Source organism: Ruditapes philippinarum, unplaced genomic scaffold (genome assembly GCF_026571515.1).
Source record: "Ruditapes philippinarum isolate M1 unplaced genomic scaffold, ASM2657151v2 ctg84_1_1_1_1, whole genome shotgun sequence".
NCBI lineage: Eukaryota > Metazoa > Mollusca > Bivalvia > Venerida > Veneridae > Ruditapes > Ruditapes philippinarum.
Window position 1 is genome coordinate 1 of NW_026865113.1, and position 54,153 is coordinate 54,153.

At 32.7% G+C, this 54,153-nt stretch overlaps 2 protein-coding genes across 3 annotated transcripts in view; both read left to right on the forward strand.

Moving 5' to 3' along the window:
- The first annotated feature begins 13,779 nt into the window (after positions 1-13,779).
- On the forward strand, positions 13,780-40,071 carry LOC132727860 (monocarboxylate transporter 2-like). The gene is made up of 5 exons (XM_060713448.1): positions 13,780-14,199; positions 31,617-31,786; positions 35,669-35,812; positions 37,240-37,944; positions 39,836-40,071. The coding sequence occupies exons 1-5, from the start codon at positions 14,141-14,143 to the stop codon at positions 40,018-40,020; spliced, it is 1,263 nt and encodes a 420-aa protein (XP_060569431.1). The 5' UTR covers positions 13,780-14,140; the 3' UTR covers positions 40,021-40,071.
- Positions 40,072-43,918: 3,847 nt separating this feature from the next.
- The window catches only part of LOC132727876 (monocarboxylate transporter 2-like), a 10,916-nt gene continuing 681 nt past the window's right edge, over positions 43,919-54,153 (forward strand). The window contains exons 1-6 of one of the 2 annotated variants that reach the window (XM_060713466.1): positions 43,919-44,179; positions 45,577-45,626; positions 47,732-47,901; positions 50,403-50,546; positions 52,565-52,702; positions 54,097-54,153. The exon at positions 54,097-54,153 is cut by the window's right edge and continues 681 nt beyond it. In XM_060713466.1, coding sequence (XP_060569449.1) covers positions 45,610-45,626; positions 47,732-47,901; positions 50,403-50,546; positions 52,565-52,702; positions 54,097-54,153 — 526 coding nt within the window. In that variant the 5' untranslated portion in view covers positions 43,919-44,179; positions 45,577-45,609. Of the gene's footprint in view, positions 44,180-45,576; positions 45,627-47,731; positions 47,902-50,402; positions 50,547-51,913; positions 52,703-54,096 lie in introns of both variants that reach the window. The other variant, XM_060713465.1, reaches the window with a different exon arrangement.

Below are 54,153 nucleotides of genomic sequence, written 5' to 3' on the forward strand. Positions count from 1 at the left end.
AATTTTTGTAAAAAACAGTTGGTGGTATATTATGTCCGAAATTTTCTAGTCTCACTAGAATACTGATAAATGCCGTAACAGAAGTGGATAAAATAATGTTATTTTCGTGACAATAAAAGTATGTCAATTATTCGTCAGTGACTAATATTAAGTTTGTAAAATAAGTTAACTAATCTCAAATAATGCAATTTGTCGCCGGTAACCGGCTTTGCAATAAAATATATACTTATTACTAATTTCATGATGAGATCCTAATTCATCTCAATTAAAAAGATAAATGTTGCAAACAAATAAAGCTCTCACTGCTATAATCGTTTGTTCTAAACTTTCGGAGACCTATACGTTACAGCGCAATGGATACAGCTTCCAAGAGAGCTTAAAGTAGCACGCCTCCAGATTCCTGCTAATTTCCATGAAAATTTTGAAAATGTATTAAAAAAAGTAAAATATTGTGAAGCTGACAATAAAAATGATAAACACATTGCAAACGGCACTTACAACCCATGTTAATTACCAAATAGTGCAAAATTAGCCCTTACTGTGTTAGTAACGCAGTAGAAAGATGTTGAAAATTATTGAAAAATCGGCATTTTTTATCGCAAATAGCATGGAAATTATTACTTTTATCTTCAGTCTTTTTACTTTTCATAAAACTTCAATACATTTTTCTCAAGTTTGATTTTCTTGAAATATTTGGCTTATCTGGAGGTATGCAGCTTTAATTCAATGCAGATATTTTTATTAAAACAGTCACAGCAAATCAATAATGAGGTTTATTACATGAAATCTACAACGGTAACTATTTTTAACATACCATGACGATCCAGGATAAAACCAAAGCCCCAGTTTCGATTACTTTTTGCCAAGTACTTCGGTCACGTAGACCAGTATTATCCGCAACCATTTTCCTAGAATAGAATGGTAATATAATAATGGTACTTTATTGTTAACTAAAGATTTATGATATACTGTAGTTTATTTAAAGATTTATGATATACTGTAGTTTATTTCATTTATCTTTATCTTAACTGAGTTGGAAGCAGAATATTAACACCTCTAGGCAATTAAAATATTTTATCATATTGGTTTACATTTCAGATAATTATTTAGATGATCATAGTTTAATATGTACATTATCAAATGAAAACTGACAAGTTCAAAATGGGTCTATATAAATATTCTTCGTTTTTGTTAAAGGTTATATAAAAAAATAAATACATGTATAACTTACATTACATTTTGCATTCGGTTTTTAGTGTACATTAGATGTAAAGAAACAAAAACATACGAGTGTATACGTCGGTATTTTGTAAGGAAATAACTATTACAATTTCGGTTTATAAATAATGAATTACCCACTTATTACATTTAAACAGATATTTTTGACGACGTTCATACTGACTGATCGGCTAGTAGAATAAATCATATTTTAGATCATCCATGTTTTTTTTTTTTTTTTTTTTTTTTTCGGCGATAATGGTTTAAGAATATAATGTTTTCAAACTATATGTTCATCACCATCAGTGGATTTTTAGTTAAATGTATGCAAAATATTTACTAACAGCTATATGATATAGCAGTTTATGAGCGTTTTCCGCGTACAGCTTCCTAGGGTGTACTAATAAGTTAGATCCATGTAAGCGACAGTTTACCATTATTTGTCTTTAAAAAAAAAATTAAGGACTATTAATGGCTTATAACAACAAAAGAACGTGCATGATATTGACACTACGGTGTTTCAACGTTCTAGTTAAAAAAAAAATGACCCGTCATAAACAGTTGGTCGCTGCGTAGTAATTAGAAAATTGTTATCAAAAATAATAAAGAATATTTGCCACCTAATTAAAGCATTTACTTATAAATTTTCATTTATGCTTTTTGTTAAAAAATTATTGATAAAGTTGTTATGTAGAAGGGTTTTTCATACCAGAACTATTTATGACCAACGTATGACTAAACCTGATTACCGCCGCAGTATGACGTCACGGAGTAGTGATTTTAAAAAAATAAACAAACAAAAATCAAGAATTTTTTAGAGAATTATTATCTTTACAAATTGCAGATATGATGTTAAAGAATGAAAATATTTTCATATTGTAAATTTCTGTGATGAGTGATGAGTCATCTTAAAAAAGGTACTACATGTATTTGTTGACCTGATTACCGCGGCAGTAAGATTTGACGAATGGTATTAACATTGGGGAGGTATAGCCTCCCCCAAAAATACAGTCTTGTCGTGTGGGGATTTGCGTTCATTGAACGCCACCTTTCCTTGTTGATATTGCTCACCATATTTTATGTACATCCGTGATGCAGTGCTCTTAGACAATTTGAAATATAAATGAAAGCTTTTACCATATGAATGGAAGCGAATAATGATGTAAGAAGCTAGTTACTTTGTTGTTTTATTCCAAAGGATAAAGAATCGTCGAAAGACGTTTGTGAGTTTTCTTAGTAATGGATCAGCTGTTCACTGATTGGCTTAATTTGGTCACATGTTACAAGACCTATCTATGATTGGCATACTTTTGTTTTACTGCGTAAATTAACATTAAACGAATATTGAGTAAATTACCGAATGACCGCATTAGAATAAATAGTCGAAAATAGTTACAATGACATAAATGTTTTTTTTTCTGACTATAAAATATGTATATCCGTGAAATTAATGACTTTTCACATTTGACACCCTAAAAATATATACAAATTAATGTTTAGTCACAATTGATTCATGATCGTGAAAGTTTGCATATCTTAATTTGCTACTTTTTATTTGGAATGAATGTTATCATTCGTTAAAGTGGTAGCGCACGTTGATGTGTTTCACCAAAGAATAAGTTATTTGATTTTTGGAATAATAGTTTCTTAATTAATAAAACATATGTCTCCCAAAACTTTTGGGAAACATATTGTTTTTGCCTTCGCCGTCTGTCTGTCGCCGTTCATCCGTCCGCAAACTGCTGATGGGATTTTAACCAAACTTTACAGGAGTGATCAGTACCATCCTTAGTTTTGCATATCACCAGCACGTCCCGTTTCGCTGCACAAAACAAAATGGTTGCCAGAGCTAAAAACATAAAATATTGTCCGGCTTTTGCAGGTCAAGCTGTTGGTGGGATTTTAACCAAACTTCTCAGGAGTGATCAGTACCATCCCTAGTTGTGCATATCGCAAACCTTGACCGGTTTTCAAATGTAAATCTGCTGGCGGGATTTCAGTGAAACTTCACAGGTTTGACCAGTACCATTCTTTATTGTGCATATCGCCGGCACGTGCTGCTTCGCTGCACAAAATGGCCAGCAGAGCTAAAAATAGAGAAATCTCGTCCAACTTTCACAGGTAACACTGCTATTGAGATTTCAATGAAACTTCACAGGAGTGACAAGTTGCATCTCTTATTGTGCATATTTCCGACAGTTTCTTCCTTGCTGCACAAAATGGCTTCCTGAGTTCAAAATAGAAAAATCTTGTCCGGCTAGATTTCGATATTACTTCATAGGAGTGATCAGTACCATCCCTCATTGTGCATATCGCCGTCACATTAGGCTTCTCTGCACAAAATTGCCGCCAGAGCTATCAATAGAAAAATTTTGTGCAGCATTCTTAGGTTAAACTGCTGGTGGGATTTCACTGAAACTTCACAGAAGTGATAAATGCCAAAAATTGCACAAAATTGCAACCAGAGCTATAGAGAGAAAAAGCTTGTAAAGCTGTCAAAGGTCAAACTGCCGGCAGGAATTCAATAAAATTTGACAGGAGTGATCAGTATCATACCTAGTTGTGCATATCCTGAGCACGTACTGCTTTGATACACAAAATCGCCACAAGAGCTCAAAATGGAAAAAAGCTTGTTCAGCCTTCACAGGTCAAACTGCTGGCGGGATTTCAATTAAACATCATAGGGGTGATCCGTACCATCCTTAGTTGTGCGCATGGCCGACATATTCAGGTTTGCTGCACAACATGGCCACTAAAACTATTAAAAGAAACTTAATTTCCGACTTTTACTGGTAAAACTGCTGGTGGGATTTCAGTGAAACTTCACAGGATTGATCAGTACTCTACCTAGCTGTGCATATCGTGCACACAATGACCGCCAGAGCTTTAAATAGAAAGTTCTTGTCCGGTTTTCACATGCCAAATTTCTGGCGGGATTTCGACAAAACTTAATTGAAGTGATCAGTACTACACCTCGTTTTGGGAGACATATGTTTTTTGTAACAGAAAGCCTTTTAGTTTATAATGCATTTGTTACTTGCTAGTAAGAAAATTGAGGTGATAAAAGGTGTTTATCTTTTGGCAGAAATATGCAAAACTATAATTTTGTTGATTGAATAACTTTAACAGTTGAATTATTTGCACATAGTTGAAACTAACAGACGTTTCATATTATTGTTAGATTTATCAATTTTTTTGAACATTTATTTTGAACCGTCAACAAAGCAGTGTTTATGATAAACTTTCAAAAAGTGTAACCTCTTGCAGGGTTAATTTCATGCATGCATTATTTTATAGAAATGTTATTTTTATAACACATAGAAAGCAACTTGCTTTGTTAATAGATACCGCCATTGTACAAGGTGCCTATACCACGTGACATTTTGTGATCAGCGTGAGACAGAAACACCAATACAGAAGATCTTCTATCAACTCTTTGATAAAATCATTATTTTTTATGGGATAACATTTTTTGGGCAAAACCATTTTCTTTCATAATGATTCAATGTGGCCATACCACGTGGCTTTTCGGCTACGGTACACGCAGATTTTTCACCAATTCAGGTATGTTTTTATTAATAACTTTGCTGTTACGTAACCGATTTTGATCAGATAAAGCCTAGAGTACCCCCAATTATATCAGCTACCCACGTTTAATCAAAGTTTTGAAAACCCCTGAATGGTCCTTACGGCCATTCTCAGTTAGAATTTACACCCCTATCAAAATTTTATAAAAAATACAGATTCGCAAAAACGCAAAACTGTTAGTCTTTTTACAAACTTAAACCATCTGTGAAGTTCTACTGAAATTATTTTCAACATCATATAAGTAGTTTTTGTAAATCGGCGGTTTTAAAAGTGTATCCATTTTACCTTTTTAAAATGCCGGAAATGTTCGTTACAAAGTACCTTTTACTCTAAAAAGGGCTGTTTATAATTACATTGATGATATCTTATTGGAATTTACTTTTAAATATCACATGATACATAAATTTTTAATTGTACAATTGATATTACGAATTACTTGACTAATTAAGCTTATATACTTTTTTAAAAACTCATATGCAAAAAGTGCAAATCCAGATATACTGCTTAACTGTGATTACGATTTGTCTCATTATTATAAGAGCTACGACCCAGTGTAATAAGTATAGTTTTTGGCATAAATAAAAACCGTAGTATCTCTGCTAGCAATTGTATGCGATGTATATGCTTTATTGTTAGGTAAATGATCACCTTGCTAAAATTTAAGTACTATGTAAAGCTAACGAACCTTTCAACCATAAACTCAAACAAAAAAGAATCCCACTTAATACCCCAAAGCTTACATATAGACATCAGACAATGATATTGAGTATAAAACCCATTATCTTTCTTGACTTTATAGTATACTGGTTCACATTATTTTGTAGTAAAATAAAGCATCGAATAGTATTTATGTAAAATGATAGTAACTAAAGACATAGCAATACAGCATATCAGTCTAAAACAATTGAAACAACAACACCTTAATTAAAAGATAAACATGTATCAAGAAGTAGAACAGTTTATCAGATCAAATACAGTGCTGGTGCTAAGATTTTAATCATATATTCACTAACTTTTTCAATTCAGATATGGTATATAAAATAACGAACCTTTCATTGTCAAATCAAAATTTTGATGCTAATATAGATACATTTATATTCAGATATAAAGTTCGGATATAGACATTCGAATACAATTATATTCATTACCTAATGATATCTATTGTAATCTTTTCGTTTCTCAAAAATGATATTAAATTGAAATGGCATCTGTAGTAAAACAATTTATAAATGTTTTCTTCAATTTATAACAACTAATTCAATCCAATGAAAACGTGTCAATATGGTAATAATACTAGATTTTACTTTTAAAACAAATAAACATAAGCTTTTTACGAAGAGAAACATTCAGCTAGTATAAAAAAAATATTAGCTATAAAATGCAAGCATATCAAATTATAGGATCGGAGTCAATTTCTCTAATGATATGTTCGTTATTCACTGAAACTGCTTTTTTGCAACCAACAAAGAATTGACCAATTCAATGTTGTTACCTCCCAATTATTTAAATGACCTCCGCGAATATCTTGTTTCTCTTGGCTTCATAACCTTTTAGGGTGTGTCCTTGGGTTCAGCCATATCTTTTCTTCGCCTACTGGACATTGCAATATGTCACGTAAATATTAGTTTTCAAAAGGTTAATCACAATTTCACAACATTGAAGAAGCAACGTATATTTTCATGCTTGTAATAATATATTCTTGATATTTTTCCGAATCTTCTTGTTTTAATATTTTACTGAATTACCGCATGTTTTCAGGTTTAGACTTCAGCATAATTGTCTGCACTAAAAGTAATTCCAAAGCTACATTCGTCTAGCTTGAAAAAGACGGTTTTTTTTTACTTGAAAGGTTCGTGGCCCAAGACAACGAACCTTTCATGGAGTTAAATGTTTATTTAATCATGTTTCCCTCATCATAATAATTTATCTTTATAGAATTGTTTTAAATTCACTTCATATTTTGAATTTATAATCACACAAATATAATGTTTATTTGCTTTTTCTATAAAACAAGCTTTTCGGGCGAGTACAAAGTTTATTTTTTACATACATCTTTTTCAGTTGTAACGTCTTGTAAAAATCAGACATTCTTTTGATGTTCTTTTTCTGTATAAACAAGATATAGTCACAAGATTTTTCTTAAATAATATTATATACAAGATTTTTCTTAAATAATATTATATACATTACAGGATAAGATATATTATTTTATTCATATAAATTATCATAGGAAAGGTTCGTGACTAATGGTCACGAACCTTTCCTTGTTTGTAATCCGACATGGTATTGATAAACATCATACAAATATAAATTCGCTTATTTCATTTGAAAACAATATCGTTTGTGATTCGGTAGGCAATAGAAAATTTTCTTGAAATTCAATAATCATGAAAAGTATCAAAATCACTTGCCAAAGGATTTTTGATGGGAATTCTCGATCATGTTTATAACATGCGCTGCGAATAATAAGCAACCATTATAGAAAGAGTTGAAACGTTTCAACCCAAATGACATCATAGTACATATGTTTGTTATCCGCAGCCGTTTAAAACAAGCATAGTGTAGGCGGCATCGAGTAAAATATATCACCGCACGAACCTTTCATCACGAACCTTTTCTCAGCATATTTCAGATTCAATAATGTTGTTTAAACAGCAACAAAATGTTTCATTTTTGGCATAAAATACAAATTTTACGTAACTTAGAACATTTGATGTGCTGGGAGTACATATTGCAGTCATAAACCCTTTAAATCAGGTAACGAACCTTTCAATTTTAACCCAACCCACATCACAACGTTAAATTCTACATAAATAATAAAAAAATTGTGCACACTATGAACATGGTGATAATATGAAAGTATTTATATTGTGATATTAATACAAAAAAAAGAACATCTAATGTTGTTTTCAATGATAAAAACACTTCACTTGCAATATATGGTTAAAAGGATAACGAACATTTCATACTATCCGGCGACAAACACTAATCCCTTACCATTTTTTATGACTTATTGTTACTGAGATCTAATTTACAAATTTATAGTCGTGAATTGTTCCAAAATAATACGGCATCAAAGAAAATTAAAACAATACAATTAAAGCATCTAAATACACGTTCACTTTTTATAAATTGGACGGCGACAATCACGAACCTGTCATTTTTCGTAACTTAAGGTGAATATTATTAAACAATTATTCATGATCAAATGGCGAGTTATTGTGTGTTATTTAAGGTAACATCTACCTTCTTAAACCAGCATAGATTTACAGGCAAATAACCTGCAATAATGAGGATAGACGGTGGCGACAAGTAAAAACTAAGGGTGTAAATTCTAACTGAGAACGGCCGCTTAATAACATTCGACAATAATATAATAATGACATTTTTTTCATAGCCTGTGTCGAGGGGAACGGTACACACTCACGAATCACAACAAGCGATTTCAAGCAAGTTGTACGGTTTTTTAATTCTGTTTCATAGAAAAATGAATGCTAAATATTATAGACTTACTATGTCCAATGTATCTAGTAAATGCAGTGATGTTCTGCATATTTTCATAAAATTATCTTGAAATGGTACAGAACAGACTATTATTTTAAAAGATTTCCATACATTGGAATATTTGTATCACTAGACTTTCAAACAATATTTGATGTCATTACTTGTACTCTACCATATTTGATTATTTCATGATTAGCAATCCAGTGCAGGGAAATAGTATATTTAATTTTTGCATTTCTTTTGTTACTAAAGGATTTTGTACTGTTTACATAACATACGTGTATTTTGTGTTGCGTTGATTTGTTACGTTTAGAAGTACATTTACTTATATATTTTTTTTTTACTTTTTCTTCAATAATTTATTTTTAAATCCACCACTTTTTCTCCTTTGTAATTGTAACATATACTTTGACTCTAGAAAAACGATCAGGAATACAATATGGAGTTGCCAAAATACTCTATAAACGGGGCTATATAAACTTGAGAGGTTTTTCACTAAAAAGATATATAGAATAAAAAGAGGCTATATAGTTAACATTTGGTCCGACAGCGTTTCGTATGGGATGATCACATGGTGAAAACCCTGGAAATTCCGTTTCTTTTAAGTCCCTGGACCCTAGCACATATTATGATATTCGTACAATTAACATAAATTTACGTGTCAATCAACAGCTGGCTTATCAATGTTTTTTTTCAATTTACTTTAAAGTTCCGTCATAATTTCAAAACTTGAGTAAGTTTCGAGCAGTAAATTCTATCTCTTATTGGTTATTCACAGTCTATTCCCATTCTAACTATTGCATTGGCAATAATTTGAACACCAAAGGAAACTCTCTTTAAGTCATTTCTTTCTGTGCTTACAGAAGCGTTTACATTGAATTCTACAAAGTTTTCATTTTTTAAAGTGATGGTCACTGTTTTGAGAAAAATAATATTATTAGTTTTTTTTTTAATATAAAGGTAAATCATTAAAGATAGAGAAAATTCTTATCATATAGGCCTTTTAATTTTCGGCTGCTTTTATATCTAATAAATATAAGGATATTGAATGACTGTAGGTTTACTATATTTATTGAACAAGTTGAATAAAATCATATTATGCGAGCCTCTGGCGAGCATAATATTGTTTTATTCAACGAGTTCAATAAATTTAGTATTGAATCTACACAAATATAATATTCTATTTATCACATATTCAAACAAGAGAACGATTAACAGTTAAAACAATTCATATTTTATATGCCCAAAAGAATTTTGGGCAAATTATGATATACCCCCTGGCGTCCGCCCGCCCGTTTGTCTGTCTATCCGTACGTCCGTCTGTCCGAGCAAACATTTTGGGTTTAGGGGCTATATAACAGTAAAGAGAACAAAAGAGAACAATAGGTTCATTCCGTGATCAAAGGGTTTATGGGCTAGTAGCCCTTAAGAAAACAAAGAAAATAACAAAGAAAATAGCCCCTAAACCCAAAATGTTGGAACGTCCGTCCGTCCGTCCGTTAGCAATTTGGTTTCCGGAGCATAACTTAAGTTCCATTTGGCCCACAATATTCAAACTTCATAGGATGATTGTCCATATTGGGTAGAAGACCCCTATTGATTTTGGGGTCACAAGGTCAAAGGTCACTAATACCTTAAAACTGAAAACGGTTTCCGGAGCATAACTTAATTAAGTTTCATTTGGCCAACCGTGTTCAAACTTCAAAGGAAGATTGTCCATATTGGGAAAAAGACCCCTATTAATTTTGGGGTCACAACTCACAAGGTCAAGGTCACTATTACCTTAAAACTGAAAATAGTTTTCGGAACTTAACTTAAGTTTTATTTGGCCCACAGTGTTTAAACTTCATAGGATGATTGTTCATATTGGGAGAAGACCCCTATTGAGTTTGGGGTCACAAGGTCAAATGTCAAGGTCACTATTACTTTAAAACTGAAAACAGTTTCTGGAGCATAACTAAAGGTCTATTTGTCCCACGATATTCAAACTTCATAGGATGATTGTCCATATTCGGTAGAAGACCTCTATTGATTTTGGGGTCACAAGGTCAAAAGTCAAGGTCACTATTACTTTAAAACTGAAAACAGTTTCCAGAACATAACTTAATTTCTATTTGGCCCATAGTGTTGAAACTTCATAGGATGATTGTCAATATTGGATAGAACACCCCTATTGATTTTGGGGTCACAAGGTCAAAGTTCAAGGTTGCTTTTACCTCAAAACTGAAAACAGTTTCCAGAGAATAACTTAAGTTCCATTTGGCCCACAATATTCAAACCTTATAGGAGGATTGCAATTTGAAGGAGGTAATACTTTATTTAATTTATGTCATGTCTTAGAACCTTCAACCTTTCTAAAAAAACACTTTCGGGCATATAATGCTCCGCCTAGCGGTGCTCTTGTTCATTGACGCATCTATAGTGTAACACTGACATTAGCGCGTTTATATATAAATAGCGCAAATGACGTCACGTCAAAGTGTTATTACACTAGTGTAATATCGTTTTTATTTGTTTGGGTCGTCAGACCAAACAAATAATGGTAGCGAAATTTCAGACCCTGATGTTCTTATTTGCAAATACCGAAAGTATTCAAGACTCCTCGAAGCGGTTACTTCCCTTCATATTTACATTAACGCCGACAAATGAAGGGGAGATCACTTCGTAAAGATTGTTAAATGACAGGCGCATATATTTATGTAACGAAAAAATATTTCCCGATTGGTCGAAGATTTCTAATATTGTGTTATTCTTATTGATATACATGCTTATATTCAGCTCCATGATTATTTACTTCAGTGTTAAACAACTGGTTTACCGTGAACAAAATATATCGAAATTAATAAGGGTTACAAACTTTAATTTAGAATACTATGGTATTCTTCATGCTGTTATCTTATAACTCCCGCGGTCGAGGGCTTTACACGCTCGCTTTGATAGCGAGAGGTCTGGAGTTCAAATCCCAGTTCAGGCAACATTTTTCTTTTCTCAAGCCAAATAAACATTGAATTGAATATCAGTGCAGTGTTGCAATTAGTTTTATAGCCAATTTACTATAGTTATAACACTGGAAACAGCATTGGTGACACTATACAAACAAATTGGTTTATAATCTTCACATTTCTGTCATTCTGAGACCCAAACAAATTCAGGGCTTCTGTGCTTTGATTATTAAATGGCTCTAGCCGCGGTTTATGTGATAAAGTTATTTACTATAATACATTACTACATGATTTAATTTGCACTGTTTGGATTTCCTATATAAATAAAAGAGGATATATAGAAAAAAGCACGTATATTTCAGCAAAATACACACACTAAATTCTAAATAATAATAGATTTAAGAGTACGTTTCCTTACTTATACACGCGGACGTTCTGCCGTTACTGTACAACAGGTGCGTGATAACCGGAAATAGCCTCAATATGGCACACTTGGCAAGTGTGCCAATATAGCTTATTGGCACACTTGCTCAAATACGGGATTTTCGCATGTCATATTCAGAAAAAAGAAACGCATTTTCATTACTATATAACTATATATATTACTATACATAGTAACATATGCAATAAATATATATATATTTCAACTAGTCCTACGTTAACTAGACCCTGGGACATGTTTTGCAAGGTATCATTACACTAAAAGCTTATTTTATATACAATGTATGAGATAAAGACACTAACATTATAAGTAAAAGCAAATTTTCATATATTTTTAAGATTGATTTCAGTTATACCTAAAATTTGAGTGTACCGTATCTTTTAAAATAACAGTGTGTTCCGTGCCATTTCAACATAACTTTATCAAAATATTCTAAAACATCACTGCATTCACTAGATACATTGGACATAGTTAATCTAAAAGATTTAGTATATATTTTTCTAAGAAACAGTGAAAAGGGAATGAAAATTTAGGGGTTTAAACTTTGATTTACCGTGAGTAGCTGATATAATTACGGGTACTCTGCGCCTTATCTGATCCAAATCGGTTGAGTAAAAGCAAAGTTATTAATAAAAAACATACCGAAAAGATATTTTTTTTAAAATGTGTGAATGAGCGGGCCGTACACTTTTCTTCTCTAAAAAGATTTTGAGAAAAAACTAATCCTGATTGACTTTACCATTGAGTCACGCTGTACAGGCACCGTGATTGCATTATATTGTAATTTTGGCGATTATTCTCAAAATTATATATGCTGATAATAATAATAAAACACAAAAACACAAGAAAAACAACCTATTCTCTCCATTACGTATCCGTCAAATTAAATTTAAGTCCTTTTAAGAATGTTTCGTATTACAGGTACTGAAATTTTATATGTCGCTGATGAATAAATATGGAAATGAAAGACAGGTAATTACACTTATGCAGTATTATTTTATGTCTTTGAAGCTAAATACAAACACAATTATTGAATTCCACTTTTTTATCTATCACTCGTAAAACAAAGAAATTACAAGCAACACCCATTGCCAAAACCTTGTTCACGCACACAGTCAACCAAGTGAGCAACTAACCGCCAGCAAACTAGTTAAAATAAACCGCCAGCAAACTCGTTAAAATAGAGAAAATACAAAATCCCTTAAAAAAACTCACCATGGAAAATTGAAAATGATGCAGGCTCGGTTTGATTGAGCCTATTCATATAGTAGTAGTTGTAAGCTACCGTCCACGCCCCCTAGCACCGGCTTAACCAGAATTCAACATTTAACATGAACAGGTAAAATTTTATAACATCCACACACGTGTTCATATGGCGGTTTACACGGAACCTTCTATGTGGCACATTATTGCAATTCCATGAAAAACGATAGATAATTGCGCGTGTCCTAAACGATACTCTCGGCCGAATGTTTTACTAACGTTCATTTTCTTACATTAGTGTATTCACTGAGCTGCGAAGGCAGCATACTTATACCAAAAAACCAATGTGCGTTAGTAAATGAAATGGCATTTTGAAACGACGTCAGAGTTTATGAAGCCTGCATATCACAGATAAGCTGTCAAGAGACAAAATTAAAAAGCAGGCAAAATATCCTAAGTGTGATGGAATCACAGCTCAAATATAGTGGGGCGGGAAATTGAGAAAATAGTGCAAATGGTGATACAAGCATGAAACTTTCAGGAAATCATCTTAAGACCATGTAGATGTAAAAAGTGAAGTGGGCCCAAAAATATCTCCGCTCATTCAAGATGGCCGCCATTTTCAAAATGGCCGCCATATATATTTCACGTACATAATAGTTTATTCCGTCAAACTATTTATACAGCCCTTAAACTTACATTAAAGCATGTGTAAAGTTTCTCCTTTTCAAAAATTTAAATCTTACAAAATTCCGCTTAGATACCTCTTCAAAATTCAAGATGGCGTCCAATATGGCCGCCGATTTTGTGCAAAACTGTTATTTCAGAAATATAATTTTATTGATGGAATAACTTTAACAGTTGAATTATTTGCACATAGTTGAAACTAACAGACGTTTCATTATTATTATTGTTAGATTTTTCTTTTTTTTTGAACATTTTCAACATTTATTTTGAACCGTCAACTAAGCAGTGTTTATGATAAACTTTCAAAAAGTGTAACCTCTTGCAGGGTTAATTTCATGCATGCATTATTTTATAGAAACGTTATTTTTATAACACATAGAAAGCAACTTGCTTTGTTAATAGATACCGCCATTGTACAAGGTGCCTATACCACGTGACATTTTGTGATCAGCGTGAGACAGAAACACCAATACAAAAGATCAACTCTTTGATAAAATCATTATTTTTTATGGGATAAAATTTTTTGGGCAAAATCATTTTCTTTCATTATGATTCGATGTGGCCATACCACGTGGCTTTTCGGCTACGGTACACGCAGATTTTTCACCAATTCAGGTATGTTTTTATTAATAACTTTGCTGTTACGTAACCGATTTTGATCAGATAAAGCCTGGAGTACCCCCAATTTTATCAGCTACCCACGTTTAATCAAAGTTTTGAAAACCCCTGAATGGTCCTTAATAACATTCGACAATAATATAATAATAACATTTTTTTCATAGCCTGGGCCGAGGGGAACGGTACACACTCACGAATCACAACAAGCGATTTCAAGCAAGTTGTACGGTTTTTTAATTCTGTTTCATAGAAAAATGAATGCTAAATATTATAGACTTACTATGTCCAATGTATCTAGTAAATGCAGTGATGTTCTGCATATTTTCATAAAATTATCTTGAAATGGTACAGAACAGACTGTTATTTTAAAAGATTTCCATACATTGGAATATTTGTATCACTAGACTTTCAAACAATATTTGATGTCATTACTTGTACTCTACCATATTTGATTATTTCATGATTAGCAATCCAGTGCAGGGAAATAGTATATTTAATTTTTGCATGTCTTTTGTTACTAAAGGATTTTGTACTGTTTACATAACATACGTGTATTTTGTGTTGCGTTGATTTGTTACGTTTAGAAGTACATTTACTTATATATTTTTTTTTTACTTTTTCTTCAAAAATTTATTTTTAAATCCACCACTTTTTCTCCTTTGTAATTGTAACATATACTTTGACTCTAGAAAAACGATCAGGAATACAATATGGAGTTGCCAAAATACTCTAAAAAAACGGGGCTACATAAACTAGAGAGGTTTTTCACTAAAAAGATATATAGAATAAAAAGAGGCTATATAGTTAACATTTGGTCCGACAGCGTTTCGTATGGGATGATCACATGGTGAAAACCCTGGAAATTCCGCATCTTTTAAGTCCCTAGACCCTAGCACATATTATGATATTCGTACAATTAACATAAATTTACGTGTCAATCAACAGCTGGCTTATCAATGTTTTTTTTCAATTTACTTTAAAGTTCCGTCATAATTTCAAAACTTGAGTAAGTTTCGAGCAGTAAATTCTATCTCTTATTTGTTATTCACAGTCTATTCCCATTCTAACTATTGCATTGGCATCTACAAAGTTTTCATTTTTTAAAGTGATGGTCACTGTTTTGAGAAAAATAATATTATTAGTTTTTTTTTAATATAAAGGTAAATCATTAAAGATAGAGAAAATTCTTATCATATAGGCCTTTTAATTTTCGGCTGCTTTTATATCTAATAAATATAAGGATATTGAATGACTGTAGGTTTACTATATTTATTGAACAAGTTGAATAAAATCATATTATGCGAGCCTCTGGCGAGCATAATATTGTTTTATTCAACGAGTTCAATAAATTTAGTATTGAATCTACACAAATATAATATTCTATTTATCACATATTCAAACAAGAGAACGATTAACAGTTAAAACAATTCATATTTTATATGCCCAAAAGAATTTTGGGCAAATTATGATATACCCCCTGGCGTCCGCCCGTCCGTTTGTCTGTCTATCCGTCCGTCCGTCTGTCTGTCCGAGCAAACATTTTGGGTTTAGGGGCTATATAACAGTAAAGAGAACAAAAGAGAACAATAGGTTCATTCCGTGATCAAAGGGTTTATGGGCTAGTAGCCCTTAAGAAAACAAAGAAAATAACAAAGAAAATAGCCCCTAAACCCAAAATGTTGGAACGTCCGTCCGTCCGTTAGCAATTTGGTTTCCGGAGCATAACTTAAGTTCCATTTGGCCCACAATATTCAAACTTCATAGGATGATTGTCCATATTGGGTAGAAGACCCCTATTGATTTTGGGGTCACAAGGTCAAAGGTCAAGGTCACTATCACCTTAAAACTGAAAACGGTTTCCGGAGCATAACTTAATTAAGTTTCATTTGGCCAACCGTGTTCAAACTTCAAAGGAAGATTGTCCATATTGGGGAAAAAAACCTATTAATTTTGGGGTCACAACTCACAAGGTCAAAGGTCAAGGTCACTATTACCTTAAATTGAAAATAGTTTTCGGAACTTAACTTAAGTTTTATTTGGCCCACAGTGTTCAAACTTCATAGGATGATTGTTCATATTGGGAGAAGACCCCTATTGAGTTTGGGGTCACAAGGTCAAATGTCAAGGTCACTATTACTTTAAAACTGAAAACAGTTTCTGGAGCATAACTAAAGGTCTATTTGTCCCACGATATTCAAACTTCATAGGATGATTGTCCATATTCGGTAGAAGACCTCTATTGATTTTGGGGTCACAAGGTCAAAAGTCAAGGTCACTATTACTTTAAAACTGAAAACAGTTTCCAGAACATAACTTAATTTCTATTTTGCCCATAGTGTTGAAACTTCATAGGATGATTGTCAATATCGGATAGAACACCCCTATTGATTTTGGGGTCACAAGGTCAAAGTTAAAGGTCGCTTTTACCTCAAAACTGAAAACAGTTTCCAGAGAATAACTTAAGTTCCATTTGGCCCAAAATATTCAAACCTTATAGGAGGATTGCAATTTGAAGGAGGTAATACTTTATTTAATTTATGTCATATCTTAGAACCTTCAACCTTTCTAAAAAACACTTTCGGGCATGTAATGCTCTGCCTAGCGGTGCTCTTGTTCATTGACGCATCTATAGTGTAACACTGACATTAGCGCGTTTATATATAAATAGCGCAAATGACGTCACGTCAAAGTGTTATTACACTAGTGTAATATCGTTTTTATTTGTTTGGGTCGTCAGACCAAACAAATAATGGTAGCGAAATTTCAGACCCTGATATTATTATTTGCAAATACCGAAAGTATTCCAGACTCCTCGAAGCGGTTACTTCCCTTCATATGTACATTAACGCCGACAAATGAAGGGGAGATCACTGCGTAAAGATTGTTGAATGACAGGCGCATATATTTATGTAACGAAAAAATATTTCCCGATTGGTCGAAGATTTCTAACATTGTGTTATTCTTATTGATATACATGCTTATATTCAGCTCCATGATTATTTACTTCAGTGTTAAACAACAGGTTTACCGTGAACAAAATATATCGAAATTAATAAGGGTTACAAACTTTAATTTAGAATACTATGGTATTCTTCATGCTGTTATCTTATAACTCCCGCGGTCGAGGGCTTTACACGCTCGCTTTGATAGCGAGAGGTCTGGAGTTCAAATCCCAGTTCAGGCAACATTTTTCTTTTCTCAAGCCAAATAAACATTGAATTGAATATCAGTGCAGTGTTGCAATTAGTTTTATAGCCAATTTACTATAGTTATAACACTGGAAACAGCATTGGTGACACTATACAAACAAATTGGTTTATAACCTTCACCTTTCTGTCATTCTGAGACCCAAACAAATTCAGGGCTTCTGTGCTTTGATTATTAAATGGCTCTAGCCGCGGTTTATGTGATAAAGTTATTTACTATAATACATTACTACATGATTTAATTTGCACTGTTTGGATTTCCTATATAAATAAAAGAGGATATATAGAAAAAAGCACGTATATTTCAGCAAAATACACACACTAAATTCTAAATAATAATAGATTTAAGAGTACGTTTCCTTACTTGGAAAATTAAATTTGATGACGTTATTTTAAAATTGAAAAGGCAAATTAAAAAAGTCAACATATTTTTCTATCAACAGCAACTAAAGAAAAAGCTTTTTACATGCAAGCGCACGATCCTGTGAAGATCAAAGCGTTTCACATACCCTAGTCGATTTTAAACCTGGCAATGACATAAAGTTCATAAAGTACGTAACAATTAATGCACACATAAACATTAACATTTTAGGTATATATGAAAATCGAATTTCTTGAAAAAGTTAAATTTTGAATAATTAAGCTTTTAGTGTAATGATACCTTGCAAAACATGTCCCAGGGTTTACGTAGGACTAGTTGAAATATGTAGAGGTTATAACATGGGGCAAGTGTGCCTTTAGTCCATATTGGCACATTTGGTAACTTATTTGTCCGAGGGCTTTAAATAGCGATTGTTCTCATATATTAATTAATTGGCTGTCCGTGTTTTTCGATTTTATAGTCTAAATCCATCAAGCGATTCGCTAAAGATTTCAACGTCCTTTCGACGGCCATTTTTAGCAATGCGGTTGTCAATTACGTAACGTGTATACACGCGGACGTTCTGCCGTTACTGTACAACAGGTGCGTGATAACCGGAAATAGCCTCAATATGGCACACCTGGCAAGTGCGCCAATATGGCTTATTGGCACACTTGCTCAAATACGGGATTTTCGCATGTCATATTCAGAAAAAAGAAACGCATTTTCATTACTATATAACTATATATATTACTATATATAGTAACATATGCAATAAATATATATATATTTCAACTAGTCCTACGTCAACTAGACCCTGGGACATGTTTTGCAAGGTATCATTACACTAAAAGCTTATTATATATACAATGTATGAGATAAAGACACTAACATCATAAGTAAAAGCAAATTTTCATATATTTTTAAGATTGATTTCAGTTATACCTAAAATTTGAGTGTACCGTATCTTTTAGAATAACAGTGTGTTCCGTGCCATTTCAACATAACTTTATTAAAATATTTTAAAACATCACTGCATTCACTAGATACATTGGACATAGTTAATCTATAAGATTTAGTATATATTTTTCTAAGAAACAGTGAAAAAGGAATGAAAATTCAGGGGTTTAAACTTTGATTTACCGTGAGTAGCTAATATGATTACGGGTACTCTGCGCCTTATCTGATCCAAATCGGTTGAGTAAAAGCAAAGTTATTAAAAAACATACCGATAAGATATTTTTTTAAAAATGTGTGAATGAGCGGGCCGTACACTTTTCTTCTCTAAAAAGATTTTGAGGAAAAACTAATCCTGATTGACTTTACCATTGAGTCACGCTGTACAGGCACCGTGATTGCATTATATTGTAATTTTGGCGATTATTCTCAAAATTATATATGCTGATAATAATAAAATACAAAAACACAAGAAAAACAACCTATTATCTCCATTACGTATCCGTCAAATTAAATTTAAGTCCTTTTAAGAATGTTTCGTATTACAGGTACTGAAATTTTATATGTCGCTGATGAATAAATATGGAAATGAAAGACAGGTAATTACACTTATGCAGTATTATTTTATGTCTTTGAAGCTAAATACAAACACAATTATTGAATTCCACTTTTTTATCTATCACTCGTAAAACAAAGAAATTACAAGCAACACCCATTGCCAAAACCTTGTTCACGCACACAGTCAACCAAGTGAGCAACTAACCGGCAGCAAACTAGTTAAAATTAACCGCCAGCAAACTCGTTAAAATAGAAAAAATACAAAATACCTTAAAAAAAACTCACCATGGAAAATTGAAAATGATGCAGGCTCGGTTTGATTGAGCCTATTCATATAGTAGTAGTTGTAAGCTACCGTCCACGCCCCCTAGCACCGGCTTAACCAGAATTCAACATTTAACATGAACAGGTAAAATTTTATAACATCCACACACGTGTTCATATGGCGGTTTACACGGAACCTTCTATGTGGCACATTATTGCAATTCCATGTAAAACGATAGATAATTGCGCGTGTCCTAAACGATACTCTCGGCCGAATGTTTTACTAACGTTCATTTTCTTACATTAGTGTATTCACTGAGCTGCGAAGGCAGCATACTTATACCAAAAAACCAATGTGCGTTAGTAAATGAAATGGCATTTTGAAACGACATCAGAGTTTATGAAGCCTGCATATCACAGATAAGCTGTCAAGAGACAAAATTAAAAAGCAGGCAAAATATCCTAAGTGTGATGGAATCACAGCTCAAATATAGTGGGGCGGGAAATTGAGAAAATAGTGCAAATGGTGATACAAGCATGAAACTTTCAGGAAATCATCTTAAGACCATGTAGATGTAAAAAGTGAAGTGGGTCCAAAAATATCTCCGCTTATTCAAGATGGCCGCCATTTTCAAAATGGCCGCCATATATATTTCACGTACATAATAGTTTATTCCGTCAAACTATGTATACAGGCCTTAAACTTACATTAAAGCATGTGTAAAGTTTCTCCTTTTCAAAAATTTAAATCTTACAAAATTCCGCTTAGATACCTCTTCAAAATTCAAGATGGCGTCCAATATGGCCGCCGATTTTGTGCAAAACTGTTATTTCATTTTAAAGTATAATGTGTTGTAAAAATTTTGGGCGTTTTTATATAAAAAGTGTTTTAAACATATCAGAAATAATCAAATTATGTTTATAATAATGAAAATAAACCTTTTTTAGTTATTAGTTTCATAAGATACTGTATTACAAAAGAATATATGTATACATGTATATTTATATGTCACAAGAACATACAATATTGATTTTATTGAATGCTAATGTCAATGTAACAATCTTATTTTTTATATGAAAATATTCCAACATTGTCTTTTGCAGCTAGGTCTGTTTAGCTGCAGTGATATTTAACAGTTACATGAGCATAGCATAGTGCAAGGTAAATTTACTCTGAAGCAGCTGCAGACTCTAGTTTCACATGCCTTTTTCTGACAACCACATTTTTGTAATTCTTGACAAGATATAGATATTACTGGCATTTGTTTATTATCTAAACATTCCCACCCCCATTCAACAACATCTGGCAGAATTTGTATTGCAGTCATTGATTGTGCCCATACATGTCCCGCCTGATGTACAGCACGTTTCACATGTTGATGTAATGCGTCTTGAGTTGGTGGAATTCGGTTGTAGGGTCTTTGTTTCTTGGCAAAAAGATCAAGCCTAGCTTGATTCACATGAACACATGAGCTAGACCTGTCATATAAAAAAACTACAAATTGTTCAAGAATGTCCATATTTTCAATGGTTACAGAATCAGGTCGATTTGACAGCTTACAAAATGTTTCGGTAGCATCACCATATACGCTCCACGTGTTCCAAGCTGACAACTTTCCTTTACCACTTAAAGACGAAACCGTATCACATCCAGTGAACGCATGAAAAAATGGAAGACCTAATGCTCTCTCTTTTAGTCTGTGCACAATATCATGTATTGGAACCCATCTAAAGTTTTTGCCATGACCAAATGAGATCCATAATTTACTTAAGTTAAGTTTATTAAAACTGAAAATAGCTATCACTACAACATCTGTGTCTGTACTCTGAATTATAACCTGTCTTGCTCCTGACATTGCTGCATGTTTGGCATGCACAAATATACGCGTATCTGCTTCTTCATGATTGCAGGGTGAAATTTTATCGATATTTAATAAACTTGTAGTTAGAACATTTTCATCCTTTGTTACAAAAACACATCCATTGCCGGTGAACGGATGAGCTATTATTTCATCAGCTATATACTGAAACAATCCAGACTTGTTTTCATCCACTCTTAAAAATGAACTCCAACCAGTAGGTATTTTACTATTACTTGTTATCTTTCGTCTTGCACCTTGTCCCCTTTTCTGTCTGGTGAAAGATTTCAAACTGCTTTCAAAATATCTATCAAAAATAATGTCTGTTCGTTTATACTTTAAAGTGTAGGCTTCAACCTTCCGAATGACAACATTATTTACGTACCCTTGAAATGTTTTAGAATCCCTTGGCGGATTAGCATTAATCATAGCAGCTCTATCTACAATAATGCAATCTGCATCTGGTTCAACCTGGGGTTCGCTTATTTCAGACTCTAAAACTTTCATTAAATCTGACTTTGTAGTTCCTGGATTCAAGTTACCATAAGAGCTCAATGATGGTGGGGTAGGTGCATTTTCATGGCTGAAAAATTCTTCCAAGTCACATCCTCTTGCCTAACATGATATAAACAATCTAGAGAAAAGACTTTCACTGCTCTTTTGGGCTTGGTCTCCTGGTGACTTTTCCTTTCCTTTTCTACCTATCAATGGTAAGTTGTTCTTCTTGATAGGGTCATTAAAGGTAGATCCTGCCTTTTTCTTAATGTTGTCCCAAAACATATGATATTGTTTTACACCGATTTATTTAAGGTTTTGTATTGCAGAAACAGTTAAAGTGTCAACTACTATGTTAGAGTCAAGTGTTATTAGATCATTTGATTCTTCCATAAATGGATTACCACGGTTGCGAATTTCTTCCATAAATGATAAACAATTTTTAATAAATTCTCTTTCGTAAGCTTGTGATTGCATATGATGCTCGCGTTCGTTTCTTGACCAGTGGCAAGTCCTTGAAACTCATTTACAACTCTATTAAGTTCAGGACCAGCTATCGTCCATCTTCTAAGAGCAGCAGGGTCTTCAGTTATTCCAATGATTCCCCCGTCACCTTTTACCATAGCATTGTTCTGCTCATGCGCTTGGTCAATAGCTATGAAATTAAATTCTCTATTTGTCTTTTTTATTGTAAATTGTCCATTTTGAAAAGCTTGAGCTACATCTTGAGCTTTGCTTTCAAGCTCTAACATGTCTCTTAAGTGAACAGTTAGCCACCTAGCATAATTGACATGGTCTAGGCTGAACATATATGGTAGAATTTCGCCAAGTGCCTCCTTATAAAGCAAAAAGTCTCCTTCTCTCAATGCGCGAACAAATATTAACATCAAAAGTTCCAAGTCAATTATCATGCTCCAGTATTGGAAGAGAGAACGAGACTTATTCATCTCCTTTATCCAGTCATGCATAACAATGTCACTGTTTTCATTTTGAGTTTTGTATTTTTCAAATGCCTCACAGCGTAGCATTTGCATACTACATGCAGTTATTTGATGTGCTTGCCTTGTTTTTGTCACACTTGAGGCTGTAAGGAATGAATTGGCTGTTCCTTCTGAAGCAACCTTTGCTTCAGCTAATACATCAGTCCATCGACTCCCCTTCAGAAGCTCTCCAAGTACCTTCAAGACAACCATTTCTATATGAAGGCCCCCGAACATAATTACAAACATATTTTCTCCATATATCTCTGGCCATGACCATTGTATTTGCTTTGCAATGGCGAACAGGGGTTGGTCTACAGCCATAACTGGTGTCTGTGCAGGATTTAAGAAATTTGTTACTTCTCTTATTTTATCCATACAATGTTTGATAGTTGTAACAGTATGAGAAGAATCAGCCAGCAATGGCAACATAGCATTGATACAGACGCTGATTTGTTTTGCACGTTGCTGTGAAGCATGATAGGTAGGCCATGACATATTCAAATCTTTAACGTCATTGACATCTAAGTTTACATGATTTAGCCATTGGTACTCATATTCAAAGTGTTTTGAAAAAATGCTATCTGTGTCCAGAGTACTGATATTTATTTCACAGTCTGGTGGAACAGGTTTAGATCTAATTGATGCTGGTTTCAAATTTGTGTAAGAGGCTGGTAACTCTGAAACCTTTTTGGAAATAGATTTACCTGATATTGTAATTGACTTGCGTTGTATACCATCGTTCTCATTAATCGGATGCTGAAAGACAGACATTCCAGTTCCATGAAATGATGATTTGGCGGTCGTAGATCCAGGATTATGGTCAATATTGTCAGCCGCTGCAGTTGTGAATAAACCTTTTCGGAGATTTCCTGGGCAAATAACATTTTCTTCAGCATATCTGCACAAAGTGGCTTCACTAAACTCACTTGAAAGTTCAAGTACACGATCATACGATATACATAAACCATATGAATGAAGCTCATCTATGAGTTGTCTTTTCCTCGTCCTCGTATATATAAGAAGACCTACAAATATTGGAAATGGTGTTTCATATTTCTTGCTATGGTAAGTGCTAAATTTATTTGGTCTACAATTGAACTGCAGCAATTGTGATAATGCAAGGGTAGACTTTGATGCTGTTTCTTCAAGCTGTGTTGCAATATTTGAACCGTAATCTAACATTGAAACAAGTTCAATTAAACTTTGAGGTACACTTTTCTTTTGGCAGCCTTCTTCAAACTGGCCTGTAAAATTATATTTTGTATTTAACATTTGGCCCCTAACCTGTTTTGCAGTATTTGAAAGTTCCTTAGCATTATCATAGTCACATGCTTGAACAATTGTCGGTCCTATATCACTTTTAAAGGCAAACACTATTTCCCGTCCACTTTTGTTTGCTTCAAGTAAAGGAATTTTCTCGAGTATTCTGTCTTTAAATCTAAATTTATGTATTTCATTTAAGAAACCTAACTGACGTAGTCGTGCTACAAACATGTCATATAAAAAAGACAATTTGAATACAACTATCGTTCCATCTGTATTACGTTGTGATTCGTAGATATACGCTTCAAGTTCAGCAAAAGCGAGCTCAAATGCTTCATTTTCTAAACGTTTTACTTCATCTGAAGACATTGTTTGACTGTTCAGGATTGATCTTTCTCTATTATAGATCGAAACTAAACATTTTGTATGATATTTGACTTCTTGAGCTACAACATCCCCAGAACTAAGCTTAGCTAACAACTTCTTGTCTTGAAGAAACTCTGCTGCTCTATTCAGACGTTCATTCAGTTGCATTGTCATCGCTTCTCTAGTACCATTTTTCCCGAGTTCCTTTTCACAAAAGAAACAATAGGATGATGTTAATTTATCTGATGCACGACATAATGAGTCACGCCTGGCATTTTTGGAGGGAACATCTGGGACATCATTAGTTGCGGCAATTTCCCTTTTCAGCTTTTGATAATTTTCCAGCTTTGTGTCCTTAAATTTCAGTTTACAACTATTATGGTATTTAGCACCATTTCTTCTAAGAGTTTCTTCTATACCATCACCTTCATTTAATCTTTTAGTGTTTAATGGTAAAGGTAATCTATTGAGTATTTCAAATTCGGGAATGTTAACTGCTAGTTGTATATATCCATCAGTGTGTTCAATACATTTGGCTTGTGGACAGCTTAGCTTTTCTTTTGTAACTGTCTGACATAAACAACACTTGGACCAATCTGTTTTAACTTCTATAACTTCTCTGTTAGACAATTTTATCTGTTTTGACATCATTCAGCAGTTCTGTTTTCTGATTAACCTACAAGTATCAACAAAGTTTCTTTTCAAAACATGAATTCATTGGTAAATTCATTAATAAAGATATTATGCGTTTTGTTTATTTAAATCTGGATATTCATTTATCAATGATTCATAAAATATACTAGTCAGCAGTGTTTGGAAAAATAACATTCTTATATTAATATATTTTGTGAACAAAAGTATTAATAGTTTTACCTGATTATTAAAGGACAAAAAGGTGAATCATTTTTACATTACATGAATGAGTCAATGAAATAATTATCATCTGCCACATTATAAATGGAATAGGTACATAAAAGGGGAGTAACTATTTTTGGCTTTATCTGCAAATATCACACAAAAAATAAAGGGATGTAACTATTTAAAATTCATACTTCAAATATATGATATGCTCTAATATTTTATTTAAAAATTGAACTTACCTACTGAAAATTTCTTTCTTGAGAAAACCGACGTCGGTTTAACTACATGTATATTTTTGTTCAGCAATTAAGTTGCTAAATTAAAAATACATTACAAACTATTTTTGCCTGAAGAATAATCACAAAGTGCATACAAAATTGTTGTAAACAATACAATATTAAAATACATAAATATATATTATAGAAATATACAAGTAACGGCAGAATTTTCTTCATTACTCATTTAAAGACCAGACATCTTGAAATCGGACGCCATTTTTAAATGAAATTAAGGCTTAAATTTTCTATTTTTGTACTTTTACTTTATTGTTGAAATGCTTTGTGTATTGTTTTCAGCATTCAATGTTTCCTGTAGCTTCCTATAACAAATATCATTGCTCTCTTTAACGTAAATCAAATATATGTCAAATTTATATGGCGGCCATTTTGAAAATGGCGGCCATCTTGAATGAGCAGAGATATTTTTGGGCCCACTTCACATTTGACATCTACATGGTCTAAAGATGATTTCCTGAAAGTTTCATGCTTGTATCACAATTTGCACTATTTTGACAGGAAATACCTTATTTCCCGCTCCACTAATATAAGGAGCTAAAATACCACATGTTATAACATGTACGCATAACAATAATGTCGTACAGTGAGTTAGCCAATAGCGGATCATAGCCAATAACGGGTCAGTCAGTAATTTAATAAATTATTTTACTTAATGTTTTGAACTTAAATGTTTTATAACCTAACAGTCATGTGCATTTGGATGTTAGCTCCTCGACAGCGAAAAAAAAATGTAAACATCCGGATAATTCTAATCAGATTCATTCAGATGCTTTACCAAGCGTTTCCGTTTGTCGCGAAATATTGCGCCAGTAACAACACAAATTCGCAGTCGCTGCTTAATTGCTGAAAAACCCCAAAAGATATTAGATCAAAGCTGGTAGGTATTTGATGCCCAATATGTTAACTATCTGCAGCAGCAGCCGTTTAAAAAATGCATGAGGAATTATAGTGATAGCGCTGGTCAATTAAATTGCATCACGTTGCCCAATAGCGGGTCATGTAATTTGTCCAGGAAGGGACCGCCTCAAAGTTATTCAACAGGTTTAAGAAAATATTTTCTAAAGCAAATTTTGGTTTGTATACAAATAAATATAAAATTTAATTTATTTATGTTATTATTGCAAGTGAATTATGCAGTCCATGCTAAAATATGGTGTAGTATAAACTGCTGCAACATTGAAATACTATTGTTTTAGACTAGATTCTAAAATATTATTTTTAACTGTACAGTAACTTCTTTATTTTTAAGTTATCCATTTTAAACTTCAAATACATGTTTTTTATCATCACCCACAGGATGTTTGACAAAATTTATTACTTTAGCACACATTTTTTTACAGAAGAGCTTAGAATTTTGTTTAAAATTATTATTATTATTACTTCTTCATTTCTTGTGGTATCTACTTTTATCTTCAAATGTTTGTTACTTATTATCACACACATCACATGTGATAGATTTATCACTCTAGCATGAATATTTTTGTAATCACCCCCCCCCCCCCGGACTTTTGGTTATTGTTCTTTGTCATTACTCACATCATGACATGACAAGCTCATTTGTTTACTTGTTTTATTGTTTCAGATTCTAATGCCTAAGGGAAAGAGAAAAAGTGTTCAATGTAGTCCAGCCCAGAATGCAGCCTCCTCAGTGGTAAAAAATACAGAGGGAAGCGAATGAGTCCTGGGAAAGTGCAGAGAGTGAGACGAGCCCTATACAGTGTAAGTAACAAGAGTATATCACTAAGAAAAGCTGCATGTGACCATGGACTGTCATACGGGTTTTTGCAAAGGAGATACAGTGGGGAAACAGACATCAACACTATGAAAGGTCCTGCTACTGTTTTCACTGAACAGGAAGAAACATCTATGGCTGAGTGGTTAAGTGAGATGGCCCAGAGAGGCTTTGGCCTCAGAATGTCTAACTGTAGAGCCTGAATATACAAATATCCACGATACTGATGCCTGCTTGGTGTGGTTGCCGCCACTTGAGTCATTCCAAACATTGTTACATGATAGTGTCACTGACCAAAAACGCCAGCTACGGTTGCGAGATGTAGCAGGACTTCCAATTGGCCATGTTCCACGAGGGATAGCTGGGGTTTTTTCGTACCATTATGGACAAAGGACATATCGAAGCTGAAGTTACCGGTGAGCCCACTCAGAGTTTCCAACCATGGCCGGCTCCAAGTTCTGAAGGTGGTGGGGTTGTGTTGCCATGCAACTATATTATATTTCACCCAGATATTGAGAGTAATTTTCAAAAACTTTCTGTAATGTTCGATAAAATCCCAGAAGGCCCTGCTATGACACTGAACAAGGAATAAACATGTGTAAATTTTCAACTCTGTAAAAGCCAATTCAGCCTAACAATTCTATCATTATTTTTTTCAAAGTCTTGTTATTTTAAGGCTATCACTTTATTTTTTCAAAGCTTAGTTATTTTTAATGTCCATTTTGCACTTTCCAAAAGTTACTTATTGGTCATATTTCTGAACCATTTTTAGTTTCCTTTTTGCTTAGGTTTAGTTCAGTAAAAGTTAATTGGTATTTTGTATTAATTTACTTGCTTTATCACAATGATTTTATATTCAAAGGTATTTTTATCAGATGATAAGCATCTCATATGATATAAATCCATATTACAACATATTTAAACTCATTTTTGCACTTTCGACAGAATTATTAATCTTTCATACACATAATGTGCCTGTAAATGACTGAAAATTCATAATTTAACCAAGCAAGTATTGTTTAATAATCTAGTCAATATTGTTTTACATCATTACATGTATTTTTTTAGGTTTGACATTGAACCAAGTCAATATTGTTTTACATAATTAAATGTTTTGGTTTTTTTAGGTTTGACGTTGAACCAAGTCAGTATTGTTTAATGATCGAGTCAATTTTGTTTTACATAATTACATGGGTTTTTCTTTAGGTTTGACTTTGAACCAAGTCAGTATTGTTTAATGATCTAGTCAATATTGTTAAACATTATTCACATGTGTTTTTTTTTAGGTTTGACGTTGAACCAAGTCAGTATTGTTAAATGATGTAGTCAATATTGTTTTACATCATTACATGTATTTTATTATAATTTTATTTGTTTATATCACAGAGTGTACTCAATAAGAGAAAATCAGTTGACAATTTTGTTTGTTTGTTATTCTTAGAAAGTGTATCCTCATAATGACCACATAGAAGAACATGCAAATTTCTTGAGACTGCATTTTAACCTTTTGATTCACAACAAGAGACTTGTGTTACAGTTAATTAAATGGAATTTTACATAGAATGTGCACAAAATTGCTTCGATGAGCTGCTTTGTCCCCTGTAACCCTGAAAATGAAATAAATATGTTATCTACACAATTTACAATTCATTGAGCAGATATCTAGATCAGCATTATTACAATCATTATTGTTTTTACCACAATCATGCAGCTGCCACTTGGATTCTTTACTTATTGGTACCCTTTTCACTTTAATACTCAGCGGTAACACATAGTTGTGTAATATTTTCCTGGTTAAGGGAAGAATTTGACAGATAATTAATGTTTTGAGAAAACCCCCCGTTCGTTTATCACGTGACCCGCTAATGGCCGATTTGACCCGCTATTGGCATGTTTACAAAGGGTTTGGAAACGGTAAATGCACCACGATGCATTCAAAATATGAATTCACAAGAAGTATACAGTAAAAGGGGAATAAAAATACTTCTTATCATCATACATTTATATATAAATCTAAAAATCGTTCGTTCATAAACACTAAAAGTTTCGCTAGTGACCCGTTATTGGCCAACTCACTGTACTAGACAATCTTCAAGGATTAAAAAATATAACAGCTTTGATTATATGTACGGGGCGACTTTTTACGGCCTCAATACGGCACTTATAACACTGATGTGGCAATAAAATACAGAAAAACAGAATCCCTGAAGTAAAACACAAATTATCATATAGATACATATAAAAAAAATAACCCAGTGACCGTGACAAAAGTACTCAATGTCTTAAAAAATGACAGAGCAGAAAGAAAATCGCATAACAACGGCTCGAAGAAAGAATGGCAGAAGACGAAAATTCAGTCCCGATCGGTTTTACGAACTGTCCATTACAAAGTCTCTCAATTGGTCTTCCAGATGTTACCAAGCGGTCCAACTGTATTAGGGTTGAACGCTAAGCATGCGGTTTGTACGGTGGCACAGAAGTGACATGTGTGTGTGTGTGTTTTTTTTATTTATCTCCAGCGCACGAGGTACCATGACGTACACAAGTTTCTAATTCTTGCGCACGAAATAATTAAGTGGAAGTGGTGCTCACGTGATACTTTGTCTTGGACACGAGTTACCAAGTCGTGGGCACAAGATAATAAAGTGGTGCGCATTAAATACTATGTGTGGTTACATGTTACTAAGTCGTGCGCACGAGATAATTAAGTGGTGCAATAGGATACTATGTCATGGCCACAAGTTATTAAGTGTCGTTCCCACGACCTAGTAACTCATGGCCACCACTTAGTAACTCGTGGGCACGAGATACTATGTCGTGGTTACGACTTAATCATCTCGTTTCCACGACTAAGTAACTCGTGAGCACGAGATATAACTCGTAGCCACTAAGTATCTCGTGGTCATGACATTGTATCTCGTGGCCACGTCTTTATTATCTCGCTGCCACGACAAAGTAACTCGTTGCCACGACAAAGTAACTCGTAGCCACGACTGAGTAACTCGTGGTCACGACCTAATTATCTCGCTTCCATGGCTTAGTAACTCGTGGCCACGACATAGTGTCTCATGCCCTAGACTTAATTATCTCGTGTGCACGACTTAGTAACTGGTTGCCACGACATAGTATCTCGTGCGTACGATTTATTTATCCCATGCGCACGACATAGTATCTCGTCCTCACGACTTAATTATCTCGTACCCACGACTTAATAACTGTGGCCACGACATAGAATCTCGTGCGCACGAGATAAATAGAAACACACACACATGTCACCTCTATGCCTTAAAAAGTAGGGTCATACAAACCTCTTTTAATAAAACGTTTAACAATTTTTTTAAAGACTGCAGAAAAATTATCGTGACCCAAGATCGTACGAAGTTTTTAAATCACATCTCCATAAAAAATCAGACTTGCTAATCCTTCATCGTAGAAGTGTTTAAATGATACTAAATCGAAGTAATGATAATATAAGATTTGGTAAATTATTTCCTTAATTTATGATAGCGGTAGCAATGAAATTTATGTGGCTACAAATAAACCCGATAAGATATAGCATGCAGGGATAAGTTTCAATATAACTGTGGATAATTTACTTATACCAAAACTAAAGTCATATTCGTGTAAATAGTATTGTTATCGACTGAAATATATCGAAAGCTGATGTGCTAAAACTTCAAGAATTCATTTAGTCAGTTGAAGATATAAGTTGACCTTCCTTGTCTGAACCTAAAAATTATCACGAAAAGCAAATATTGGAGCATATATTCCCAATAACAGACCAGTTATAAAATAATGATTGTATTAATAGTCGTCCTACTTTATCTGTTGGTGTAACTCGGTTGCTTCTTTACTTAGTTTTTTTGTCTTTTCGTTCAAACTGAAACGTGATTTTTGTTACATCACCGACATAATATGCATGACATGGGTACGATTCTCTTCGATGTTATTTGTATGAATATGTTTGCTTAAATATTTATGTTGCAAAGTTTCTGTCCGCCTAAGGATGCGTCCTTCGCGAAAATCATTTGCTTTTTAGGAGAAATTTCATAAGTAACTGTTATATTTGTTAGACCTTGATCAACTACTTTTGTTATAAATATTATTTTACCATTTTTGTTGTTGCTTCTTTATAAAGTCTACGAACATTCGATATGACATCTTCAAATAAACTGTTATGTACATCCTACAATTAATAATTGTTTTTTTCCAGTACCACCAGGAACTTGTTGTTTGTTCTCTGTGTAATGAATGCTTTCTTTGAACTCGGCATAGTGTTTCAATTTGCGACTTTCTACATTACACTTTTGGACACATTTCAAAGTGGCCGGGCTAAAACTGTAGCTGTACAATCACTTCTTGGTGGATTTACCTTGAGTTTGGGTAATAGCTTGTTTATTTGTCTTAGCAAACTTATTTTTAAGCTGGTTGAGGTCAGTTACCTAATTTTGATTTATTTTTCTATCATTTTATTAGTGCCTTACCGATTTAACCGGATGGGACTTTAGGTTTACACTTCGTTCGTCAGCAAGTCTGTCCGTCCACAAAATTGAATACCGTGATAATGCAAAAACACTGAAATAGTTTTATGAAACTTGATATTTGGGTAAATTGCAGTCTGGAGATAATGTACCATTTTTTTTCTTTTTATGTTGAAAAATGTTGTTGTTATGGTAACAATTAGACTTAAACTATGGCAAATTTTACACAAAAACTGAATCCCGTGATGACACAATGAAACTTGAAATATAGGTAGATGGCAGTCTGGAGATTATGCACATTTTTTTTCCTATGTTGAATATTTGGCTGCTATGGCAACAAACAGACTTAACTATGGCAAATATAACAATATTTGTGATAAAGCAATAAGTACTGAAATACATGTATTTTAATGAAAATTGTAAAATGAATAAATGGCAGTATGGAGATAATGCACTTCATTTTAAGCACATCATTTTAGCTCGACTTTAGAGGGTATATTGAGAGTTGTCCTACTCACGTAGCGTCCGCGATCGCGTCTAGATTTCTGATTAAAGTTTTTACACAGTTTAATCTACTACAAGTTCTTTATTTGCTTCAAACTTCAAATATGTGTTTTTGATCATCCACCACATCATTTGTAAGAAGGCTCACAACTCAATATTATTAGAATCCCCCCTCCCTTTTTAAGTTAAAAATTTTCATGAAAAAATATTTTTTATAACTTCTCTATTTCTTAATGTATCTATTTCAAACTTCAAATATATGATATATGTGTGTTGTTATCACTCAAATCATGAGTAAAACGATTCAATACTATAGCTTGACTATAAGAATAATTTCCGCATTGAACTTAGAACTTTTTCTAGAAATTATTATTTTTTAATCAAACTTTTTCATTTCTTAAAAGATTTACTTTAAATTCCCACACCTTATATGAAGGAACTCCACTGAGTTTTTTTTATGACATGACAGGGCTGTATACATTTTTCTAGATTAATGTTCCATCTGATGAAGGTTTAGACCAATTACATGTGTGCGAAATTTCAGATGATTCGCTCACTCAGTTTTTCCAGAATAAATATTCTCATTGTAAAAAATAGCCAAAATTGAAAAACGTTACAACGCTTTTTACACTAATCTGGCTAAGAACAGCACAAAATTACAATTTTCAATTTATTTCTGAAAATATTACTAACTAATCGTTTGAATATCTTACTGTTTTAAGAACCCCTACCGGTCTATGAAAGAAATATAAATTTTATATTTTCAGGATTTTAGACCTCAGTGGAGTTCCTAGTATGACTAGCGTTCATATTCTAAGATTTAACTTCTCCTTAATCTTTGATTTTTTCTTATTTATTTTTTTACTTTCTTATTACTTCATAGATTTACTTTAAATTCAAAATATATGTTCATTATCAAAACTACCTCATATGTGATTAGATTTATAAGTCTAGCGCCTGAGTTTCATTGATTATTTTTGTTTTGAACTTGAAATTTATTTGAAACTTGTACTACATTTTTTATATTTTCTTCTTTATAACTATAAATGATATATTTGAAAATTGTGATTTTTCACTTTTTATGCTCCCCAAAAAAATTCGGGTGAGCATATAGTCGCCGCCTTGTCCGTCCGTCCGTCCGTCTTTCCGTCTGTCCGTCCGTCCGCTTTTTTGTCCGGGACATAACTTTGAAACAACAAGAGGTATCAACATGAAACTTTGTAGGTAGATGTATCTCATTGAGTAGGTGTGCAGTGCATAAGAACCGTAACTCTGCCTTGCCTAATTTTTGAATTATCCCCCTTTGTTTATTTTTACTTTTTGAACTTTGTCCGGGACATAACTCTAAAACTATAAGAGGTATCAACATGAAACTTTGTAGGTAGATAGATCTCATTCAGAAGAAGTGCAGTACATAAGAACCGCACTCTGCCTTGTCTAATATTTTAATTATCGCCCTTTGTTTTTTTTACAATTTGAACTTTGTCCGGGACATAACTCTAAAACTATAAGAGGTATCAACATGAAACTTTGTTGGTAGATAGATGTCATTAAGTAGGTGTGCAGTGCACAAGAACCGTAACTCTGTCTTGCCTAATTTTTGAATTATTTACATTTGTTTATTTTTACTTTTTAAACTTTTTCCGGAACATAACTCTAAAACTATAAGAGGTATCAACATGAAACTTTGTAGGTAGATAGATCTCATTGAGTAGGTGTGCAGTGCGCAAGAACCGTAACTCTGCCTTGCCTAAGTTTTGAATTATTCCCCTTTGTTTATTTTCACACTTTGAACTTTGTCCGGGACATAACTCTAAAACTATAAGAGGTATCAACATGAAACTTTGTAGGTAGATAGATCTCATTAAGTAGGTTTGCAGTGCACAAGAACCGTAACTCTGTCTTGCCTAATTTTGGAGTTATTGCCCTTTGTTCATTTTGACACTTTGAACTTTGTCTGGGACATTTCTCTAAAATTATAAGAGATATCAACATGAAACTTTGTAGATAGATAGGTCTCATTGGGTAGAAGTGCAGTGCTAAAAAATCATAACTCTGCCTTGCCTTATTTTGAAGTTATTGCCCTTTGTTTACTTTTACTTTTTGACTTTTGTCCGGGACATAACTCTAAAACTATTAGAGATATCAACATGAAACTTTGTAGGTAGATAGATATCATTGGATAGAACTGCAATGCTTAAAGAACCTAAACAAAGCCTTGTCTAATTTTGGAGTTATTGCCCTTTGTTCATTCTTACACTTTGAATTTTACCCGGGACATAACTCTGAAACTATAAGACATATCATCAGGAAACTTTATAGATAGATAGATCTCATTGAATAGAAGTGCAAAAAAACACCGCCTTGCCTTATTTTGGAGTTTTTGCCCTTTGTTCATTTTTATATACTTTCCTGTGTCAAAAACCTCGGGGAGCATCATCCGGTTCAACCGGTTCTTGTCTTCTTTGTTTCTGTAAATTAAATTTAAGATAATTAATATAATTGTTCTTTTAAGTCTAGCATTTTTTATTTCAAGAGTTTTTATTCTCTTTAGTTTAAGAATGTTAAGATAATAATCAGGGAAGTTTAAAGATTTATCCTTAGAGTGTCTATCAGTCCGTTTTCTGGCCGTCCCCCAAAGAAACTGTTTCCTGAGATCACTTTTAAAGAATTTGGAACTTTTCCAGTAAATGTACAAAAAATAGAGAAAACATGTGAAATTATAAGCTGTACATCTATCCTGAGAAAATTGGATCATTTGATTATCTGTTGTATAAACATAATTTCCTCACTAGGCAGGGAAACTTAACACATTACTATGATACATAAAAACTAAGAATTCAAAATAATATGTTCATTCATGTCTTTCACAATGGCACAATTGAATGGCGACGGCCCTTCAGAATATTGTGGGGGTTCTAACCGGCAGTGGACTTTCGTATTGCTTGCAGTACTATGATAATTGCTTGTTTTATAGTGCAAAAAGCTTTTTAACTTCTTTTTGAGAAAGAAACGTTAGAATTTTTTGCCATATTGCTTGCCTTGTCATTTCATGATGACTTACCAGTAATAATTCATTGTTCCGCAAGTGACTGACTATATATCCTACATGTTTCTGAAATGGCGATGATAAACAAATGTCTATAAGATCAATTATTACGAAATAATTTTGCCTCGCCCTATGGTCGAACCAATGATAATACTCTTATATTCTTGAAAGGTGGAGAGATTCGGATCGAGAGACGGATAGCTATAAACCTATCGTTTTATGTCATTTCAGGTGTTTTGAGTGGAGTCCTTGTCACTAAAATAGGCATACGTTGGGTAATATCTATATCCTGTATACTCGTTCCTGTTGGATTTTTTGCATCCTTCTTTGCTACAAGAATAGAACATTTATACGTATCCCTTGGTATTACAGCAGGTATTGCATTGTTGTTTTTTTTGCTCATTAAACTCAAATAAGCACTGATTGATACTGTACAAACTTGGAATTATTCTCAATTGAGATCTTTTAACATACAAAGTTACATTGATATTATTACCCTTAAGAGGAACTCAACTAAGGTTTCTTGACATGAAGGGGGTGAAATTATTTTTTCGGGGGATATTTGGAACGTTGAGAATATGTTTGTCAAGATTAATAACATGTGTGCAAAATTAAAGATCCATGAATTGCTTTTAAGTCAAATTGGACTAAAATCACACAAACATAGATTTACAAATTAATACTGAGAATATTCCTATATTAAATTTTTATTTTTTTGCAGTTTGCCTTACCTTAGCACACAATGTGATCTATGTAAGAATTTCAAATTCTATAGATCTCAGTGGAGTTCATTTAAGTTCAAATAACAATTTTATTTACTTTGTACATTATGTATTGCGTTTTATGACATTATAATATTGCATGAACAAGAAAAATGGCTTCTTTTCACAACAAATGTCGAAATTAGATCATTTAGTAAATATTTCTCATATTATTCTTACCTTAGTCCATAGCTGATATATTCTTAAACTTGTATAAAGGAGTTGATACGCATGTTTTCATATATTTTAGATTTCAGGGAGTCTTAAATTTATGCCGAATATATTATATATAAGTATTTGATTATATTATACAAATGTATATTTTATAATTGTCTTAAAGTTTAATAAAATTATTTAACAAGTGGTTATAAATCCAGCATGTACACATGTATCATAATACAAATTTATTTTAATTCGATTATGTTGGAAGCTGTAAGCTTACTGAAACACTATCGAATCCGTTCCTGGAACCTACCAATACTAAGCAATTAATGTAAGTTATTTTTGCTGAAGGAAACAACGACTGGCCCCTGACAGGGTTTCAACCAATGCGGTGAACAATCCTTAAATTACTTGTCCGACGCGTTAACCACTCAGCCATTTCGCCATTAAATAATAGTGTTATTGTGGATTAGTCGAAGAAACGATTTTTCAATTTATTGGTCGTGTGAGAGCAACTGGGCGCTCAAGTTATTTTTCTTATTTGTATACATTCTATAAACACTGTCGACAAACATTTCACTTACAATGTTTGGTGCTTTTGCGAATCCAGCAACTTTTAATGTACATAAAATCATCTTTTAGTTTCAAGGCCGCACAATGTCAGTGCCTTATCAAAGATTCGAATGTAATCAGCAAAATGTTACTCTATATTTCTATTCTTGTAATATAGATGGTTACTACCAACATTGAAGGAATATACAATATGCACTTCATGCATGAATAATTGGCAATTTGAGAAATACATATTTACTGAAGAAAATAATTTCTTTTAAACGAATGTTTTGCGTATTTACAAGATTTTTTTAACTTTCTTTTCAGGTATTGGAATTTCATTATCATATGTCAGTTTGATTTTGTTAATTGGCAGAATCTTTATCGGCAAGAAGAGAGATCTATGCATTTCTCTCCTAATGGCATCTTCATCATTATCTGGTGTAGTCTATCCATACTTTATTGACTGGCTACTTGTTCAGTACGGACTCAACGGCTCATTCCTTATACTTGGAGCTGTTTACTGTAACAAATTTCCAATGTTAGTAATTATCTGGGCAAACAAAACTTCAATAGATAAACAATCACTGACGCCCAAATGTGAGGAAGACAAAGAAACTTCAAATGGATGTACGAACACGAAAAACAAGTTTAGAGGCGATATAAGTGAATGGAAGGGATTCGGTAGCAATTCTTGGCGTGGAATTTTCGCACTTGTTATTTACAATGTTGCTAGCACAATTTCAAGACTCATTCCAGGCTTGGTAGGACAGATAGACAGTGTTAATCCCTTTCTTATTCCAATCATTTCAGCTATCATTGGTTTTATTGGACAGTTGATTCTTTATGTCGGAAGCAGCTATGCTTTGTTTGCTTTATCCGTTTGTTTGTCAGGTTTAGCAATAGGTGGAATTCTTTCATCTCAGCATATTCTTGTGTTGAAAGTTGTCAGGATAGATTTTGTCCCAATCGGTTCTGGATTGCTGATTACATCAGCGGGTGTATTGAATTTTGGAATTGGGCCTCTATTCGGTAAGACTGGGACATTCATTACATTCTGATCCATTTTTCCTTTTTCATTTACTTTGATTGTATGTAGGAATGAACAGTTTTGACGAAAACTGATATTATTCCATTATTAGTGATGCATCAATGATAACATATCGATCTTTACTTAAATGTTTTAAATTTAACTTAATTCCGAATTTGAAGACTTTGATATCAAAAATACTTATGGCATTGTTATATATCAAAATAAATTGTTTTAAATGAAACTGTACGAATTACTTTAAAATAGTTTTATTTGTTTGTTACTTTCGAAAAGCAACTAAACTAAGAAATAAGCTTGTTAACAAACTCTGTAATGTTTTAAAGTGACATTATGCCAATCCATAGGTAAACGATGACTGTTCTGGTAAATTTCAAAATAACTTTACTTTGTGTCATTCTACCCCTACAAACGAAGTTATGGGGGTATATAGAAGTCAGCTTTTCGGTCGGTCCAATTCATACTTCGGACGAAATATTGTCATCAGATTTGGTACTTAGCAAATTAACTCATGAAGACCCCAGTACGGATTGGTGTTAGATCCCTGGGGTAAAGGTCACTATTACTAAAATAGAGAAAATTGTTTCTGGTCAATAACAACAGTTAGGAATGAGATATTGTAATTAAACTTGCTATATAGCAAGCTTATATGACAACCCGGGTTAGGACTGTTTTTGGATCCCCGTATTGCTAGTCATGGCGCATTACCGCTGCCGTCCGCAAATTATAACCTTGATCATAACGTTTTAAGTTCTTAGTGTATTGTCTTTATACTTAGTCACAACAACTCTTGGGACAAGACCTTTAAGCAGGTTAGACTAACCTTGACAAGTCGTCATAAATGACCTTGACCTTTTATGTCAAATGCCTACTTGTAAATTTTGCTTGATTTTTGCTAAATTTGCTATAAGTGACTATATTTTTGTTATTTTTGAATGGATTGTTTTCAAACTTATTATTGAAATTGTTCATTTTTTGCTGTTACTGGTTATAACTTTGATAGTAATGAATGGATTGACTTCATATAAAGAAACAATAATCCAATAATCTTTAGGATAAGAACTTTTTGTATTTTCAACTCAAATTGACCTTGGCACATTTATGACATTGACCTTGAAAGTAAAGTTATTAAAATTCTCTGGGTTTTTTATCATTGACTGTAACTCGGTAATGAATCAATAGATTATCTTAATACTTGGACAAAACACTTAACAAACTACTCTAAAGGTTGAACTGACTGTGACATTTAGCTTTAAATGACTTTGACTGCAATATTTGTGTTAAGTTGTCAAAATTTTGTTATTTATGTACGGACTTGATATATACGTGCACAAAATAACACTAGTGACCAAACAAACATTTTGAATAATTTAGATATGACTTTGACCTTTAAATGGCTTTGACTGTCAAATGATTGAATTCTGCTTATATTTCCTTAACTTTGTTATTTTTAATGGAAATGATTCATGCTTAGACAAAACAAGAAGTGTAACTTGGCGGACCTATTAATATAAAAATATTAAAAAACATTTTTTTTTGTCTTAAATTTTCTTTTTAAATATTTGTTTAAAACGTTTATTTATTTTCTTTTAGAAAAAAATAAAAAAGTCGAGCGTTGTCGCAGCCCGGTGGTGGCTATTGTTACAAAAGTTAAGGTTGCTAGTGGGTGTATGACTCGCCATAACTGTAATATTTGTTTTCAATTTTAGAATAAACGTCACCTGAATAAACGATCTCATGATCTAGATAAATATCTAAAATATCATTCTGAATTTATTGGTAATATTCATTGCAGTCCTTTTATATTTTAGGCAGTTTTAATAATTTACCTAAAAGTTCATTCTTATATTCATGTAATTCTTTTACGTTCTCCAGGTAGCATCAGAGACAGTTCCGGTTCTTATGGTATCGTTGTTCTGACAATCAGTGCACTTCTGGCGACTTCTGCTGTTTTTCTCACAATTGTTCTTTTCAAAAGGCGTTCTAGTGTTGCCAATGGACTGAAGAAAGAAACAATAACAATATCTGTAATTTCAGTCTCAAAAACGACTCAAAATTGATTTTAATCTACAACAGTGATTAATAAATAAGACAATTTTTGTTATTCTGAAGTACGTATTTATTTCTGTTTTATAAGAGACGTAAGACAATATTTTACTTGTGATTTAGGTATCACAGATATAACATCAGAGATTTCATTCAACACATTTTAAAGCTTACATACATATGGTTTTGGCTGCTTTTTTTAATTTGTTAAAATTTTACCATTTTCATGTTTAAATGTTAAACACTGCTTAAGCTGGTGCTAGGGGCCTGAACGGTTACTTGCAAGAAAACTAGAAAAAAAAGCCAAAACCATCGTTCTTGTTTCGGCGCCATATGGCCTAAGTTTAACGTATTATAAGACCACACCAAATTGTTTTCTTGTTCGTCGGATCACAGGAGCTTGACATCCTATCCAAAATTGAAATATATAAGCACATAATTAAGAAATAACGACAAATATACCCATCTATATATTAATAAACACACGGAATGCAACGCCTTTTGCAAACTCGATACAAATTTTATCTAATTTTATGCGTGGAAATTCAAAATGTCAACATGTGCCTTTAGGGTGCCTTGCTGGTGTGGCTGGATTGTTTCGGGTGCTGTGTTCTGTGAAGGTCGCCTTTGCCTTATCGATCGTTGTTCCCATTTTTTAACAAATAGCAATAGTGTAACTCCTTTGCATACTTTGACTTTTCGCTACAATACTACTTAAAATTGTAAAAATATCGTGTTAAATCAGAGATTAATATTTTTTTGGTATTAGATTACAGTGTGTTTAAAGATAGGATATTTCAAACAAAGTCAATGTGGGACGATACTTGAGTACAGTTTTTTGTATAATCTATTTTTAAGTTAATTAACATATATTTGATTAATTATATGTGCAATGATGCACGTAGAACCATTTAAAAATACAATCTAGGCAGTATCAATAAGCATGCAGCAGGCAGTGAACGGTAAGCCGTAAGCTGTCGTTTTTGGAATTCCATTACAATTTTTTATTCCTTCTTTCCATATTAAGTATTACAGTAAACTTCACTTATAGCGAACACGGTTATAGCGAACTTCCGGTTATAGGGAACAATTTATTTTGGCCCGAATTTTGCCCTTCTTTATTTAATATAAAACATATGGTTATAGCGAACACGGTTATAAGGGATTATCGCTTATAAGGAACTCATTTCTTAGTCCCAATTTAGTTAATAGTACAGAAAATTACACTTTTATAACGAACTCCAAAATATTGGCTATCCGTAAATAGATCCCGCATTTTCAACTTTCGTTTTCATTCGCACGGATTAAAATTCGGGCGAATGTACCGTTTATCATTGTATGTACTTCAATACATCTATTCAAATGAATTTGTATAGTTTGCTATTTAGGATATTTTTAGCATGAGCTCTTTTCACCAAAATAAAACGGTTATTTATTTATTTTCTTCAATAGTTTGCTCGAGTAAAATAATTATAATAATCTATAATCGGTTTTCAACATAATGCCATTGCAAACTGCAAAGTACGCTTGATTTAAATGAAAAGAAATCTATATCTTACATAAGTAAAAGTCACCCTTAAATTATAATAGAAGATATTCAATATAAAAGGAAGGAAAAATCGAAAATCTTGTTTATTCTCAATCATGGAAAGAAAACGAAAAGAGTTTAGAAACAAAATATTATATTTTATGTGAAATTGAGATAGGGAGTAAAACTAAAACTGAAATAGCAATGATTTTCAAATTCCAAAAAGTACGCTCTCGGGTATTGTGTCTAAAATATAAATAAATGACTAATATTTCTATTTCTTAATCAAATGCTCTTCAAAAATGGCGGACAATGGTAAACAATCAGTTCGTTATATGTAAATCTGTTCGCTATAAAAACTCCTGATACAAGGAACTAATTCGCTATATGCTTAAAGGACTCCGGATATAAAGAACAGGTTTTGAATGTCCCAGTGAGTTCGTTATAAGCGGAGTTTTAATACAGTATATAAAAATGTTCTTACGTTAACCTTTCTATATTTAGTAAATGAAATCACCCAATAACCATATGATAAGGTTAATTAATGGTCAATATGTTTCGAACTCATACTGAAAATAATCTATACTATATGGAAATAACTGGGAATATAACGTTAGAGAAATGTTGAAAAACCAAAACACGCCTAAACTGAGTTCTTATAGTCTATTTAAACATCATTTCGTGGTAGAAACATATTTAAATGAACTTTTATAAGCCAAATTTAGAATAACCTTATGCAGTCTAAGAACCTTATCACAACATGTTAAAAATAGAAACTGGTCGATACTTACATACACCTAGACAAAATAGGATTTGCACAAATTGTCATATGCGAATGGTCGAAAATGAATAGTATTTTCTTTTAGTTTGTCCAAAACACACAGAAAATAGAAACAAATATATAAAACATTATTACCGTAAATTAATTATCAACAACGTCACCTTTTAGTTTATATGAAGCAACACAACATGTATATCGTAATTACTCAATAAATATCCTGTAGTCTTGCTTACTATCTGAAGGTAGGAAAGAAAACATATACATATATTTTAATGATGAAAAAACAAACTGTCTATGAGGTCTAATATTGAGGTTGTTTCTGGCATTGGGTCTGCCTCAGGGTCATTCGTATCTACGACAAAAACTACAATGTCGGGGTTAAAATCTGTAATGTCTGATAAGTTCTGTCGTAATGTCCTTAAGCAAGCTTCTGGGAAGCCTGAATATTTAACCAACGGATTTAATAATATATTTAAATATTATCATATATATATATTTATATATTAAATTAAATTTAAAACTTGAATTTGTACGTATGAACCTTTTCAAACGAGTCACCAAGGAATAGCCTATGATCTGTATTGAGACCGCAATTGTATTGACACAGCTCGTTGTTCACAGTCACAAATTAGCGAAATTACAGTTTTTATTGTGTCGCCTTGACAAAGGCGACATATAGGGGTTACTTTTGTCGTCGGTGTCGTTGTCGTCGTCGGTGTCGTTGTCGTTGTCTGCGTCGGCGTCCCCTTAAGCTTGTCCGGAGCATAAGTCAGTCATTATAAGTCGGATTGACTTCAAACTTGGTATGCATGCTTCTTATAATGACCCAAAGTGCAGTGCACAAGAACCGGTACTATGCACCTCTTTTTTATTGAGTTATTTCCCTTTGTTAATTTTCATACTTTATTTTTGTCTAGGCCATTTCTCCTAAAGTATAAAATCTATGGACTTGAAACTTCATAGGATGATATATCTCATTAAGAAGAGGTGCAGTGCACAAGAACTGGTACTCTGCATTTCTTATTTTTTGAGTTATTGCCCTTTGTTAATTTTCATACTTTATTTTTGTCCAGGCCATTTCTCATAAATTATAAAAGCTTTAGACTTGAAACTTAATTAGATGATAGATCTTATTGATAAGAAGTGCATTGCACAGAAACTGCTGCTCTGCATTTCTTATTTTTTTTAGTTATTGCCCTTTGTTGATTTTCAAATTTCATTTTTGTCCTGGCAATTTCTGCTAAACTATATTGTTCACAAGGCGACACATCCGACTTGCGGAGTTCTAGTGTGCATCCGTGATGCAGTGATCTGAAGCAATTCAATTAAAACATGATTGAACATGAAAGATTTACCATATGAATCCAAGCGATAATGATGTAAGAAGCTAGTATTTTTTTCTCCAAAAGAGAAAGACGATTTTTGAGTTTTCTTTGTTATGGAGTAGCCGTGCCCTGATTGGCTTAATTTGATCATGTGTAACAAGACCTCTCTCTGATTGGCCTTTGTTCTACTGCATAACTTAACACAAAACGAATATTGAGTTTATAACCGAAATGGCCGCCATAGATTAAATAGCCGAAAATAGTAACAACGACATAAATGATTTTATCTGACTATGATATACATATATATCCGTGAAATTAATGATAAGACACATTTGACTCCCTAAAATATATCGAAGTGAAATTAATGACTAGTCACACACATTTTTTTCATAAAGATCGTGAAAGTTTGCATATCTTAATTTAGTACTTTTTATCCGGCAAGAATGTTATCATTCGTTAAGTTTGTAGCGTACATTGAAGTGTTTCACCAAAGAATAAGTTATTTGATTTTTGGAATAATAGTTTCTCAATTAATAGTAAGTATGTCTCCCAAACTCTTTTGGGAGACATATTGTTTTTGCCTTTGCCGTCTGTCTGTCCGCATTCAGCTTGTCCGGCTTTCACAGGTCAAAGTGCTGGTGGGATTTCAACCAAACTTTACAGGAGTGGTCAGTACCTTCGCTCCTCAAAATGGCCGACAGAGCTATAAATAGGAAAATCTTGACCAGCATTCATAGATCAAATTGATGGCGGGATGTCTGTGAAACTTCACAGGAGTGATCAGTACCATACCATGCACAAAATGACAGTTAGAGCTATAAATAGAAAACACTTGTCTGTCCGGCTTTTACAGGTCAAACTGCTGGCAAGATTTCGACATTACTTCATAGGAGTGATTAGTACCATACCTTGTTGTGCATATCGCCAGCACGTTCTGCTTCGCTGCACAAAAAATGGTCGCCAGAGCTATAGATAATAAAAGCTTGTCCGCTTTCAAAGGTCAAACTGCTGGCGGAATTCTAATAAAACAGGAGTGATCAGTACCAACTCTAGTCGTGATTATCGCATGTAGGAACTTTTTCTTTGTCCCATTATACGCAGTACACTTTCAATGAGCATTTGAAAACAGTTTTGATATATAACAGTGCAGTTTTTTTCATTGATTCATATAGGAAAAAAAACTCAACAAATATATAGCTCACAGGCATTTGCCTTTTGTTTAAAAAACATTATTCATTATATAGCAGTTGAGTTTTTTTTTCGCATCTTGTATGAATAAGTGTGGTTTTTCACTGAGGTTCCAATGGGGCAGGGTAAACAAACGTTCCAAGTAGCAAAAATAAAAATAAATAATAAAAAAAAAATTTAAAAAAAATATAATAAAAAGATAAATAAGAAATAAAATAAGTAATATAAACAAAGATAATTTATTAAATGAAAAATCTATTATCTTATAAACAACTGCTTAAATCAAAAGGTACACCATCCGGTGAAAAAACAACAACCTTAAATCTTGAATCAGCATTACTTTCTCCACAAGGTAAAAGTAAGATAGCTTACGACAGCATTAGCTGGTATTGATTCATTTAAAGTGACAGTGACATTATGCTCATGTTTTTATTGTCGAGTTGAGCTGAATTGACATAATATTTTTAAAGACTGACTGATATAAAAGTGGTTGGCAAAAAAATCATATTAGAAAATGTTTATGAAATATTAATCTGCATAACATATAAAAAGACTTCCCACTCCTTTTATAAATGGAATATTACAGGTAAATTCGGATGGATATTTACAGGTATTTCCTTTCACCATGTGATTTATTTAACTTTCGTTCGAAGTCAATTATAATATAAATAAATATATACCTATTATATCCGTAACACATCCGTAAAATTAAATAAAAGTCTGTTTAAAATGTTTTGTATTACAGGAATTGGTATTTATATATCGCCGATAAAGGAATATGGAAATGAAAGACAGGTAATTATACATATAAAGTAATAAACAGCTAAACACAATTATCGTATTACACTTTTTTATTTAATCATTAAACACCAAGCAGTACTTATATCAGATTCATACCAGTTAAATGTTGATGCTGCACATCAAAGACACAGCCAATTGATGTGAACAGTCAAAGGTTATGAACAAAAGCAGCCTTGAAAATCGTTCTCTATTACAGTTGAATATCCGAAGCACTAGTCAATTTTATCTCCATTTTCTTGGTATGTGCTCGTTGTTTAATAATTGAGTTGCATATTTTTGTAAAAAAGTAAAACCTTATGCATAAATTCCCAAAGTTATGCCTTGTCTGAAATTCTGAAATGTTTGTCTGTTGAGATTGAAAGGTTTTGTCGAAACAAAATAAATTGGATAACAAGTGAAATTGAAATGATTGGCATACTTAAAATAATTAAAGACAAAGACAGATGTTAAAAAAATACCTCCGAATATGTCCATTTAAATATTGGTGCGAATCGCATTATGTTCGAATGACTTGAGGACGAACTGTTCTGTTATTTTACAAATAGCAAAAATATGTCTGTAATATCAAGAAATAGTTATGAATAAATTGTTAAATATAATCATTTCTTAGTTACATATTGTTTCCTATTTCTAAAAGATTAAGCTACTTGATTAAACACAAGAATGCATATTTGCCTCACGGTTATGTGAGTCAATCGCACTTTCTTACGATTGAGAGAATACCGCCTCTCTGGTAGTAGGCGTGGTTTAGGCTTTGTAACTTGCAATTTAATAATTCGTCTTAATATTGCAGGGAAATGATAATCTCGTGCGAACGACCTAGAAACTCGTGGCCGAGATATAATATCTCGTGAGCACCACTTAATTATCTCTTGCGCATGACTTAGTAACTTCTGGCCACGACATAGTATCTCATGCGCACGAGATAAATAAAAACACACACATGTCACATCTGTGCCACCGTAAGAATGCCTTAAAAAGTAGGGTCATAAAATCCTATTTTAATAAAACGTTTAACTATTTTAGCAAAGACTGCAAATAAATTATCATGACCCAAGATCGTATGAAGTTTGTAAATCACATTAAAATCTCCATAAAAAATCAGACTTGCTAATCCCTACCGCAATTTAAATCGCTATTGAATTTTGAAATTGAATCTAAGCGATGATAATAAGATTTAGTAGCATATTTCCTTAATTTATGATAGCGGTATTATTAGTTATTTATGTGGCTACAAGCTCTAGAACCTTATTAACCCGATAAGATGTAGCATGTAGAAAACCGTTTCCATCTAAATGTGGATAATACCAAAACTAAAGTCATATCTCTTATCGCAGATATTCGTGTAAATAGTATTGTTATCGACTGTAATATATTCAAAGATGATGTGCTAAAACTTCAAGAATTCGTTTTATTCTGTTGAAGTTCTATAAGATAGATATTTGTTGAACTTCCTCCTTGTCTAAACTCAAATTCTGTCACAAAAAGCAAATTTTGGTGCATTATATTCTAAATAACAGATCACCTATAAAATAACAATCGATTTATAGTCGTCCTACTTTATCTTTTGGTGTAAGTCGGTTGCTTTTTAGTTATTTTTTTTTGTCTTTACATTAAAATCAAAACGTGATAACAAGACCGACATAATATACCTGGGTACAATTTTCTTTGGTGTTATTTGTATGAATATGATTGTTTAAGTATTTACGTTTAAGTTTCTGTTCGCCGCCTGGGGGTGCGTCCTTCGCGAAAATCATTTGATTTTTAGGAGAAATTTCATTAGTATTTCTTATCTTTGGTCGACCTTGATCAACCACTTTTGTAATTGATACCATTGTACCATTTTTGTTGTTGCTTCTTTATAAAGTCTACGAACATTCGATATTATATCTTCAAATAAACTGTTCTGTGTAAATGTTACAGAATCCGTTTTAACAACAAAACAAACAGACCTGCCTCTTTTCAATATCATTCATTCAGTCATTTCCATAAAATTTAACATTTCATTGTAATCATTTTCACTATGAATATTAAAAGCATGTACATAAAACAAGAACTATTCATTGCATCCTACAAATAATAATTGGTGTTTTTTCCAGTACCACCAGGACCTTGCTATTCGTTCTCTGTGTAATGAATGTTTTCTTCGAAGTCGGCATAGTGTTTCAATTTGGGGTTTTCTACATTACACTTTTGGACATATTTCAAAGTGGCCGGGCTAAAACTGTAGCTGTACAATCACTTCTTGGTGGATTTACTTTGAGTTTGGGTAATAACTGGTTTATTTGCCTTAGCAAACTTATTTTTAAGCTGATTGAGGTCAGTTACCTTATTTTGATTAATTTTTCTATGGTCATTTTATTAGTGCCTTACCGATTTAACCGGATGGGACTTAAGGTTTACACTTCGTTCGTCAGCAAGTCTGTCCGTCCACAAAACTGAATCCCGTGATAATGCAAAAAACACTGAAATAGTTTTATGAAACTTGATATTTGGGTAAATTGCAGTCTGAAGATATTGTACCGTTTTTTTTTTCTTTTTATGTTGAAAATTTTTGTTGTTATGGCAACAAATAGACTAAAAATCTGGCAAATTTTACACAAAAACTGAATCCCGTGATGACACAAAATGTACTGAAAACATTTTAATGAAACTTGAAATATAGGTAGATGGCAATCTGGAGATTATGTACATTTTTTTCTTATGTTGAAATATTTGGCTGCTATGGCAACAAACAGACTTAAACTATTCCAAATATTACAATATTTGTGATAAAGCAATAAGTACTGAAATACATGTATTTTAATGAAAATTGTAAAATGAATAAATGGCAGTATGGAGATAAGGCACTTCATTTTAAGCACATCATTTTAGCTCGACTTTAGAGGGTTTATTGAGAGTTGTCATACTCACGCAGCGACCGCGATCGCGTCTAGATTTCTGATTAAAGTTTTTACACCGTTTAATCTACTACAAGTTCTTTATTTGCTTCAAACTTCAAATATGTGTTTTTGATCATCCACCACATCATATGTGGGAAGGCTCACAACTCAATATTATTAGAATCCCTCTCCCATTTTAAGTTAAAAATTTTCATGAAAAAATATTTTTTATAACTTCTCTATTTCTTAATGTATCTATTTCAAACTTCAAATATATGTGATATATGTTTGTTGTTATCATACAAATCATGAATAAGACGATTCAATATTCTACCTTGACTACAAGAATTATGTCCCCATTGAACAAAGAAATTTTTCTAGAAATTATTATTTTTTAATCCAACCTTTTCATTTCTTAAAAGATTTACCTTAAATTCCCACACCTTAAAGGGACTCCCGTGAGTTTTTTTATGACATGACAGGGCTAGACATATCTTTTTCCAGATAAATATTCCCTCTGATGAAGGTCTAGACCAATAATATGTGTGCAAAATTTCAGATCATTCACTCAGTTTTTCCAGAATAAATATTCTCATTGTAAAAAATAGCCAAAATTGAAAAACGTTACAACGCTTTTTACACTAATCTGGCTAAGAACAGCACAAAATATACAATTATTTCTGAAAATATTACTTACTAATCGTTTGAATATTTTACTGTTTTAAGAACCCCTACTGGTCTATGAAAGAAATTAAAATTTTATATTTTCAGGATTTTAGACCTCAGTTGAGTTCCTAGTATGACTAGCGTTCATATTCTAAGATTTAACTTCTCCTTATACTTTGATTTTTTCTTATTTATTTTTAATTTTCTTATTATTCCATAGATTTACTTTAAATTCGAAATATATGTTCATTATCAACACCTACTTCATATGTGATTAGATTTATAAGTCTAGCGCCTGAGTTTCATTGATTTTTTTTGTTTTGAAAATTGTACCACATTTTTTATATTTTCTTCCTTATAACTATAAATGATATATTTCAAAATTGTGATTTTTCACTTTTCTTCTTTGTTTCTGTAAATTAAACTTAAGATAATTAAGATAATTGTTCTTTTAAGTCTAGCATTTTTTATTTCAAGTGTTTTTATTCTCTTTAGTTAAAGAATATTAAGATAATAATCAGGGATGTTTAAAGATTTATCGTCAGAGTGTCTGTCAGTCCGTTTTCTGGTCGTCCCCCAATGAAACTGTTTTCTGAGATCACTTTTAAAGAATTTGGAACTTTTCCAGTAAATGTACAAAAAAATAGAGAAAACATGTGAAATATAAGCTGTACATCTATCCTGAGAAAATTGGATCATTTGATTATCTGTTGTCTAAACATAATTTCCTAACCAGACAGGAAAACTTTACACATTACTATGATACATACAAACTAAGAATTCAAAAAATATGTTCATTCATGTCTTTCACAATGGCACAATTGAATGGCGACGGCCCTTCAGAAAATGGTTGCGGTTCTAACCGGCAGTGGACTTTCGTATTGCTTGCAGTACTATGATAATTGCTTGTTTTATAGTGCAAATAGCTTTTTAACTTCTTTTTTAGAAAGAAACGTTAGAACTTTTTGCCAATTAGCTTGCCTTGTCATTTCATGATGACTTACCAGTAATAATTCATTGTTCCGCAAGTGGCTGACTATATATCCTACATGTTTCTCAAATGGCGATGATAAACAAATGTCTATAAGATCAATTATTACGAAAAATATTTTTGCCTCGCCCTATGGTCGAACCAATGATAGTACTCTTATATTACTGAAAGGTGGAGAGATTCGGATCGAGAGACGGATAGCTATAAACCTATCGTTTTATGTCATTTCAGGTGTTTTGAGTGGAGTCCTTGTCACTAAAATAGGCATACGTTGGGTAATATCTATATCCTGTATACTCGTTCCTGTTGGATTTATTGCATCCTTCTTTGCTACAAGAATTGAACATTTATACGTATCCATTGGTATTACAGCAGGTATTTCATTGTTTTTTGTTTAATAATCTCAAAGAAGTACTGATTGAAACTGTACAAACCTGGAATTATTCTCAATTGAGACATTTTTAACAGACAAAGTTACATTGATATAATTACCCTTAAGAGGAACTCAATTCAGGTTTCTTGACATGAAGGGGTTGAAATTATTTTTTCGGGGGATATTTGGAACGTTAATGTACATGTTTGCCTAGATTAATAACATGTGTGCAAAATTAAAGATCAATGAATTGCTTTTAAGTAAAATTGGACTAAAATCACAAAAACATAGATTTACAAATTAATTCTGAGAATATTCCTTTATTACATTTTTATTCTTTTGCAGTTTGTCTTACCTTAACACACAATGTAATCTATGTAAGAATTTCAAATTCTATAGACCTCAGTGGAGCTCATTTAAGTTCAAATAACAATTTTATTTACTCTGTACACTATGTATTGCGTTTTATGACATTATAATATTGCATGAACAAGAAAAATGGCTTCTTTTCACAACAAATGTCGAAATTATTTATACGCATGTTTTCATATATTTTAGATTTCAGGGATTCTTAAATTTATGCCGAATATATTATATATAAGTATTTGATGAAATTTGATTATATTATATAAATGTATATTTTATTAGTGTCTTAAAGTTTAATGAAAATGTTTAACAAGTGGCTATGTTTCCAGCATGTACACATGTATCAAAATACAAATTTATTTTAATTCGATTATGTTGGAAGCTGTAAGCTTACTGAAACACTATCGAATCCGTTCCTGGAACCTACCAATACTAAGCAATTAATGTAAGTTCTTTGCTGAAGGAAACAACGACCCGCCCCTGACAGGGTTTCAACCAATGCGGTGAACAATCCTTAAATTACTTGTCCGACGCGTTAACCACTCAGCCATTTCGCCATTTATTAAATAATAGTGTTATTGTGGATTAGTCGAAGAAACGATTTTTCAATATATTGGTCGTGTGAGAGCAACTGGGCACTCAAGTTATTTTTCTTATTTGTATACATTCTATAAACACTGTCGACAAACATTTCACTTACAATGTTTGGTGCTTTTGCGAATCCAGCAACTTTTAATGTACATAAAATCATCTTTTAGTTTCAAGGCCGTACAATGTCAGTGCCTTATCAAAGATACGAATGTAATCAGCAAAATGTTACTCTATATTTCTATTCTTGTAATATAGATGGTTACTACCAACATTGAAGGAATATACAATATGCACTTCATGCATGAATAAATGGCAATTTGAGAAATGCATATTTACTGAAAAAAAAATTCTTTTAAACGAATGTTTTGCGTATTTACAAGAATTTTTTTAACTTTTTTAACTTTCTTTTCAGGTATTGGAATTTCATTATCATATGTCAGTTTGATTTTGTTAATTGGCAGAATCTTTATCGGCAAGAAGAGAGACCTATGCATTTCCCTCCTAATGGCATCTTCATCATTATCTGGTCTAGTCTATCCATACTTTATTGACTGGCTACTTGTTCAGTACGGACTCAACGGCTCATTCCTTATACTTGGAGCTGTTTACTGTAACAAATTTCCAATGTTAGTAATGATCTGGGCAAACAAAACTTCAATAGATAAACAATCACTGACGCCCAAATGTGAGGAAGACAAAGAAACTTCAAATGGATGTGCGAACACGAAAAACAAGTTTAGAGAAAATGTCACTTTTGTTCATGTTTTGCTTCTTTTTGGAATTGTCCTACCAATTTCTTTTATAAATGGATTTGCTGCATTAATTCTCGATATAAGTGAATGGAAGGGATTCAGTAGCAATACTTGGTTTGGAATTTTCGCACTTGTTATTTACAATGTTGCAAGCACAATTTCAAGACTAATTCCAGGCTTGGTAGGACAGATAGACAGTGTTAATCCCTTTCTTATTCCAATCATTTCAGCTATCATTGGTTTTATTGGACAGTTGATTCTTTATATAGGAAGCAGCTATGCTTTTTTTGCTTTATCCGTTTGTTTGTCAGGTTTAGCAATAGGTGGAATTCTTTCATCTCAGCATATTCTTGTGTTGAAAGTTGTCAGCATAGATTTTGTTCCAATCGGTTCTGGATTGCTGATTACATCAGCGGGTGTATTGAATTTTGGAATTGGGCCTCTATTCGGTAAGACTGGGACATTCATTACATTCTGATCCATTTTTCCTTTTTCATTCACTTTGTTAGTATGAAGGAATGAACAGTTTTGACGAAAACTGATATTATTTCATTATTAGTGATGCATCAATGATAACATATCGATCTTTACTTAAATGTTTTAAATTTAACTTAATTCCGAATTAGAAGACTCTGATATCAAAAATACTAATGTCATTGTATATATCAAAATATATTGTTTTAAATATAATTGTACGTATTACTTTAATTTTTGGTTTTATTTGTTTGTTACTTTTGAATAGCAACTAAACTTAAAATAAGATTGTAATGTTTTGAAGTGACATTATGCTCCATAAGTAAACGATGACTGTTCTGGTAAATTTCAAAATAACTTTACTTTCTACCCCTACAAACGAAATTATGGGGGTATATAGGAGTCAGCTTCTTGGTCGGTCGGTCGGTCGGTCGGTCCACTTTATACTTTCCGGACGATAACTAGAGTTAGGAACGAAATATTGTCATCAGATTTGGTACTTAGCAAACTCAACTCTTGAAAACCCCAGTACGGATTGGTTTTAGATCCCTGGGGTAAAGGCCACTATTACTCAAAATAGAGAAAATTGTTTCCGGACAATAACAATACACTTAGTTAGGAATGAGATATTGTAATTAAACTTGCTATATAGCAAGCTTATATGACGACCCGGGTTAGGACTATTTTTGGACCCCCGTATTGTTACAGTCATGGCGCGTTACTGCTGCCGTCCGCAAACTTTAACCTTGATCATAACGTTTTAAGTTCTTAGCGTATTGTTTTCATACTTAGTCACAACAACTCTGTACAAACTTGATTTGTACGTGCACAAAACAACACTAGGGACCAAACAAACATGTTGAATAATTTAGATATGACCTTGACCTTTAAATGACTTTGACCGTGAAATGATTGAATTCTGCTTATATTTTCTTAACTTCTCTTTTTTTAATGGAAATGATTCATGCTTGGACAAAACAAGAAATGTGACTTGACAGACCTATTAAAATAAAAAAATAAAAACATAATTTTTGTCTTAAATTTTCTTTTTAAAATTTTGTTCAGACCGTTTATTTATTTGCTTTTAGAAAAAGTAAAAAAGTCGAGCGTTGTCGCAGCCCAGTGGTGGCTATTGTTACAAAAGTTAAGGTTGCTAGTTGGTGTATGACTCGCCATAACTGTAATATTTGTTTTCAATTTTAGAATAAACGTCACCTGAATAATCGATCCCATGATCTAGATTAATATCTAAAATATTATTCTGAATTTATTGGTAATATTTATTGCAGTCCTTTTATATTTTAGGCAGTTTTAATAATTTACCTAAATGTTCATTCTTATATTCATATAATTCTTTTACGTTCTCCAGGTAGCATCAGAGACAGTTCCGGTTCTTATGGTATCGTTGTTCTGACAATCAGTGCAA

Excerpts from the sequence above, each read along its gene's own strand:
- LOC132727860 (XM_060713448.1), top strand. The coding sequence starts at position 14,141 with ATGTGGCCATACCACGTGGCTTTTCGGCTACGGTACACGCAGATTTTT. Across the intron at positions 14,200-31,616 it reads CAGATTTTTCACCAATTCAG|TACCACCAGGAACTTGTTGT; the intron begins GTATGTTTTTAT and ends GTTTTTTTCCAG. Across the intron at positions 31,787-35,668 it reads TGGATTTACCTTGAGTTTGG|GTGTTTTGAGTGGAGTCCTT; the intron begins GTAATAGCTTGT and ends ATGTCATTTCAG.